Source organism: Hyperolius riggenbachi, chromosome 3 (genome assembly GCF_040937935.1).
Source record: "Hyperolius riggenbachi isolate aHypRig1 chromosome 3, aHypRig1.pri, whole genome shotgun sequence".
NCBI classification, from domain to species: domain Eukaryota; kingdom Metazoa; phylum Chordata; class Amphibia; order Anura; family Hyperoliidae; genus Hyperolius; species Hyperolius riggenbachi.
Window position 1 is genome coordinate 45,651,621 of NC_090648.1, and position 72,089 is coordinate 45,723,709.

Below are 72,089 nucleotides of genomic sequence, written 5' to 3' on the forward strand. Positions count from 1 at the left end.
TGAGTGTAGAGAGGTAATGATGCTCTGCAGCACTGAGTGTAGAGAGGTAATGATGCTCTGCAGCACTGAGTGTAGAGAGGTAATGAGGCTCTGCAGCACTGGGTGTAGAGAGGTAATGATGGTCTGCAGCACTGAGTGTAGAGAGGTAATGATGCTCTGCAGCACTGAGTCTAGAGAGGTAATGATGCTCTGCAGCACTGAGTGTAGAGAGGTAATGATGCTCTGCAGCACTGATTTTAGAGAGGTAATGATGCTCTGCAGGACTGACAGTAGAGAGGTATGCTCTGCAGCACTGAGAGTAGAGAGGTAATGATGCTCTGCAGCACTGACAGTAGAGAGGTAATGATGCTCTGCAGCACTGAGTGTAGAGAGGTAATGATGCTCTGCAGCACTGGGTGTAGAGGGGTAATGATGCTCTGCAGCACTGGGTGTAGAGAGGTAATGATGGTCTGCAGCACTGAGTGTAGAGAGGTAATGATGGTCTGCAGCACTGAGTGTAGAGAGGTAATGATGCTCTGCAGCACTGAGTGTAGAGAGGTAATGATGCTCTGCAGCACTGAGTGTAGAGAGGTAATGATGCCCTGCAGCACTGAGTGTAGAGAGGTAATGATGCTCTGCAGCACTGAGAGTAGAGAGGTAATGATACTCTGCAGCACTGGGTATAGAGGTAATGATGCTCTGCAGCACTGAGTGTAGAGAGGTAATGATGCTTTGCAGCACTGAGTGTAGAAAGGTAATGATACTCTGCAGCACTGACAGTAGAGAGGTTTGCTCTGCAGCACTGAGTGTAGAGAGGTAATGATGCTCTGCCGCACTGAGTGTAGAGAGGTGATGATGGTCTGCAGCACTGGGTGTAGAGAGGTAATAATGATGCTCTGCAGCACTGAGTGTAGAGAGGTAATGATGCTCTGCAGCACTGATAGTAGAGAGGTATGCTCTGCAGCACTGAGTGTAGAGAGGTAATGAGGCTCTGCAGCACTGGGTGTAGAGAGGTAATGATGCTCTGCAGCATTGAGTGTAGAGAGGTAATGATACTCTGCAGCACTGGGTATAGAAGTAATGATACTCTGCAGCACTGACAGTAGAGAAGTTTGCTCTGCAGCACTGAGTGTAGAGAGGTAATGATGCTCTGCAGCACTGAGTGTAGAGAGGTAATGATGCTCTGCAGGACTGAGTGTAGAGAGGTAATGATGCTCTGCAGCACTGAGTGTAGAGAGGTAATGATGCTCTGCAGCACTGAGTGTAGAGAGGTAATGATGCTCTGCAGGACTGACAGTAGAGAGGTATGCTCTGCAGCACTGAGAGTAGAGAGGTAATGATGCTCTGCAGCACTGACAGTAGAGAGGTAATGATGCTCTGCAGCACTGAGAGTAGAGAGGTAATGAGGCTCTGCAGCACTGGGTATAGAGTGGTAATGATGCTCTGCAGCACTGAGTGTACAGAGGTAATGATACTCTGCAGCACTGAGTGTAGAGAGGTAATGATGCTCTGCAGTACTGAGTGTAGAGAGGTAATGATACTCTGCAGCACTGGGTATAGAGTGGTAATGATGCTCTGCAGCACTGAGTGTAGAGAGGTAATGATACTCTGCAGCACTGAGAGTAGAGAGGTAATGATACTCTGCAGCACTGGGTATAGAGGTAATTATACTCTGCAGCACTGGGTATAGAGAGGTAATGATGCTCTGCAGCACTGAGAGTAGAGAGGTAATGATACTCTGCAGCACTGGGTATAGAGAGGTAATGATGCTCTGCAGCACTGAGAGTAGAGAGGTAATGATACTCTGCAGCACTGGGTATAGAGGTAATGATGCTCTGCAGCACTGAGTGTAGAGAGGTAATGATGCTTTGCAGCACTGAGTGTAGAAAGGTAATGATACTCTGCAGCACTGACAGTAGAGAGGTTTGCTCTGCAGCACTGAGTGTAGAGAGGTAATGATGCTCTGCAGCACTGAGTGTAGAGAGGTAATGATGCTCTGCAGCACTGAGTGTAGAGAGGTAATGATGCTCTGCAGCACTGATAGTAGAGAGGTATGCTCTGCAGCACTGAGTGTAGAGAGGTAATGATCGTCTGCAGCACTGAGTGTAGAGAGATAATGATGCTCTGCAGCATTGAGTGTAGAGAGGTAATGATACTCTGCAGCACTGGGTATAGAGGTAATGATACTCTGCAGCACTGACAGTAGAGAAGTTTGCTCTGCAGCACTGAGTGTAGAGAGGTAATGATGCTCTGCAGCACTGAGTGTAGAGAGGTAATGATGCTCTGCAGCACTGAGTGTAGAGAGGTATGCTCTGCAGCACTGAGAGTAGAGAGGTAATGATGCTCTGCAGCACTGAGTGTAGAGAGGTAATGATGCTCTGCAGCACTGAGTGTAGAGAGGTAATGATGCTCTGCAGCACTGAGTGTAGAGAGGTATGCTCTGCAGCACTGAGTGTAGAGAGGTAATGATGCTCTGCCGCACTGAGTGTAGAGAGGTGATGATGGTCTGCAGCACTGGGTGTAGAGAGGTAATAATGATGCTCTGCAGCACTGAGTGTAGAGAGGTAATGATGCTCTGCAGCACTGATAGTAGAGAGGTATGCTCTGCAGCACTGAGTGTAGAGAGGTAATGAGGCTCTGCAGCACTGGGTGTAGAGAGGTAATGATGCTCTGCAGCATTGAGTGTAGAGAGGTAATGATACTCTGCAGCACTGGGTATAGAAGTAATGATACTCTGCAGCACTGACAGTAGAGAAGTTTGCTCTGCAGCACTGAGTGTAGAGAGGTAATGATGCTCTGCAGCACTGAGTGTAGAGAGGTAATGATGCTCTGCAGGACTGAGTGTAGAGAGGTAATGATGCTCTGCAGCACTGAGTGTAGAGAGGTAATGATGCTCTGCAGCACTGAGTGTAGAGAGGTAATGATGCTCTGCAGGACTGACAGTAGAGAGGTATGCTCTGCAGCACTGAGAGTAGAGAGGTAATGATGCTCTGCAGCACTGACAGTAGAGAGGTAATGATGCTCTGCAGCACTGAGAGTAGAGAGGTAATGAGGCTCTGCAGCACTGGGTATAGAGTGGTAATGATGCTCTGCAGCACTGAGTGTACAGAGGTAATGATACTCTGCAGCACTGAGTGTAGAGAGGTAATGATGCTCTGCAGTACTGAGTGTAGAGAGGTAATGATACTCTGCAGCACTGGGTATAGAGTGGTAATGATGCTCTGCAGCACTGAGTGTAGAGAGGTAATGATACTCTGCAGCACTGAGAGTAGAGAGGTAATGATACTCTGCAGCACTGGGTATAGAGGTAATTATACTCTGCAGCACTGGGTATAGAGAGGTAATGATGCTCTGCAGCACTGAGAGTAGAGAGGTAATGATACTCTGCAGCACTGGGTATAGAGAGGTAATGATGCTCTGCAGCACTGAGAGTAGAGAGGTAATGATACTCTGCAGCACTGGGTATAGAGGTAATGATGCTCTGCAGCACTGAGTGTAGAGAGGTAATGATGCTTTGCAGCACTGAGTGTAGAAAGGTAATGATACTCTGCAGCACTGACAGTAGAGAGGTTTGCTCTGCAGCACTGAGTGTAGAGAGGTAATGATGCTCTGCAGCACTGAGTGTAGAGAGGTAATGATGCTCTGCAGCACTGAGTGTAGAGAGGTAATGATGCTCTGCAGCACTGATAGTAGAGAGGTATGCTCTGCAGCACTGAGTGTAGAGAGGTAATGATCGTCTGCAGCACTGAGTGTAGAGAGATAATGATGCTCTGCAGCATTGAGTGTAGAGAGGTAATGATACTCTGCAGCACTGGGTATAGAGGTAATGATACTCTGCAGCACTGACAGTAGAGAAGTTTGCTCTGCAGCACTGAGTGTAGAGAGGTAATGATGCTCTGCAGCACTGAGTGTAGAGAGGTAATGATGCTCTGCAGCACTGAGTGTAGAGAGGTAATGATGCTCTGCAGCACTGAGTGTAGAGAGGTAATGAGGCTCTGCAGCACTGGGTGTAGAGAGGTAATGATGGTCTGCAGCACTGAGTGTAGAGAGGTAATGATGCTCTGCAGCACTGAGTGTAGAGAGGTAATGATGCTCTGCAGCACTGATTGTAGAGAGGTAATGATGCTCTGCAGCACTGAGTGTAGAGAGGTAATGATGCTCTGCAGGACTGACAGTAGAGAGGTATGCTCTGCAGCACTGAGAGTAGAGAGGTAATGATGCTCTGCAGCACTGACAGTAGAGAGGTAATGATGCTCTGCAGCACTGAGTGTAGAGAGGTAATGATGCTCTGCAGCACTGGGTGTAGAGAGGTAATGATGCTCTGCAGCACTGGGTGTAGAGAGGTAATGATGGTCTGCAGCACTGAGTGTAGAGAGGTAATGATGGTCTGCAGCACTGAGTGTAGAGAGGTAATGATGGTCTGCAGCACTGAGTGTAGAGAGGTAATGATGCTCTGCAGCACTGAGTGTAGAGAGGTAATGATGCTCTGCAGCACTGAGTGTAGAGAGGTAATGATGCTCTGCAGCACTGAGTGTAGAGAGGTAATGATGCTCTGCAGCACTGAGTGTAGAGAGGTAATGATGCTCTGCAGCACTGAGTGTAGAGAGGTAATGATGCTCTGCAGGACTGACAGTAGAGAGGTATGCTCTGCAGCACTGAGAGTAGAGAGGTAATGATGCTCTGCAGCACTGACAGTAGAGAGGTAATGATGCTCTGCAGCACTGAGTGTAGAGAGGTAATGATGCTCTGCAGCACTGAGAGTAGAGAGGTAATGAGGCTCTGCAGCACTGGGTGTAGAGAGGTAATGATGCTCTGCAGCACTGGGTGTAGAGAGGTAATGAGGCTCTGCAGCACTGAGAGTAGAGAGGTAATGATGCTCTGCAGCACTGAGTGTAGAGAGGTAATGATGCTCTGCAGCACTGAGAGTAGAGAGGTAATGAGGCTCTGCAGCACTGAGTGTAGAGAGGTAATGATGCTCTGCAGCACTGAGTGTAGAGAGGTAATGATGCTCTGCAGCACTGAGTGTAGAGAGGTAATGATGCTCTGCAGCACTGAGTGTAGAGAGGTAATGATGCTCTGCAGCACTGAGAGTAGAGAGGTAATGAGGCTCTGCAGCACTGGGTGTAGAGAGGTAATGATGCTCTGCAGCACTGAGTGTAGAGAGGTAATGATGCTCTGCAGCACTGGGTGTAGAGAGGTAATGAGGCTCTGCAGCACTGAGTGTAGAGAGGTAATGATGCTCTGCAGCACTGAGTGTAGAGAGGTAATGAGGCTCTGCAGCACTGGGTGTAGAGAGGTAATGATGCTCTGCAGCACTGAGTGTAGAGAGATAATGATGCTCTGCAGCACTGAGTGTAGAGAGGTAATGATGCTCTGCAGCACTGAGTGTAGAGAGATAATGATGCTCTGCAGCACTGAGTGTAGAGAGGTAATGATGGTCTGCAGAACTGGGTGTAGAGAGGTAATGATGCTCTGCAGCACTGAGTGTAGAGAGGTAATGATGGTCTGCAGCACTGAGTGTAGAGAGATAATGATGCTCTGCAGCACTGGGTGTAGAGAGGTAATGATGGTCTGCAGAACTGGGTGTAGAGAGGTAATGATGCTCTGCAGCACTGACAGTAGAGAGGTAATGATGCTCTGCAGCACTGAGTGTAGAGAGGTAATGATGCTCTGCAGCACTGAGTGTAGAGAGGTAATGATGCTCTGCAGCACTGAGAGTAGAGAGGTAATGAGGCTCTGCAGCACTGGGTGTAGAGAGGTAATGATGCTCTGCAGCACTGAGTGTAGAGAGGTAATGATGCTCTGCAGCACTGAGAGTAGAGAGGTAATGAGGCTCTGCAGCACTGGGTGTAGAGAGGTAATGAGGCTCTGCAGCACTGAGTGTAGAGAGGTAATGATGCTCTGCAGCACTGAGAGTAGAGAGGTAATGAGGCTCTGCAGCACTGGGTGTAGAGAGGTAATGATGCTCTGCAGCACTGGGTGTAGAGAGGTAATGATGCAGCACTTGTGGAGGGGGTGACGCTCTGAAAACTTGAGAAACAGAAAGGTATTGATATTCTGTGGGTTGGAGATAGACGAGCAATCATTATTATCATTTTTCAGAAGTGAGGCCAGGTAATTACGCTCGCGCAACCCGGGCAGCCAAGACGTAATGGTGCTCGGCTGACAAAAGGGTGTCAATGGAAGGGTGGTCTGCGGAAACGATTAGGAGGCCACGCTCTGCAGGTGATAGGACTGACAGTTGCTAGGCTATTGACAGTCTGTAGATCAGCGGTTAGATGCTGGAAAGGGTAATGACAGTCTGCAGGTCGTAAGGCAGAGAGAGGAAAAGAGGAGAAATACTCTGCACGGTGCTCCGCAACGCTGGGGAGGTGACCATCTGCAGGAGGGACACTCTGCGAAACGTTCTAATAATCTTACGTGTGAGGCTGGAGGAAGCACAAAGCTCTACTGGTCATCACTGAGAAATAACTGCATTAACCTATGCAGATCCAACTCAAAAATGATACCTCCACTGCAGGTTAAGGACTTGTGCGCTGCCCAAAAATAAACATTTTTAGAGGTACAACTGCTCTAGAAGATCTCCACAATCTCACTGCAGAGATAGGACTAAGAAGTCATCGTAAAGTACTCTGTTCTGAGGAGATGATATAGGGTTAATGCCTCAGGCATTGGCGAGACAGCCATGGTTACACAGTGCCGCAGTTATTTCCACCGGGCAGGCAGGGCAATCAAATTCCATCAGTGAAAAAAGAGCACTTTACGCCTGTCTCCGGGCAAGTGTGGGGGGGGGGGGGGGGGATTTGTATGCAAAAGAAACAGAACGATCTGGGATGAGAAGGGTTGAAGCAGACGACAGAAGCGGTTAGTGAGGTTGACATCTTGCAGAGTGAACTAGAATAAGGATGCACATATTAAACTCTAAAGTGTCTAGAAAGAGGAGGAAGAACTCACTCCTTGCATCAGAAAAAGGAGAGCATCAATTATGGTGGAGTTTAGCAGTGGAAGGAACAATGAGAAGACATGAGTGTCTGTAATAAGAAGATTGGGGGTGGAAGGGGTTAGATGGTCTCTACACCTCCATAAAGAACTTCCTACCACCATAGCAGGTGCAGCCTGTATATATTGATAATACTTCCATGCAGCTTGTGAAGGAAGGTGCAATGGTAGCAGACATTAAAAAGGAACTTTAGCGAAAAGGGGGGGGGGGGGGGGGGGGAGAAGAAAAAAATAAACCAATACATTGCACAGTGAGTAATTAAAAAATAAAAGAGATCAAGAAATTATTAACATTCGCCATGTCATTTGTTCGTGTTGATTGATCCACAATCAGCCTGCTATCATCATCTTTACTACTGACAGACATGAAAAAAAAAACAGACAGCACCCAATGGTAATCTCTGTAACCACACCCCCTAATAATGAGATAGGCTAAAGGTTGTTTTTTTTATAGATAGACATATGCACAGAGGGCGACACTGGTTGCTTGGCAGTTGGAAACAGCTGTTATTTCCCACAATGCAACAAAGATCACAGACAGGTGAGCCTTGTTGCATTGGCATGACCTAGGTCATGACATCACACCGTGGGAGGGGTTTCACCACGATATCAGCCATACAGACCCCCCTGATGGTTTAACAAAAAAGGTAGAGATTTCTCATGGAAAAAGGAGGTATCTGCTACTGACTGGGAGAATTCTGCACAAGGATAGTTACAGTTGTCTTCATGAAATGCCTAATCACAGAATGCTCCTGGCCATGTATGCACAGTGGTACAAGACTGGGCCAGTTGGGAAATTTATCAGGCCAAACTGCTGGAGAACGGAGGGGACAAGACGAAATCCAAGTGACCAAAAAGATTACAGGGGGCTGGAGGGAGCCCTAGGTAAGTATAAAACCTGAGGTCTGCTTTATTTCTCTTACAATTTTTTTTTGTCTTTGACTCGAGAGTCAAACTTGTGACCTCATGCTTCACAGACAGAGGCAGTACCTCACCTGTCTATGCCTGAAAAGTGTTCTTCTTGTTCTTTGCTTGCTGTTCCCATTTTTTTCCTTAGCTTTAAAAGCACACAAACTTGTGCAAATATTTAAACAGATGAACTTAGAATCAGTGTCTCTTTAGAGCATAACAATTAATCTGATTAGAAATAAAAATCATACACTTACCACTCATGGGAAGCACGTGAGACGGAGTTTGGTGGGATTGAGGAGCCAGGAGGACATAGAAGAACAATGTTGGAGAAGGTCCAGTAACAGGCCATAGGGATGGGGACACACTGATGGCACACAGGAGGACAATAATAATGTTTAGGTAAGGAAAGATTACCATAAGTTAGGTAAAGGGAAGTGTAGAGAACAGATGCTGCTACACAAACCTGCATTAATGGAGACGCATTTATTTAAGTGACAGTGTATGCCATAGGAGGTGACAACGATAATTATGTGAGACACAGAATGACAGGACTTGGGATGACCTGGAAGAAAATGTGTATGAGGCACACAGACTGACAACACAGAGATCAGTGTGAGACACAGACTGACAAGACAGAGATCAGTGCGAAGCACAGACTGACAACACAGAGATCAGTGAGAGGCACAGACTGACAACACAGAGATCAGTGAGAGGCACAGACTGACAACACAGAGATCAGTGAGAGGCACAGAGTGACAACACAGAGATCAGTGAGAGGCACAGACTGACAACACAGAGATCAGTGAGAGGCACAGGCTGACAACACAGAGATCAGTGAGAGGCACAGACTGACAACACAGAGATCAGTGAGAGGCACAGACTGACAACACAGAGATCAGTGAGAGGCACAGGCTGACAACACAGAGATCAGTGAGAGGCACAGACTGACAACACAGAGATCAGCGCGAGGCACAGACTGACAACACAGAGATCAGTGAGAGGCACAGACTGACAACACAGAGATCAGTGAGAGGCACAAAGTGACAAGACAGAGATCAGTGCGAGGCACAGACTGACAACACAGAGATCAGTGAGAGGCACAGACTGACAAGACAGAGATCAGTGCGAGGCACAGAGTGACAACACAGAGATCAGTGTGAGGCACAGACTGATAATGCAGAGATCAGTGAGAGGCACAAAGTGACAACACAGAGATCAGTGCGAGGCACAGACTGACAACACAGAGATCAGTGCGAGGCACAGACTGACAACACAGAGATCAGTGAGAGGCACAGACTGACAACACAGAGATCAGTGCGAGGCAGAGACTCACAAGACAGAGATCAGTGAGAGGCACAGACTGATGACAAAAAGATCAGTGAGAGGCACAGACTGACAACACAGAGATCAGTGAGAGGCACAGAGATCAGTGAGAGGCACAGAGAGACAACACAGAGATCAGTGTGAGGCACAGACTGACACCACAGAGATCAGTGAGAGGCACAGACTGATGACAAAAAGATCAGTGACAGGCACAGACTGACAAGACAGAGTTCAGTGAGAGGCACAGACTCACAACACAGAGATCAGTGAGAGGCACAGACTGACAACACAGAGATCAGTGTGAGGCACAGACTGACAACACAGAGATCAGTGCGAGGCACTGACTGATAACACAGAGATCAGTGCGAGGCACAGAGTGACAACACATAGATCAGTGAGAGGCACAGAGATCAGTGAGAGGCACAGACTGACAACACAGAGATCAGTGTGAGGCACAGACTGACAACACAGAGATCAGTGCGAGGCACTGACTGATAACACAGAGATCAGTGAGAGGCACAGAGTGACAACACAGAGATCAGTGCGAGGCACAGACTGACAACACAGAGATCAGTGAGAGGCACAGACTGACAACACAGAGATCAGTGAGAGGCACAGAGAGTCAACACAGAGATCAGTGAGAGGCACAGACTGACAAGACAGAGATCAGTGCGAGGCACAGACTGACAACACAGAGATCAGCAAGAGGCACAGACTGACAACACAGAGATCAGTGCGAGGCACAGACTGACAACACAGAGATCAGTGCGAGGCACAGACTGACAACACAGAGATCAGTGCGAGGCACAGACTGACAACACAGAGATCAGTGAGAGGCACAGACAGACAACACAGAGATCAGTGAGAGGCACAGAGAGTCAACACAGAGATCAGTGAGAGGCACAGACTGACAACACAGAGATCAGTGCGAGGCACAGACTGACAACACAGAGATCAGCGCGAGGCACAGATTGATAACACAGAGATCAGTGAAAGGCACAGACAGACAACACAGATCAGTGAGAGGCACAGAGAGAAAACACGGAGATCAGTGAGAGGCACAGACTGATAACACAGAGATCAGAGAGAGGCACAGACTGATAATGCAGAGATCAGAGAGAGGCACAGACTGACAACACAGAGATCAGAGAGAGGCACAGACTGACAACACAGAGATCAGTGAGAGGCACAGACTGATAATGCAGAGATCAGAGAGAGGCACAGACTGACAACACAGAGATCAGTGTGAGGCACAGACTGATAATGCAGAGATCAGAGAGAGGCACAGACTGACAACACAGAGATCAGAGAGAGGCACAGACTGACAACACAGAGATCAGTGAGAGGCACAGACTGACAACACAGAGATCAGCGCGAGGCAGAGACTGACAACACAGAGATCAGTGTGAGGCACAGACTGACAAGACAGAGATCAGTGCGAGGCACAGACTGACAACACAGAGATCAGTGAGAGGCACAGACAGAGAACACAGATCAGTGAGAGGCACAGAGAGAAAACACGGAGATCAGTGAGAGGCACAGACTGATAACACAGAGATCAGAGAGAGGCACAGACTGACAACACAGAGATCAGAGAGAGGCACAGACTGACGACACAGAGATCAGAGAGAGGCACAGACTGACAACACAGAGATCAGTGTGAGGCACAGACTGATAATGCAGAGATCAGTGCGAGGCACAGACTGATAACACAGAGATCAGAGAGAGGCACAGACAGACAACACAGAGATCAGTGTGAGGCACAGACTGATAATGCAGAGATCAGTGCGAGGCACAGACTGACAACACAGAGATCAGAGAGAGGCACAGACTGACAACACAGAGATCAGTGCGAGGCACAGAGTGACAACACAGAGATCAGTGTGAGGCACAGACTGATAATGCAGAGATCAGTGCGAGGCACAGACTGACAACACAGAGATCAGTGAGAGGCACAGACTGACAACACAGAGATCAGTGAGAGGCACAGACTGACAACACAGAGATCAGTGAGAGGCACAGACTGACAACACAGAGATCAGTGAGAGGCACAGACTGACAACACAGAGATCAGTGAGAGGCACAGACTGACAACACAGAGATCAGTGAGAGGCACAGACTCACAACACAGAGATCAGTGAGAGGCACAGACTGACAACACAGAGATCAGAGCGAGGCACAGACTGACAACACAGAGATCAGTGAGAGGCACAGACTGACAACACATAGATTAGTGTGAGGCACAGACTGACAACACAGAGATCAGTGAGAGGCACAGACTCACAACACAGAGATCAGTGCGAGGCACAGACTGACAACACAGAGATCAGTGCGAGGCACAGACTGACAACACAGAGATCAGTGCGAGGCACAGACTGACACCACAGAAATCAGTGACAGGCACAGACTGACAACACAGAGATCAGTGTGAGGCACAGACTGACAACACAGAGATCAGTGACAGGCACAGACTGACAACACAGAGATCAGAGCGAGGCACAGACTGACAACACAGATCAGTGAGAGGCACAGAGAGTCAACACAGAGATCAGTGACAGGCACAGACTGACAACACAGAGATCAGTGACAGGCACAGACTGACAACACAGAGATCAGTGAGAGGCACAGACTGACAACACAGAGATCAGTGACAGGCACAGACTGACAACACAGAGATCAGTGTGAGGCACAGACTTACAACACAGAGATCAGTGTGAGGCACAGACTGACAACACAGAGATCAGTGACAGGCACAGACTGACAACACAGAGATCAGTGTGAGGCACAGACTTACAACACAGAGATCAGTGTGAGGCACAGACTGACAACACAGAGATCAGTGAGAGGCACAGACTGACAACACAGAGATCAGTGACAGGCACAGACTGACAACACAGAGATCAGTGTGAGGCACAAACTGACAACACAGAGATCAGTGAGAGGCACAGACTGACAACACAGAGATCAGTGACAGGCACAGACTGACAACACAGAGATCAGTGACAGGCACAGACTGACAACACAGAGATCAGTGAGAGGCACAGACTGACAACACAGAGATCAGTGACAGGCACAGACTGACAACACAGAGATCAGTGTGAGGCACAGACTGACAACACAGAGATCAGTGACAGGCACAGACTGACAACACAGAGATCAGCGAGAGGCACAGACTGACAACACAGAGATCAGTGTGAGGCACAAACTGACAACACAGAGATCAGTGAGAGGCACAGACTGACAACACAGAGATCAGCGAGAGGCACAGACTGACAACACAGAGATCAGTGTGAGGCACAAACTGACAACACAGAGATCAGTGAGAGGCACAGACTGACAACACAGAGATCAGCGAGAGGCACAGACTGACAACACAGAGATCAGCAAGAGGCACAGACTGACGACACAGAGATCAGTGCGAGGCACAGACTGACGACACAGAGATCAGTGCGAGGCACAGACTGACAACACAGAGATCAGTGTGAGGCACAGACTGACAACACAGAGATCAGTGTGAGGCACAGACTTACAACACAGAGATCAGCGTGAGGCACAGACTGACAACACAGAGATCAGTGAGAGGCACAGACTCACAACACAGAGATCAGTGACAGGCACAGACTGACAACACAGAGATCAGTGTGAGGCACAGACTTACAACACAGAGATCAGTGAGAGGCACAGACTGACAACACAGAGATCAGTGAGAGGCACAGACTGACAACACAGAGATCAGTGCGAGGCATAGACTGACAACACAGAGATCAGTGTGAGGCACAGACTCACAACACAGAGATCAGTGACAGGCACAGACTGACAACACAGAGATCAGTGTGAGGCACAGACTGACAACACAGAGATCAGTGCGAGGCACAGACTGACAACACAGAGATCAGTGTGAGGCACAGACTGACAACACAGAGATCAGTGAGAGGCACAGACTCACAACACAGAGATCAGTGACAGGCACAGACTGACAACACAGAGATCAGTGTGAGGCACAGACTTACAACACAGAGATCAGCGTGAGGCACAGACTGACAACACAGAGATCAGTGTGAGGCACTGACTGATAACACAGAGATCAGTGCGAGGCACAGACTGACAACACAGAGATCAGTGTGAGGCACAGACTGACAACACAGAGATCAGTGAGAGGCACAGACTCACAACACAGAGATCAGTGACAGGCACAGACTGACAACACAGAGATCAGTGTGAGGCACAGACTTACAACACAGAGATCAGCGTGAGGCACAGACTGACAACACAGAGATCAGTGCGAGGCATAGACTGACAACACAGAGATCAGTGTGAGGCACAAACTGACAACACAGAGATCAGTGAGAGGCACAGACTCACAACACAGAGATCAGTGACAGGCACAGACTGACAACACAGAGATCAGTGTGAGGCACAGACTTACAACACAGAGATCAGCGTGAGGCACAGACTGACAACACAGAGATCAGTGTGAGGCACTGACTGATAACACAGAGATCAGTGCGAGGCACAGACTGACAACACAGAGATCAGTGTGAGGCACAGACTGACAACACAGAGATCAGTGAGAGGCACAGACTCACAACACAGAGATCAGTGACAGGCACAGACTGACAACACAGAGATCAGTGTGAGGCACAGACTTACAACACAGAGATCAGCGTGAGGCACAGACTGACAACACAGAGATCAGTGCGAGGCATAGACTGACAACACAGAGATCAGTGAGAGGCACAGACTGACAACACAGAGATCAGCGAGAGGCACAGACTGACAACACAGAGATCAGCAAGAGGCACAGACTGACGACACAGAGATCAGTGCGAGGCACAGACTGACAACACAGAGATCAGTGAGAGGCATAGACTGACAGCACAGAGATCAGTGACAGGCACAGACTGACATCAGAGATCAGTGCGAGGCACAGACTGACAAGACAGAGATCAGTGAGAGGCACACACTGAAAACACAGAGATTAGTGAGAGGCACAGACTGACAACACAGAGATCAGTGAGAGGCACAGACTGACAACACAGAGATCAGTGCGAGACACAGACTGACAACACAGAGATCAGTGCGAGGCACAGACTGACAACACAGAGATCAGTGAGAGGCACAGACTGACATCAGAGATCAGTGCGAGGCACAGACTGACAAGACAGAGATCAGTGAGAGGCACACACTGAAAACACAGAGATTAGTGAGAGGCACAGACTGACGACACAGAGATCAGTGCGAGGCACAGACTGACAACACAGAGATCAGTGAGAGGCACAGACTGACAACACAGAGATCAGTGAGAGGCACAGACTGACAACACAGAGATCAGCGAGAGGCACAAACTGACAAGACAGAGATCAGTGCGAGGCACAGACTGACAACACAGAGATCAGTAAGAGGCACAGACTGACAAAACAGAGATTAGTGTGAGGCACAGACTGACAACACAGAGATCAGCAAGAGGCACAGACTGACAACACAGAGATCAGTGAGAGGCACAGACTGACAACACAGAGATCAGTGAGAGGCACAGACTGACGACACAGAGATCAGTGCGAGGCACAGACTGACAACACAGAGATCAGTGAGAGGCACAGAGATCAGTGAGAGGCACAGAGATCAGTGAGAGGCACAGACTGACAACACAGAGATCAGCGAGAGGCACAGACTGACAACACAGAGATCAGTGAGAGGCACAGACAGACAACACAGAGATCAGTGAGAGGCACAGAGATCAGTGAGAGGCACAGACTGACGACAGAGAGATCAGTGCGAGGCACAGACTGACAACACAGAGATCAGTGAGAGGCACAGAGATCAGTGAGAGGCACAGACTGACAACACAGAGATCAGTGCGAGGCACAGACTGACAACACAGAGATCAGTGAGAGGCACAGACTGACAACACAGAGATCAGTGCGAGGCACAGACTGACAACACAGAGATCAGCGCGAGGCACAGACTGACAACACAGAGATCAGTGCGAGGCGCAGACTCACAACACAGAGATCAGTGAGAGGCACAGACTGACAACACAGAGATCAGTGCGAGGCACAGACTGACAACACAGAGATCAGCGCGAGGCAGAGACTGACAACACAGAGATCAGTGAGAGGCACAGACTGACAACACAGAGATCAGTGAGAGGCACAGACTGACAACACAGAGATCAGTGAGAGGCACAGACTGACAACACAGAGATCAGCGCGAGGCAGAGACTGACAACACAGAGATCAGTGCGAGGCACAGACTGACAACACAGAGATCAGTGAGAGGCACAGACTGACAACACAGAGATCAGTGCGAGGCACAGACTGACAACACAGAGATCAGTGAGAGGCACAGACTCACAACACAGAGATCAGTGAGAGGCACAGACTGACAACACAGAGATCAGTGAGAGGCACAGACTGACAACACAGAGATCAGTGAGAGGCACAGACTGACAACACAGAGATCAGTGAGAGGCACAGACTGACAACACAGAGATCAGTGAGAGGCACAGACTGACAACACAGAGATCAGTGAGAGGCACAGACTGACAACACAGAGATCAGTGAGAGGCACAGACTGACAACACAGAGATCAGTGAGAGGCACAGACTGACAACACAGAGATCAGTGAGAGGCACAGACTGACAACACAGAGATCAGTGAGAGGCACAGACTGACAACACAGAGATCAGCGCGAGGCAGAGACTGACAACACAGAGATCAGTGCGAGGCAGAGACTGACAACACAGAGATCAGTGAGAGGCACAGACTGACAACACAGAGATCAGTGCGAGGCACAGACTGACAACACAGAGATCAGTGAGAGGCACAGACTCACAACACAGAGATCAGTGAGAGGCACAGACTGACAACACAGAGATCAGTGAGAGGCACAGACTGACAACACAGAGATCAGCGCGAGGCAGAGACTGACAACACAGAGATCAGTGCGAGGCACAGACTGACAACACAGAGATCAGTGCGAGGCACAGACTGACAACACAGAGATCAGTGCGAGGCACAGACTCACAACACAGAGATCAGTGAGAGGCACAGACTGACAACACAGAGATCAGTGCGAGGCACAGACTCACAACACAGAGATCAGTGAGAGGCACAGACTCACAACACAGAGATCAGTGAGAGGCACAGACTGACGACACAGAGATCAGTGCGAGGCACAGACTGACAACACAGAGATCAGCGCGAGGCAGAGACTGACAACACAGAGATCAGTGAGAGGCACAGAGATCAGTGAGAGGCACAGAGAGACAACACAGAGATCAGTGTGAGGCACAGACTGACACCACAGAGATCAGTGCGAGGCACAGACTGACAACACAGAGATCAGTGCGAGGCACAGACTGACAACACAGAGATCAGTGAGAGGCACAGACTGACAACACAGAGATCAGTGCGAGGCACAGACTGACGACACAGAGATCAGTGCGAGGCACAGACTGACAACACAGAGATCAGTGAGAGGCACAGAGAGACAACACAGAGATCAGTGCGAGGCACAGACTGACGACACAGAGATCAGCGCAAGGCACAGACTGACAACACAGATCAGTGCGAGGCGCAGACTGACAACACAGAGATCAGTGCGAGGCACAGACTGACAACACAGAGATCAGTGAGAGGCACAGAGAGACAACACAGAGATCAGTGCGAGGCACAGACTGACGACACAGAGATCAGCGCAAGGCACAGACTGACAACACAGATCAGTGCGAGGCGCAGACTGACAACACAGAGATCAGTGAGAGGCACAGACTGACAACACAGAGATCAGTGAGAGGCACAGAGAGACAACACAGAGATCAGTGCGAGGCACAGACTGACGACACAGAGATCAGCGCAAGGCAGAGACTGACAACACACAGATTAGTGGATTGATGGATGGGTGAATGGATGGATGGATGGATGGTTAGATGGATGGGTTGGATGGATGGATGGATGCATGGATGGTTGGATGGATTGATGGTTGTTCAGTTGAATGGATAGATGGGTTGGTTGGATGGATGGATGGAGGGTTGGATGGATGGATGGTTAGATGGATGGGTTGGATGGATGAATGGATTGAGGTTTGGATAGATGGAGGGTTGGATGGATGGTTGGATGGATGGATGGATTGATGGTTGGTCGGTTGGATGGATAGATGGGTTGGGTGGATAGATGGGTTGGATGGATGGATGGAGGGATTGATGGTTGGTTAGATGGATGGACGGACAGATGAGTTGGATAGATGGATGGTGGGATTGAGGTTTGGATGGTTGGATGGATGGTTGGATGGGTTGGATGGATTGATGGTTGGTCGGTTGGATGGATTGATGGTTGGTCGGTGATGGATAGATGGGTTGGATGGATGAATGGATGGATGGATGGATGGACGGACAGATGAGTTGGATGGATGGATGGTGGGATTGAGGTTTGGATGGATGGTTGGATTGAGGTTTGGATGGATGGTAGGATGGATGGAGGGTTAGATGGGTTGGATGGATGGATGGATGGATGGATGGAGGGTTGGACAGATGGATGGGTTTATGGATGGATGGTTGGATGGATGGATTGATCGGTTGGTTGGATGGATGGATGGATGGGTTGGATTGGATGGATGGTTGGATGGATGGATGGATGGTTGGATGAGATGGATGGAGGGTTGGATGGATGGAGGGTTTGATGGATGGATGGATGGGTTGGATGGGTTGATGGATGGATTGATGGGTTGGATGGATGGATGGATGGTTGGGTTGGATGGATGGATGGTTGGAGGGTTGGACGGATGGTTGGATGGAGGGTTGGAAGGATGGATGGGTTGGCTGGATAGGTTGATGGATGGATTGATCGGTTGGATGGATGGATGCTTGGATGGATAGATGGATGGATGGTTGGGTTGGATGGATGGATGGATGGATGGTTGGTTGGATGGATGAATGGCTTGGATGGATTGATGGGTTGGATGGATGAATGGTTGGTTGGATTGATGGGTTGGATGGATGGGTGGGTGGATTGGATGGATGGATGGTTGGATGGGTGGGTGGATTGGATGGATGGCTTGGATGGATTGAAGGGTTGGATGGATGGATGGATGGTTGGTTGGATTGATGGGTTGGATGGATGGGTGGATTGGATGGATGGTTGGTTGTTGGATGGATGGGTGGGTGGATTGGATGAATGGATGGTTGGATGGATGGATTGGATGAATGGATGGTTGGATGGATGGATGGCAAGTAGATGAAAGTGAAAGGACAGAGAATGATGAGGGTAAACGAAGGGATGGCAAAGCAAAAAAGAGGGAACACTAAGAGACTCGGAGTACAGAAAAGACAGAGAACATTTACGGAAAGCGACAGCCACACGGCACAGAAGAGACAGAGAGTTCCCGGCCTGTTGTGGCAGCAGATGAATGGAGCATCAGAAGCAGTGAGATAGGGAGTCTGTTAGCAGAGATGTGAGGAACAGAGAGAGTGACACACAGACTGAGTAACACATGAAAAAGCCAGCGCAGGCGAGAGAGAGGGAAAGAGAGAGAGAGAGAGAGAGAGAGAGGGAGAGAGAGGTGTGCAGTGACTCTACAGGACCAGGCTGCAAATCTGCACTACACATGAAATATGTGACTCATCCAAAGGATGACAGACTCTAATCACAGAACTATATAGAGACAAATGGAGGCTGGGAGATGAAAGGACTGACACAGTCACAGAGGAAACAAGAAGAGGGCTAGACTTCGGAGTGCCACACATCTCCTGTCATTATATATATATATACAAACACACATGCACTGCTCTATAGCTGGGGGTACCAACGCCTCCCTGCTGGTGGCGGGGCCGGTATACGTGTCCCCCCTGCCCTTATGCCTCACCCCTTATATTATCTGTCACTTCCAGGCCTGCTACACAAGTGGAGACAGACGCAATGCTAACGTCACCGTCCGGATCTGTCCCCTCCTCATCTGCAAATGACAATCAGGTGGGGGGAGGGGGGAGGAAGGGAGATTAGTGATTCATAATCCTTGTGCTCCCTAAAATGCTATATATATAAATATATATACATATAATATATATATATATATATATATATGTATATATATATATATATATATATATATATATATATATATATATATATATATATATATATGTGTGTGCATTACTATTTATCCAATCCTTTGTGGGTTGTACTTTATCTGTTTGTTGACCTTACCCATATATCCTTCTGCTGACTGGTCACAACTTTATATCCCTCTCTTTCTTTCTGTTGCTTGAGCTATCAATTTGTATTGCTGCCTGCTGTGTTTCTTATTTATGGTCCCCTGCCACCTTTATACATATATCGGTCGGTCACTCAGTATGGGCACCTGTTGGTCTGTCTGCGGCCATCTCTCCGGGGGACCCACTTAGGGGTTTCGAGACTTCGGAACCATCAGCAGTTAATGCAGTGGACTGAAATGAACCTAGAATCCCGGTACAAAGAACGCTGCAAAGCACGACACTGTCTTCATACATCAGATGGTAATTGCAGGTACGTCACAGCTATTTGCATTAGATGGCGAGCTCCTCAGGGAGACAGTCAGTGATATGAATTGCTTATTGTGCTCTGTACAGAACTGCGGAAACTGACAGCACTATGCAAATACATGATGATAATAATAATAGGTTATCAAACCCTCAGATGTCCACGTGTGGTTTTATTCCTTGGAATGTTTGTGCACCTGTTCCATATCTATCTATCTATCTATCTATCTATCTATCTATCTATCTATCTATCTCTATCTGTCTGTCTGTCTGTCTGTCTGTCTGTTAACCTATCTATATCCATCTGTATTCTATCTATTTGCCTATCTATCTATCTATCTATCTATCTATCTATCTGTCTGTCTGTCTGTCTGTTAACCTATCTATATCCATCTGTATTCTATCTATTTGCCTATCTATCTATCTATCTATCTATCTATCTATCTATCTATCTATCTATCTATCTGTCTATCTATCCATCAGTCTTTCTATATTCTATCCATCTATCAGCCTATCTATATTCTAGCCATCTATTATTATTGATTCATAAAGCACCAACATATCCCGTGGTGCTGTACAAAGTAAGAAGCAAACATGGGGTACATAATAAGACAATGATATACACCAATATACAAAATTGGTACAAAATACAGAATTAGTAGAAAAAATTAAATTGGTAATAACAGGAACAAAAGTAACATGATGAATAAAAGTATAAAAAATTCCAAAACACAAAAGGGTGAGAGAGACCTGCCCTTGTGAGCTTATAATCTATCTAGCCATCAATCTATCAATATTCTATCCATCTATCTATATTTTATCTATCGATCTATCCATCTATATTCCATCCATCCATCAGCCTATCTATATTCTATTCATCTATCCATCTATATTTTATCCATCCATCTATCTATTTATCTATCTATCTATCTATCTATCTATCTATCCATCCACCCATCTATCTATCTATATTCTATCCATCCATTCATCCATCCACCAGACTATCTATCAGTCTATTCAGTGCCTCTACAGTTATGTTATTCACTCTATTCCCTCTATATCTATTATCAGTCAACCATTAGACTCTATTATCTGTCAGCCATCTGTCGAATTATCTGCCATCTGTTGAAAACACATACACACAAAGCAATAAGGCACATCTCACATTTACATACAACACACACACACACACATACACTTATCTGTCAAGACAAGGGCAAACTTAACAACACACACAACACACACATTCATCTTAGACACATAACACACACACACATCAAGTGGACAAACACACACTACATATTACACAAACTACAGACACAATGTGCACAATCATAAAATATGTATACACAGGTACATAATAAAACACTCACACGCTAAATATAAAGGCATTCACAAAGGAGCTTTAGACACACACTGCACATAACATGTACACACACTATACATAACACACACTGCACATAACATATACACACTATACATAACACACACTGCACATAACATATACACACTATACATAACACACACTGCACATAACATTTACACACTATACATAACACACACATAACATATACACACACTATACATAACACACACTGCACATAGAGGGGGTGATGAAATAGTGATGGCACACAATGCACATAGCATATACACACTATACATAACACACACACACTACACATAACATATGCACACACTGTACATAACACACATATACACTGTACAGAGGGGATAATAAGAGAAATTGTTGGCACACGCTGCACATAACATATGCATACACACTGCATACACACACACTGCACATAACATACACACACACACACACACACACTGCACATAACATATACACACACACTGCACATAACATATACATACACACTGCATCCACACACACACTGCACATAACATATACACACACACACACACTGCATATAACATATACACACACACTGCACATAACATACACACACACACTGCATATAACATATACACACACACTGCACATAATATATACACACACACTGCATCCACACACACTGCACATAACATATACACACACACACACTGCATACACACACACTGCACATAACATATACATACACACTGCACATAACATATATACACACACTGCACATAACATATACATACACACACACTGCACATAACATATACACACACACTGCACATAACATATACACACACACTGCACATAACATATACACACACACACTGCATACACACACACTGCACATAACATATACACACCACATACACACACTGCACATAACATACAAACACACACACTGCACATAACATATACACACACTGCATACACACACACACTGCACACACACACATTGCACACACACACTGCACATAACATATACACACACACACTGCATACACACACACACACACACTGCACATAACATATACACACACACTGCACATAACATATACACACACACTGCACAGAGAGGTTATACTCAGAGATGCTGTTGGGAGGGGAGGACAGGGTTAAGAATGCCAGAAAATTACATTGCAGTAGATGTCAGACAAAAGCAAGGGGGAGCAGAGCTTTGGGCAGAGAGCAGCCAATAGGAATAGAGGACATGGCAGGCTAGACTGGGGGAGGCAGTAGAATTGCACAGAGGTGACACTGAATGGAGGGGATCAGTGCTGGCAGAGTATAGCAGACGCTATAGATCCCTATAGGCCAAGTGCATGCAGTCTATCAGCACATACATGTCTGGGCCGCAGCAGCCAATCACAGCAGCCCTGCAGCCTGGAGTAAATCTGGAAGCTTCATTCATGAAATTCTCCTCTCTCCGCCCCTCCCGCACTCATTCATGATTTCCCAGCTCTTCATTCATCCTCCCCCACCCGCTTTCCCATTGATGAGCCCTCGCGCATGCGCGCCGCCGCCCCGCCTCACCTCCAGCCAGGCGAAGATTCTTATGAATGAACATTGACGTCAGAGGAGGGGGGCCGGGCCGCGGCGTAGCCTGGGCGGGTCACGTGACGAGGGGCTGGGTGGGTATTTAAAGCGTCCGCCGCTGTCCCTGGTGCTGAAATCCGCACAGAGGAAACCGCCAGGCTGATCAGAGAGAGAAAGAGAGAGAGAGAGAGTGAGAAAGAGAGGGACAGCACAGTGACACGGGGAGAGCCTGGGAGACCGTACTGAGACTGCTGACGACAAGTGAGCACCTCTTCCATAGCTCTGCATGTGTGTAACTCACTGCCTGCTCTCTTCCTCCACCATCCCCTAAACTTTCTCCTATCTCTCTATTCACATACACTACATCATCATCATCATCATTATATATATATATATATATATATATATATATATATATATATATATATATATATATATATATATATATATATATTCATATATTTTGAGTCAAGTTTTCTATGCTTGTGTGTTTGTGTGGTATTGTTACTCTGACCTGTGGTTTCAGGTTTATATATGTATGAGTGCGCATATGATTATCATATGATATCATATGCTTATCTATTCTATCTAATGATTATGATTGTATTATGGTGCTTAAGTCATGTTGTTGCTGTGTTTGATTTATGATCTATGATTATTCTTATTTGTATTTCATTTTTATTTAGTGGAGGTTTTTTTATGCTTGGTTGTGTATACATGTGCCTGTAGGCATATAGGATGTCTATGTTACCATTGTATTGCTGCCTCTGTGATATATTAAGTATATCACTTCCTGACATATATATACATGCAACTGATATATGTATGTGGCAAACGTATGTGGAAATTGTGCATCCTCCTCCTCTTCTTCTTCCTCTTCTTCTACGCATATAGATAGATGGATAGGTTAGAGTTAGTGGAAGGATAGACAGGTAGCTAGGCACAGACTGGGAGCTTGAGATATGGGTCGTTAGATGGATAGGCAGATAGATGAATAGATAGATAGATGATTGATAGATAGATGTGATTAATTAACACAGATTTAGTGTAAGCACTTAAGAAGGGGCTAGCTAGTGATTATATGGCAATGGAATGAGTGAAAACTTGGCAGATTATCAGATAGTGTGAAGAATGTGACGCAGGAAATATATATATATATATATATATATATATATATATATATATATATATATATATCAGGTTAATCAAAACATTGAGAATTAGTAGTTTCCATCCAAATTGGGAGGTGTTAAAAATGCTTAAGAACTTAAGTTTGTTAAAATGTGTTAATATTGTTAGTGAGAACTTAAAACAGATGTAGTAATGATAGAAATATCATATAGTCATTATATATATATATATATATATATATATATATATATATATATATATATATATATCAGTATATATAAATATATATATATTAATGTGATATTCTGAGACCTTAATTGCTAGAGTCTGCAAACCACAGATGTTCCTCTAATATAATCTAGGCATAACTATGAAATTAAATTGCCCATTGTTTTTGGTAAAAGTGACGTGGGCGCCTTAATCAGACCAGGGAGGTTTAAATGCAGTTAATGAATGGGGGGAGGGCGGGGAGAGTAATGACGCATGTACTGACATATCTTATTATCATAAGAGCATTAGCCAGTGCCTTCTTCGGTCTTCGTGCACTCGCATTCTGATATACACTGACACGTAGCAGGGCTGCAGAAACATCTGCATGCTCTTTCATGCCATGGAGGTGGGGGTGGGGGGGAGTTAGCTCAGTCCTGTGGCAGTCTTTGACGTGTGCACCTGTTAACCGAGGGGACTGCGTTTACTGGCATTAAAGTTGTTAGAATGTGGACCAAGTTGATAATGGTGTTCCTTGGAGACAGAATTTTCGAGTGCCATGAAGACAAGAATCATCAGGTGTCGGGGGAACGAGACTGAGAGAGCAGGATGGGTTGTATGAGGGATCAATTTTTATCTAGAAATCGATGCTTTAACATGCGTAAGGATCGGAACCAGCGAAAGGAAAACTGCAATTCTCAGATAGAGCTTGTATAAATGCAGTGAACAATATCACAGTTTGAAAACAAATGGATCAACTTAAGTGGGGACCATGCGATGGAATTTCTTCCACAAAATTAAAAGTGATATTACCCTTTTGCAATGTAAACGCTGAAACAAAGTAACGATGGAAGTCTTATCTTTCTAGGGAACAATCATTAACCCTCTGCACTCAGACACTCAATACAAGCTGGAACTCTAGTAATGATAAAAACAACTTGAATGCAAGTTGAATCCGGTTGCACTAAATGGAGGATATTTGCTACCAAAATGGCTTGCATGCAAAAGCATTCAGTGCTAAACCCTTTCACCGGCGTTGAGGTTACCTCCAAGTCAAAAGGGTTTCAACCCACACCAGGTTTTTTTTTTTTATAGACAACATCCATGAAATGTGATATATTTTTTATAACCATAACTTTCACTAGAAAAAAAAATATATATATATAGATATAAAACATTATCTTTTGATTAAGAATGCTCCATATGCAACTTATGTGGGTAATTATTGTAGACGATTTGAAATTCCAGTGAAGCAATGTTGCATTCACGTCAGATACATCATAATGTATCTCATGTAAATATTTGGAAAACTGACTCTACAGGTGCCCATTAACGGTGCAATTTTCCCTTCAGATTTCGATATTTCGACGCAATTTGAACAATTGAAACTAATTTGAAGGCAATTATTGATTGTTCCCTTTTAACTGAATGATTTAAGAAGATATTACATTCAAATTCGATCATAAAATCCAACTTTGGGACTGATTTTTTTTTCCTTTTCCAATCGACCAATAAGTCGTTTCACATTGATTTGTGCCACAAATGGCACAGTTTTCTATACAATTCAATCATAAAAAGTGCGTTGAAAGATCAAATCTGAAGGAAAAATTGTACCTTTAATGGGCAACTTTACACTTTTTCCAAATCGTTTAGTAAACTAGCCCCTCCAATAAAGAGAATGCTGCTGTCACAGCACCTAATTCTGCAACCGAACAGATCTCAAAATTCTCCACCAAATCTACTTGTTTGAGATCTCCTCTGACGCAGGATGTCACACGATTGGCGACTTTGGCGACGTCGTCACACCCAAATCATCGTCCAACTTTAATCACAGCTGTATTTTAGCCGTGGTAGATGCACGAAAATTGCTTACGCACTTTGGACCAGTTAACCGCCTTTCTTGATAGCGACGTGATTAATCACAGCTATGATTAGGGGCTGTTACTGGTCCAAAATGTGCCTAAGTGTCTGGAATTTTTATGTATCTGCTGCTGCCAAGAAATATTGGAGTATTTTTGCCAAATGCCAGTTTTAATGAGAAGGCGATTGGCAGACTTCCTTTGCAGTTTTCTCTGGACTCGACTTCCATAGAGTAGGCATATCTGTTGAGAATGAGTGTAGAGATATATTTTATTCATTGAAGGACCTCTGACATGCTATGGCAAGGATCCCTTGTCACAAAACTGGGACTCAATGGAGCATCAATTTACATACATACATTTACATACATGCCCACACATGCACACACTCACATACAAACGTAGATTCACATGCACACACACACACACACACACACGCACACACACACACACACACACACACTCACACACTCACACACTCACACACACACACACACACACACACACACACACACACACACACACACACACACACACACACACAGACACACACATACATAGAGGCACAATTACCTATACACACACATACCACACATATATACACGCAAACGCAGAAATACATATGCACATATACTGTACACGCACACGCACAAACACACACAAACATACTGATTCACTTACACAAGGGCACAGAAAAGCAGAGTACAACACAAACCGTTCCAATTTAACTGGTTATTTAAGGAAAGTACTCGATATATACTACAGATGTATTTGCACATGGCTTGATAAAATCATTCCCAATCTGTTTAAAGTGAAATATCATTCTTACTAGAAAAAAATCCTAAAAGAAAAAGTTATCAGCTAGGGGGTCCAGTGATACTACCACTGACTGTGAAGCGTGAGGTCGTGAGTTTGAAAAAAATATATATATTTCCATTTTCAGCCAGCCAAATGAGCTGTAAGTGCAGGCTGCATAAGTTTTCTAGCTTGGAATCTGTACTCTTCTGGCTCAATCATTTCCTGTAGGGCAGCCTAGATAGATGCATTCCCCCTCCTGCAAGAGTAATCAGCTGTACAGTGAAGGGGCAAAAGTAGCCTATTTTCTACACCTGCACATACTGACTGGCAGGAAGCTCCGATACTCCCAGTCGCGACACAGCCCAGAGTAGCGGAGCATTTGAATTTAAACATATAAGGTAAGCAATTTGAAATGAAGTTTGACATTCATCTTAAAGCGAAACCTAAGGTGAAAATAAACTGATGAGATACAATTACATTTATCCTCCTCCTCCTAAAAATGACTATTTGAAGTATTCCAGGGGTTTCTTTTATAGTTAAACATTCACAAAGTAGGTTGAATGTTTTATGGTCTCTAATCAGTGGCAGCCTATTAAGTGTCCCAGAGTTAGAAAAAGGTCAATAGTTCATGTATTTTATCTCTCCCTGCCATCAGAAGTTGTATTCTGCCAGGAAAACTTTTATGGCTGTAATTTGCTTATCAGTGAGCTTCACTATATTCCCGACAAGCTGCCGACGAGACAGAAACTGTCACTTCCATGCTTGAATATTAACTATTTCAGGCAGCAAAATAAAACAAGTAAAACAGCCTGGTTATTAATAGGTTTTGTACTGTACATATACATGTTTATCTCATCATGTCACATGTCGTCTTGGGTACACTTTAACGATAGTAAAGCCGAACCAAAGGGATCACTTGTTTCTCAGTAAAAGTGGAATTTCACTTTAAATGGCTGTAGATCTGCCGACATCAAGCCAACAAAAGCTGAATTGGGGAAAAACCAATTATGACTGACTGTACCTATATTTTTCTTTGTAGGCTTTGGAAACTTAAAGTTTCTTCTTCAGACATGAGACAGAGCTGGCTGAGAATGGAATCCAGTTCTGTATCATTCCTGAAGATGAAAAGTTGAGTTTCAAAAGCCTGCCAGAGGACCATTAGTATTTATTAATGGTATCTCCCAAATCAAATTTTATTGGTTTGACGTCGGCAGATCTGCATCATGACTCACACTGGACCGTTCCTCGCTCGTCCGTTAAACGGTTGAAGGACATCCAACCAGGAGACGACATACACATATGAACTGTGTAAGCAAAGCTACCCAGGGCTGCAGAGGAAAGCTCAAAAATGTTAAAGAGGCCCTATAGTGACCTGTATATTGGAATGCAGTAAATGATGCAGGATACCAATGTTTATACTAATTTTCCTGGTTTTAGCATCAGAACCCCTTCCTATATCTATATATTGCTGTATATTGGTATGAGACCCTGCCTTCCCAGTGACGGTTAGCCTAGGCTGTTTAGCTATGTGAAATGTTCTGGGAGACCAGGGCCCATAAGAAATCTGTGTTTTCTCCTAGGTGATATTTTTATAACTTATATAAATTAAATAAAATGCCTTTCAATCCACCAGCAAGCAAGAAAATACTCAAAATAATTTTGATAGTACTTTTTTTCACCTAGTTTTTGGTACTTTTTCTAACGCAAAGTACCGAAAAGTTATTTTAAAGAGAAGGTAAAAAATGATCTCCTAGGATAAAACTTAGGAGAAAAAAAAGTGAATTGCATGAGGGCCCAAGTATATTGTCTACTGGTCTCCCAGTAGAAACATTCCGCTGAGATTGCCCGACAGAACTAAAGATGTTGCCATCTGTCATAAATTTCAGAATGTAAATCAGGGAGAGGAAAGATTCTTCAATGGGCAAACACTGACTAATTTGACTAATTTAGTCAAATACTGCTCTACCCGGCCAAAGGATGCTTCAGAAGTCTTCAGGGAGCCCGAGTGCTCCTGAAGAAGGGCGGCCCTGTACTGCGCCTGCACAAGCACGCTCTCTTGCACGCTCACGCCTGTGCAGTATGGAGCTGCACGTCTTCGGGAGGACACGGCTCCCAAAGACTTCCAAATACTCTTTCGGTGGGGGATTGAAACGGGGGGAGCCAGCACGGGATAGAGAAGACGGAAGGCTCTATACGACCCAGAGCCTTCCCTCTCCTTAGGTAAGTATTTGCTTCATTTTTTAAAAAATGTGGTTCCCATTCACTTTAAGTCATGAACTATTACCATGCAGAAGTAGAAAAAACAATTCCGATCAGTGCCGAGGATTTCAAACATTGGGCCTTATTTAGTTCACTTTTTTGTGTAAGTTTTCTCCTAGGAGATAATTTTTCATCTATTTGAAAAACCTTGCGGCACTCGAAATTGAAAAAGTACCAACACGTTGGCGAAAAAGTACTGTCAAAATTACTCTGAGCATTTTCTTGCCTTCTAGTTAAAAGGCATTTATTTTGAATTAAAAGGCATTTAAATTGAATAAGGGCCATTAGAGTTTTCTCCTAGGTGATATATTCACACCTCTTGGGCCAGATGCAATTCACTTTTTCTCCTTAGTTTTCTCCTAGGTGATACTTTTAAATCTGTCAATAAAATGCCTTTTAAACCATTTACATACAAGAAAATACTCAAAATAATTTTGATAGTACTTTTCCACCTACTTTTTGGTACTTTTTTAATTGCAAAGTGCCAAAGAGTTATTTTAAACAGAAGATGAAAAATTATCTACTAGGAGAAAACTCCACAGAAAAAGGGAATTGCATACGGGCAGCACGGTGGCGTAGTGGTTAGCTCTCTCGCCTTGCAGCGCTGGGTCCCTGGTTCGAATCCCAGCCAGGTGAACATCTGCAAGGAGTTTGTATGTTCTCCCTGTGTCTGCGTGGGTTTCCTCCGGGTACTCCGGTTTCCTCCCACATTCCAAAAACATACAGATAAGTTAATTGGCTCCCCCTAAAATTGGCCCTAGACTACAGTACTTACACTACATAATATAGACATATGGCAATGGTAGGGATTAGATTGTGAGCTCCTTTGAGGGACAGTTAGTGACAAGATATATATATATATACATTGTACAGCGCTGCGTAATATGTCGGCGCTATATAAATACTAAATAATAATAATACTGGCCCTTGGCTCATATGCAATTTGTCTATTCCTTAGAATATTCTAATAGGTGGCAATTTTTTATCTTCTATTAAAAATAACTTGCCAGCACTTATCTGCACTTCAGCTACATGACAATTATATGAATATAGGTACAATAAATCTCATAGTTACATAGTTACATAGTTATTTGGGTTGAAAAAAGACATACGTCCATCGAGTTCAACCAGAGAACAAAGTACAACACCAGCCTGCTCCCTCACATATCCCTGTTGATCCAGAGGAAGGCGAAAAACCCTTACAAGGCATGGTCCAATTAGCCCCAAAAGGGCAAAAAATTCCTTCCCGACTCCAGATGGCAATCAGATAAAATCCCTGGATCAACATCATTAGGCATTACCTAGTAATTGTAGCCATGGATGTCTTTCAACGCAAGGAAAGCATCTAAGCCCCCTTTAAATGCAGGTATAGAGTTTGCCATAACTACTTCCTGTGGCAATGCATTCCACATCTTAATCACTCTTACTGTAAAGAATCCTTTCCTAAATAAATGGCTAAAACGTTTTTCCTCCATGCGCAGATCATGTCCTCTAGTCCTTTGAGAAGGCCTAGAGACAAAAAGCTCATCCGCCAAGCTATTGTATTGCCCTCTGATGTATTTATACATGTTAATTAGATCCCCTCTAAGGCGTCTTTTTTCTAGACTAAATAAACCCAGTTCATCTAACCTTTCTTGGTAAGTGAGACCTTCCATCCCACGTATCAATTTTATTGCTCGTCTCTGCACCTGCTCTAAAACATAATTTTCATCATTTTCAAAACTGAGCAGCGGACACAGATCAGAGAAGAGGGCAGAAGTGGCTGGAGCTATGGAAAGTGTCCTCATAAATTAGGATTCAACCAGTGCTTCTGAGCGCTCTCTAATGGATCGTCTGGCCAGTGCCACCAGAATTTCAAACAGTGGGCTGAAGGCAGACAACACATTAATTACACTCAGCAGATCGGTCCTTATATTAGAAGACTCTCATCCCCACAGATTTGTAGGACTAAAGATATCTGACCCAGCTCAGTAAAGCCTGAAGCAGTGATGGCTAGGGCCACGAGTGGAGGCCAAGAGACTACCCACAAAAACATCTCAAATGAGTGGGTTTGAAGCCCAATTGAAGACAAAATTGAACTAGGAAAATTCTCAGAACGTTCATGATAAGTAGTTGGAAATCAGACCAACCAAAAAAAAAAAATGCGAAACCCACTGAGTAGCTCCGCTTGCCTGCAGCTGTGCACCCGTCTATAATGCAGCCTTATAGCACACCTGAAGTAAGAGGAATATGTAAGCTGACATAATGATTTACTTTTAAACAATTCATATTGTCCTGTTGATCCACTGCCTCTATGCTAGAAGGCTATTATAATCTAGCTTCCTAGTGTGCAGCAATGTAGAATGCAGGAGAAACAGACCCTAATACTTAGCCGCAGACCCTGCAGATCTGATGTCGCTGACTGTAGTCTGAATGGATGCATACTTGTTTTAGATGTGTGATTCAGATACTACTGCATCCAAAGAATCAGCAGGACTGCCAGGAAACTGGTATTGTTTAAAAGGAGCTTCCATAACCCTCTCACTTCAGCTTCCCTTTAAAACTGCTATTGCCTGGCTATCTGCCTTTTACTGATTAACTTCTTACAGTCGCTCACCACCAGGCATCCTGCAAACCACTACTTAGTTCTCTCCTTCTCTATAAAATAATGTTTCAGCACTTTTCAACTAAAAAAAATAAATATAAAAAATCACTTAGATAAGATTTTCTTGGTCAACTTGATTTTGATATTACCTTCCGCACCTTATTTTGGTACTTTTAGCATTCTAAATGATTTCACAGAGCAGGATAACGACCTTTTGAACTTTCCTCTGCAGAAAAAACAAAATACAGTGACAGACAGTTGAGATAATAAGCTTCAGACGACAGAGCTCTTTGCAACTTTAAAAGTTGTAAAGCTCAGATAAGCTCTTTTGTATAGATGACAACTGAAGTTTCTTAAAGGGATACTGTAGGGGGGGTCGGGGGAAAATGAGCTGAACTTACCCGGGGCTTCTAATGGTCCCCCGCAGACATCCTGTGCCCGCGCAGCCGCTCACCAATGCTCCGGCCCCGCCTCCGGTTCACTTCTGGAATTTCTGACTTTAAAGTCAGAAAACCACTGCGCCTGCACGCCCGTGTCCTCGCTCCCGCTGATGTCACCAGGAGTGTACTGCGCAGACACAGACCATACTGGGCCTGCGCTGTGCGCTCTTGATGACATCAGCGGGATCGAGGACACGGCAACGCAGGCGCAGTGGTTTTCTGACTTTAAAGTCTGAAATTCCAGAAGTGAACCGGAGGCGGGGCCGGAGCATCGGTGAGCAGCTGCGCCAACACAGGATGTCTGCGGGGGACGATTAAAAGCCCCGGGTAAGTTCAGCTCATTTTCCCCCGACCCCCCTACAGTATCCCTTTAACTCTTCCTGTACTGGAAACAATATGAGGCTCATATCTCTGCTGCTAATGTTTTATTTCTTAGCTGTACTATACATACAAATCTTTCTATCATGAGTCTATTTTCCATTCCGATTCCCTTTAAAAGGCATTTTGGCCTTTTGCTGCACGAAAGTACTCAGAATAATTTTGATAGTACTTTATCACCTACTTTTTGGTACTTTTTTAGTTGCAAAGTGCTAAAAAGTAATTTAAAAAAAGATTAAGAAAATTTTGAAGATTAAAAATTACCTCCTAGGAGAAAACTCAGGAGAAAAAGTGAATTGCTTATGGGCCACAGGGCCTTATTCAATTCACATCTCCCTTTAAGTTTTTTTTCCTGGGTGATAATAACCTTTCATCTTCTGTTTAAAGAGACTCTGTAACAACATTTTCAGCCTTATTTCTTCTACCCTATAAATTCCTATACCTGTTCTAATGTGGTCTGTCTTACTGCAGCCTTTCCTAGTTGCACAGTGGCTGTATTATCTGTTATATAATCTAATCTTCTTTCCTTTGCCGTCTTTGTCGGCTCAGACAGGAATGTGCTGCTCTGCTGTGATAGGATAGAAGTTATGCCCACCCTCTCCATGCCCCCTGCAGGCTCTGTATGAGTCACAGACTGAGCTTCTCTGAGCCTATCACACGCTGGTTAGCAGCCATGTCTTTTGTTTGTAAACACTGCCTAAAACTGCCAATTGCAAGCCAGGATTGCAGCAGGGAGGGGCAGAAACAGCACAGAGGGGCCCAGGAGAACATCATGAATAGAATGGTATGCTTTTTATTGTAAGAATTTTAGAGTACAGATTCCCTTTAACCACTTGATGACCCACCCTTTACCCCCCCTTAAGGACCAGCGCTGGTTTGATTGATCTGTGCTGGGTGGGCTCTGCAGCCCCCAGCACAGATCAGGGTGCAGGCAGGGAGATCAGATTGCCCCCCCTTTTTCCCCCCTATGGGAATGATGTGCTGGGGGGGTCTGATCTCTCCTGCCTGCTGTGGGTGGCGGGGGGGGCACCTCAAAGCCCCCCTCCGCGGCGAAATTCCCCCTCCCTCTCCTACCTGCTGCCTCCCCCTGGTGTTCCGGGCTGCACAGGACGCTATCCGTCCTGTGCAGCCAGTGACAGGATGTGGTCTGTCACATGGCGGCGATCCCCGGCCGCTGATTGGCCGGGGATCGCCGATCTGCCTTACGGCGCTGCTGCGCAGCAGCGCCGTACAAATGTAAACAAAGCGGATTATTTCCGCTTGTGTTTACATCTAGCCTGCGAGCCGCCATCGGCGGCCCGCAGGCTATTCACGGAGCCCCCCGCCGTGATTTGACAGGAAGCAGCCGCTCGTACGAGCGGCTGCTTCCTGATTAATTAGGCTGCAGCTGGCGACGCAGTACTGCGTCGCTGGTCCTGCAGCTGCCACTTTGCCGACGCACGTTATGAGTGTGCGGTCGGCAAGTGGTTAAAATTACTTTTCAGCACTCTGCAATTGAAAAAGTACCAAAAAGTAGGTGAAAAAGTGTTGTCAATATTATTCTGAGTATTGTCTTGCTTGCTGGGGGCTTGAAATACATGTTATTGATAAGATGGTAAAATATCACTAAGGAGAAGCAGGAACTACGCGGCTCAAAGCTGGTACCGAGATCAGCTGTCTCGATACCCAGGTAGCTAATGGTGACCCAGAACCATTTGTAAAGTATGAAGGTCTAAAAAGACCAAAACGACTAAAAATGCTTAAAGGACCACTATCGCAAAAATAGTAGGCAGTTAAAATTTGACAGAACTGACAGGTTTTGGGCCAGTCCATCTCCTCATGGGGGATTCTCAGGGTTTTCTTTGCTTTCAACAGCATTTCCTGAACAGCAGTTGCAAAGTCTAACTGACAAAATAGTGTACAAGTGAGTGGAGAGGCTGGCCGGTATCTGACTATTTTAGCAGTTATTCTGCTGTTCAGGAAATGCTGTTGAAAACAAAGAAAACCCTGAGAATCCTTCACGAGGAGATGGACTGCCCCAAAACCTGTCGGTTCTGTCAGATTTTAACTGCCTACTTTTTTAGCAGTAGTGGTCCTTTAATACAATTTTGCCTTCTTAAAACAGAAGGTATTTGCAATAATTCATCTTTGTGTGAGCCACTGTGGTTTCCTATGAGGCATCACTCTCAAATATGCAAATCATGGCTTTTACTGTAATTCAGGAATGCTGGGAAACATAGTCGGGCATTTATTATTCTTTCTACTTTGGGAGTCACATGGTTAACCCGCTGGCTGAATCCAGAGTGGAGAGGAAGTAGGCTGTACGGCGGTGGCAAGCTCAATTGACTCATAAAACATGTATTCTGTCTATTGCTTTTCTTCTATATACCAATTATATTCACGTATCGTCCTGACTGCTCTTACATAGTTACATAGTTATATAGTTATTTGGGTTGAAAAAAGACATACGTCCATTGAGTTCAACCAGAGAACACAGTATAACACCCGCCTGCTCCCTCACATATCACTGTAGATCCAGAGGAAGGCGAAAAAACCCTTACAAGGCATGGTCTAAATAGCCCTAACAGGGAAAAAAATCCTTCCCGATTCCAGGTGGCAATCAGATAAAATCCCTGGATCAACACCACTGGGCATTACCTAGTAATTATAGCCATGGGTGTCTTTCAACGCAAGGAACACATCTAAGCCCCCTTTAAATGCAGATATAGAATTTGCCATACCTACTTCGTGCGACCTGTGGCAATGTAATCTACATCTTAATCACTCTTACCGTAAAGAACCCTTTCCTAAATAATTGGCTAAAACGATTTTCCTCCATGTACAGATCATGTCCTCTAGTCCTTTATAAAAGCCTAGGGACAAAAAACTCATCCGCCAAGCTTTTATATTGCCCTCTGATGTATTTATACATGTTAATTAGATCTCCTCTAAGGCGTCTTTTCTCTAGACTAAATAAACCCAGTTTATCTAACCTTTCTTGATAAGTGAGACCTTCCATCCCACGTATCAATTTTGTTGCTCGTCTCTGCACCTGCTCTAAAACTGCATTATCTTTCCTGTAATGTGGTGCCCAGAACTGAATTCCATATTCCAGATGTGGCCTTACTAGAGAATTAAACAGGGGCAATATTATGCTAGCATCTCGAGTTTTTATTTCCCTTTTAATGCTTCCCAATTTTTTTAGAATTTAGTTTTCTTAGTTTGGTGTTTGGTTGAACTATTAAGCATGTAACATAGAAAAACAATAGGGGTAGAGATAAAGTGCTAAAAAAAAAACATGATGGAGAACGGATTAGTAATGATCAAAATTCACGTAATTTTCGGAATTACAGCGATACGTAATTACCATTCGTACATTCAACTGATTTTGTGTAATTCATTGGTAGTTTTGCGTATTTTTCACGTAATTTTCACATAATTTCGTGCCGACTCTAGTGGTTAATAGCAAAGCCCCCATATGTACTGTTGTCACCAAAATTGCTATGGTTCCTAATTACGTTTACAAACAAAATTAATTACGATTTCATTACGAAATTTTGCATTACGATTTTGCATTGTTATTGTGAACCACGATGCAAAATTACAGTTATGCAAAATTTGTGCTTGTCACAAGAATGGATAACCAGTGATAAGGGCCGCAATGGTGCATAGCAGGCAGTAGAGGCTATAGTAACATATTGGTGAAGTACGGTGGCTGACTTGCTATCAATTTTGTTAAACAATCTGGTCTCCATCTCTACTTTAGCAAATCACTGTTTGTGGTTTGTATGCTCTCCTCAATTTTTTGGGGAGTTCCTCAATTTCCTCCAAAAATGAAACAAACACTGATACTATCTATGAGCAGCACTGTGGCGTGGTGGTTTGCACTCTCACCTTGAAGTGCTGGGTCGAATCCCAGACAGGGCACTATCTGCACGGAGTTTGTATGGTTGTGTCTGTGTGGGTTTCCCAAAAGAAAATGGGATAAATGGCTCCTCAAGGGGGACCTGGGAAGCCTCTGGCTTCCACCTATAAAGGTTAGTATCTATTTTTAAACTTTTATTCTGCTTTATGTATCTAAGCCGTGTTTAATATACTTTGAAGCCACACCTATTATTGCTGTCTATTTGGCTCCTACGCAGAAAAATGATGAACTGATTCAGCTATCCTGCTATGATAAGTGTTTGCACAGCCGCACAAAGGTTTCATGGCTTCTAAATAGTTTTCAGAAAACTGCCGATTGGGAAGATACAGGGCTGGTTTATTAACTCTTAGGTTTAAAGGAAATGTCAGCCAAAATAACCTAACCCCGATCTACTCGCCTGGGGTTTCCTCCAGCCCCTTGCAGCCGACATGTTCCATGCCGCAGCTCCGCTCTTAGCCGCCAGCCTGGGGTCCCCGCCGGTGCAGAGGCCGACCTCGCGAGGTCATCCTCTACTGCGCCTGCACGAGTGCCGCTGTCAATCACTTGCACGTGGGCTTGAGTGTGTTGCACAGGTGTAAGTGCAGAACACTCTAGGCCCAGTAAGGTAAACTGCTATTCCAATCCGATCAGCTTGATGGGATCAGTCTGCAAAAAATGGATCAATTCTATTAATCTGATCAAATTGGTTAGCAGTCTTCTTCTATTAGTGGGCCTGACAAGTCATTTCCAATCAATTGAATCAGATGATCGATTGTCCGTGGGATATACTGTTTACGGACACCTTAAGCGGACATTGTCAATATGATGGTGTATATGAGCACTTAGTTGGGGTTGGGGTGCAGGGGTGGGGTAAAGGGGTAAAGTGACGATCTTTATTTAAAGGACATTTTAAGTGAAATTTAAAGTGTTCAGTTACTCACCTGAGTCTTCTTCCAGCCCCCTGAAGTCCTCCTGGTCCCTCGACATAACCAAAAAAATGACTAACCCTAAGCCAATGCTTGATGATCATACATAGTTATGAAGTACTCCCAACAAATATATATATGTGTCAAGGGCTACTTGATGTGATGTAATGTAACTTGATGTTACTTGAGTAATGTAACGTGAGCAGTAGAGGTAATTTCTCATATATATGGCCATATGCAATTCACTTTTTCACCTGTGTTTTCTCCTAGGAGATAATTTTTCATCTTCGATTTAAAATATCTTTTCAGCAATTTTCAACTAAAAAAGTACCAAAAAGTAGGTGAAAATGTACTATCAAAATTATTTTGAGTATGTTCTTGCTTTCTGGTGGCTTAAAAAGCATTTTATTGACAAGTTTAAAATTATCACCTAGGAGAAAACTCAGGAGAAAAAGTGAATTACATTTGGGCCATAGTGTCGGATATCATGAAAAACGTAAATTGATGTGTAAGCTTCTGTGGCAACAGCCTTGGCACTGGGACATCCATGTAGTCTTGGCAGTTTTTATTTTGGCATTGAGTGGTTTTGGTGGCTGCAGGTAATCTTGGCACCTAGGATGTGGGTACTGGACTTCTTTGCTAGCTGAGTTTTTTGGGGGGTTTTCCTTACTGTGGGGACTGGGGTGACAGTAAAGGTTAAGTGCTGCGGTGTGAGAGGGGCAGGGCTGGATTTACCATAAGGCACTGTAGGCATGTGCCTATAGGCGTCTGATGTGGCAGAGGTGGCTCCCCTCGCTTCTCAAATGTTCCCTCTCTCAGCAGAGCAGAGCGATGCCACTCACCACCCGGCTGCAGTCCGGCAGCCACTGGCACGTAGTTAGGGGCGGAGATCCGAGGCTTAATCAGTGCCTCCTGTGAAAGTGAGTGAATGCGTAAGGGAACCTGTTGAGGGAGATTGCTAGGATATCAGGAGAATATACAAATATACATTGGGTGAGGGGGTGGGGCGGTTGGAGCAGGTAGGACTTCCTGTGGCATGGTGAGTATATACTTTCATATATGGCTAGAGTATTATGTTGGTGGAGATTTCTAGAACATGGAGAGGATATATTATTTTACATGGTTGGAGGATGTGGGGGGTTATGATGGAGTACACTGCTAGTACATGAAAGGAATATACAATTTTACCATACCTCCCAACTTTTTGAGATAAGAAAGTGGTACACATAAAGACACACCCCTGCCACGCTCCTAGTTATGCCCCACCACACCCCCTAGTCACGCCCCTGCTGCACCCCTAGTCACACCCCTTGTCACGCCCCTGCTACACCCCCTAGTCACACCCCTACCACACCCTTAGTCATGCCCCTGCTACACTCCTAGTCACACCCCTTGTCACGCCCTGTCACACCCCTTGCCATGCCCCTGCCACACCCCTAGTCACGCCCCTGCCACACCCCTAGTCACGCCCCTGCCACAACCCCCTAGTCACGCCCCTGCCACACCCCTAGTCATGCCCCTGCTACACCCCTAGTCACACCCCTGCCACACCCCCTAGTCACGCCCCTGCCACACTCCTAGTCATGCCTCTGCTACACCCCTAGGCACACCCCTTGTCACGCCCCTGTCACACCCCTAGTCACATCCCTGCCACACCCCTAGTCACTGACACCAGATAGACTTCAGGAGCAAAAGACAAAGTTTTAAGATTCAGATCACGCTGCTCCTCTCATCATCATTAGTTGTCTGACACTTGAAAATAAAAAAAAATCAATTTAAAGGATGGGATTGGGAATAAAGTTTAGAGTTAGTTAAACACATTTTCCAGTAGAACAATACATATATTTACATAGATCTGTACATCGGTCCTGAAACAGGGACACATGAGGGAGAAGGGGGGATTTGGCTCCCAAAGAGCAGTGGCGTAGCTAAGGAGCTGTGGGCCCCGATGCAAGTTTTACAATGGGGCCCCCCAAGCACTCTATACATAACAATTGATACGGCGCACCAAAACCTGACAATGGCAACTACAGTGTCAGAGGTGCAAGAGGGGGATGGGGAAGAGCTTGTTAATGATTACCACTACTCAATGTATATATAGAAGTGATTATTATGAGCACAGGACCAATAGAGAGCTAATACTGTAGTTGAGGGAGGGCCCTTCGGGGCCCCTCTGGCCCAAGGGCCCCGAAGTGGTCGCTACCGCTGCACCCCCTATTGCTACGCCCCTGCCAAAGAGGGACTGTCTCTCTGAAAAAGGGACAGTTGGGAGCTATGTTTTCCATCAGTGAAGTTGGTCACAGCTGTGCACAGCAGGAGATAGAGATCACAGTAATGCAGAGTAGGGGATAGAGAGCAATCAAGGGCAGTGATAGCAATCAGGACAATAAACAGCAGGTGATAGAGCCCGCAGTGGATGCTGAGGACAGAGATCGGGTAGGGTCCAGATCCTGCACACCTGACGGCCAATAAAGTACAATGGAGAGTCCACAGGCTCGCCTCCCACCACCACCACCACCTTTTCCCAACACAAGTCTTTCCGAGCAACTATACAAAGCTGACTATGGCTGTAAGCTGAGGGTCCAGCTGTTCACCAGACATCCGATATATGAGCAGCTAAAGTGGAGACAACAATTATTAGGCATTAATGAGGAATTGAACTTCATCCCAATCAGTAGCTGATACCCCCTTTCCCATGAGAAATATCTACCTTTTCTCGACTAGATCATTGAGGGGGCGTCTGTATGGCTGATATTGTGGTGAAACCCCTCCCACAGTGTGATGTCATGACCTTGGTCTTGACAGTTTCATGTCTGGAAACCTTGTTGCATTGTGGGAAATAACGGCTTTTTTCAACTGCTAAGCAAGCAATATCTCCCTCTGTGCATAGAACTTCCAGAAAGGGCCAGTGCACACCAAAAATCACTAACGTAATCCCAAACGCTAAGCGTTTTTATAAGCGATTTTTCTAAGTGATTTTTCTGTCTGTGAACCTCGTTGCATTGTGGGAAATAACAGCTTTTTCCAGCTGCTAAGCAGCCAGTATCACCCTGTGTGCATAGAACTCTCAGAAAGGGCCAGTGCACACCAAAAATCATTTTTAGAAGTGATTTTTTCTAAGCAATTCCAGGCATATGCCTCGTGATTTCTGGAGCGTTTTGGTGTAGAGATTTTTTATTTTTTTGTACAGTTTGAGCTGCAGGTGAACAACTTTTGCAAAATAAAAAAAAAATTCTTGGAATATCGCATTTTTAGAGCGATATTCCACTTTTCCTATACTTAACATTGAGGCTGAATCGCTTCAGAAATGCTGCAGAGCTCGCCTTTGCGTTTGGGAAAAAAAAAATCACATCGCTCTGGCATGATCCATCCCATTCAAACACATTAGCCAAGCGCTTTTCAAAGCACTACCGTTTTTAAAAGCGATCAGAAGCGCTCTTGGTGTGCCGCAGCCCTAACAAACATTCCGCACAGATCACCTGGCAGAACTAAAGATGTCACCACCAGTGATACATTTCAGAATGTAAATCAGGGAGAAGAGAGATTTTACAATGGGCAAACATGGACCAAATGATCTATAAATAAATATAGTAAACAATATTGTAAACAAAAAGCAATTTTATCCATTTTTTTATTTTCACTACAGTGTCTCTTTAAGAGGCATCTTATTCTTTGTAGCGATCAGCTACTTGAATAAACCTCTTTCCTATAAAGAATTCTCTGCCATATTGGTAAGTGAATTCCCTCCACAGAACCTGCACTCTCAGATATCTGCATTAAACAGTTAAGCTTTTGGTTAGGACAGAGTGGGTGTGATTCCCTCTCCCTTCCAACATGGAAGGCGGCTGGGTATCCCCATTGTGAGTACTAGCGGAGGGGAATCCTCCCTTCCGTTTGGCGGGGGCGCAGACTCCCACACAGTCTCTTCCTCTGCAGTGTCTGATGCAGCATCCTCCTGCACACACATCGGGGCCGACTCGTGATAGGTGGAAAGGGAGAAGCCACAACATCCTCTTCCCAGGTTCCTATAGAAACAGCACATTTAGCAAATGGGATGTCTCCAGGGGACCCAGGCGTGCTCTGTTCCTGTATCCATGCACTCCCCATGTAAGGACAAGGCGTGCTGCAACAACAGATTGAGAGTTAAGAGGATTGCGCAGGAGGGGGAGGGGGAGGGGATGTCACAGGGAATCCCAGTTTTGTCAGGCTGTGCTCAGTGCGTGACATTGATCCAGATACAAGAGGCTGATGTTCTCTGGCAAGTGACAAACCGCTCTCCTGAGAGGGATTCTGCCAGACGAGGGTAATCCCAGCCAGAGAAGGAGACGGGAATGTTTGAACATGGATCTAATGGCACGATACGCAACCTCTGGGGCTACACGGCACTGCAGCACAGAAATATAACTCCTCTCTATGTTACATAAAAGGCAGCCCGTGTAAGCCTGGGCATACTATTTACGGTAGATCCTCGGTTATCCAGCACCAGCGGGGATCGGCTGATGCCGGAGAAGTGTGCTTTCTATTTGCTTGAGGCTCAATGTTAAAGAAAATCTGTAAAAAAACACCCCCCCCCCCATTTCAGAATACCTACCTCGGGAGGGGAAAGGCTCTGGATCCTAATGAGGCTTTTCCCGTCCTCCTCATCCTCCGGGATCCAGTGTTGGCAGCCCCTGAATATTTTTCTACCGCGATCCTGCGCAGGTGCAGTAGCGGCTTTCTGATCGGGCTTAGATGGAAATAGCAGAGCCTGATCGGGTCAGCTCTATTGTGCAGGCGCGAATGGCAGAGCGGACTCATAGTTACATAGTTATTTGGGTTGAAAAAAGACATACATCCTTCGAGTTCATCCAGAGAACAAAGTACAACACCAGCCTGGCTGCTCCCTCACATATCCCTGTTGATCCAGAGGAAGGCGAAAAAACCTTACAAGGCATGGTCCAATTAGCCCCAAAAGGGAAAAAAATTCCTTCCCGACTCCAGATGGCAATCAGATAAAATCCCTGGATCAACATCATTAGGCATTACCTAGTAATTGTAGCCATGGATGTCTTTCAACGCAAGGAAAGCATCTAAGCCCTCTTTAAATGCAGGTATAGAGTTTGCCATAACTACGATCTTGCCAATGTTTTTTGAGGGCTACCAGCACTGGATCCTTTATGCTTAGGAAGATGAGGAAAGCCTCAATAGGATCCAGGGGCTTCCCACACCTGAGGTAAGTATTCCCGTCAGGGAGGGGAGGGAGGGGGGGTTGGGAGTTGTTACAGTTCCTCTTTAAAGATAAGCCCACAATGGTGTAGTATATAATGTACTAGATGATTTGTATGTAAATTTGTGATGAGTAATACTCACAAATGTGGGCTACCACAAAGGCAACCACTGTAAAGGCAGGTGGAGAGGCTAAACCTGACCCTCTCTCGGGTTATGTTGCTCTCTGTAGCATAGAAAAGGGGATATCACCTGTCCACCAAAGGCGAATAACAAAGATGAGATGAACAATAAAGCAGAGGTGCCAGCATAGAGTAAAATAAGTTAAAAACAGGTTAAAAGGAAGGCAGTGGTGGACTTACCTCCAGGAAGGCAGACTGGAATAGTCTAATATCAAAAACAGCTTTTATTTTCCTTAAAAAATCCACTTCCTTAGACAAATTAGTTCTCGATAACTGGGACTCTACTGTATAAAAAAAGGGAAAAGCAAAATCACCATTTCCTATTCTCTGCATATTAAAATATTACTGTCCTCTCTCTCTCTCTCTCTCTCTCTCTCTATATATATATATATATATCCTCCTGTATATTTTGGTTGTCGATGATCAGTGCCAGGCTGCTGGTGAGCGTAATTCGCCATGATTGGCAATCCGCATCCCTCACTGGACAAAGTAGTTGGTAAGCCCATCAGGTAGACTTTCATTGGTGCTACTTTTTGATAATGGAAAACTACATTGAAAGTGGTGAACAGGATGTTTTTAAAAAAAAACGAACAGCAATAAATGTGGTCCTGTCTGCCATTTTTTTGGCACAATGTTCGACAATTATGCCTGTAGGTTTCTGCTAAAAATTGGTGGTCACATTCAAGCGGTGATCTATTCAACTGACAAATCATTTCTAACCATTTTGATGATGGGATCGGGGGCACTGGGACTCTGAAAGGATTATACAAATAGTGAACAATAATGTGAGAGCGTTGTATCCAATCGAGATGCACGATGTCACAAGATAGCTACTGAAGGTTTGGGTGATGTTTGGCTTTGGGGAAGGGTTAGGGAGGGTGTTAGGGTGAGAATTGGGATGATGTTTAGATACTGCTAATGGTTAGGACTGGGTTAGGATGAGGGTTTGGGGCGATGTTTGGCTTTGTCTACGGGTTAGGAGACTGTTAGGGTGACGGGTTGGATGATGTTAGGCTTTGGGTAGGGTTGAGATGATATTTGGCTTTGGGTAAGAGTAAGAAAATGGTTAGGGTGAGGTTTAAGATGATGTTTGACTTTGGGTAAGTGTTAGAACAGAGTTAGGGAGAGGGTTAAGTTGACATATGGCTTTGGGTAAGGGTTTGAAGACAGTTAAGGTGAGGATTGGGATGATGTTTGGCTATGGGTAAGGGCTAGAAGCTTGTTAAGATGAGGGTTCTGATAGGGATTAGCTTTGGGTGATCAGAACAACCAACAGAGGCACACCTAAAAAACAATACAATAATTAAATTCAGTTTAAAAGGTAGGCAAGTGTTGGCTTACCCTCTAGTTAATAACCTGACCGATTTTTAAAAATGCATTTTCTCAGTCAAAGAACAGCACAAACAACGGTTTTGAGTAAGGTTAGGGTTCTGATAGTGTTTGGTTTTGGGTAAGGTTAGGAGTGTCAGGGTGAGTGTTGGGATGATGTTTAGCTTTGGGTAAGTACTAGGAAAGGGTAAGGTTGAGGATTCTGATAGTGTTTGGCTTTGGGTAAGGGTTAGTAGTGTTAGGATGAGGGTTGGGATGATGTTTGACTTTGGGTAAGCACTAGGAAAGTGTTAGGGTGAGGGTTGGGGTGATGTTTGGCTTTGGCTAAGGATTAGGAGTGTTAGGGTGAGGGTTGAGATGAGGTGTTGGTAAGGGCTAGGAAAGGGAAAGGGTGAGGGGTCTGATAGTGTTTTGCTTTGGGTAAGGGTTAGAAGAGTGGGATAGCATTTGCTTAAAGAGAATCTGTATTGTTAAAATCACACAAAAGTAAGCATACCAGTGTGTTAGGGGACATCTCCTATTACCCTGTCACAATTTCGTCGCTCCCCGCCGCATTAAAAGTGGTTAAAAACAGTTTTAAAAAGTTTGTTTATAAACAAACAAAATGGCCACCAAAACAGGAAGTAGGTGTACAGTATGTCCACATATAGAAAATACATCCATACTCAAGCAGGCTGTATACACCCTTCCTTTTGAATCTCAAGAGATCATTTGTGTGTTTCTTTCCCCCTGCAGTTCTCATGCACTGAAGTTTCAGGCTGCTCTTTTCTTCCTGCAAACAGCTTTGCCCTTGTCTGAATTTCCTCAGTATGTGAAAGCCCAGCCAGCTCAGAGGACGATTTATCCAGCTTGTAAAAGATAAGAGAGAAGAGAGAAGCTGCCCTAATCTAAATAATACACAGGCAGTGTGCAGAGAGGGGCCTGGAAGGGGGAGTTCATAGCAGAACCACAACACTGAAGAACTTGGCAGCCTTCCAGACACAGGCCGACAAGTCTGACAGGGGAAAGATACATTGATTTATTACAGAGACTGTGATAGTAGAAAGTGCTGCAGTAAGCCAGAACACATTAGAATAGCTTTTGGAACTTGTAGGATGATAAAAAACAGGATGCAATTTTTGTTACGGAGTCTCTTTAAGGGTAAGAGTCAGGGGAGTGTTAGGGTGAGGATTAGTATACTGTTTGGCTATAGGGGTTCTTGGGATGTGGTGTAGGGGGCTGTGAGGGGGAGTCATTAGGACAAAACATATCAGAACCCAAGTACCTTGGAGATACTTTGGTTCTAGTAGCTGTGCAGCTGAATGGTGGGGTCATGTGACCGGGAAGACAAAAAAACATTTGGAATTTAGTATATTTGAGGATTCCTAGTTTTAGGCTAGTCGGGAAGATGAAAAATATCAGCAGCCACCACTTCTGGAAAAATTTCATTTTACTCATCGATTCTGGAAAAAAAATAATTTTACTTATTAACAGTGCCAGTATTGTTGCCTGAAAATTTTAGTAGAAACCAGTGAGCTTCCGAAAGCAACGTTCCCGGTAACTAGGAGCTCCTAATTGCATTAGTTGGAACTGGGTCTCTTATTTGCCCTGTTTAATTTACTACAAATTTTATCTGGTTTAAGTGGTCAATATCCTACCCCTGTAGCTCCATATTCTACAACTTTTACAGCACGTTATAGAAACATGTCATGTCTAGGAGAACTCACGGAGAAGCATGTGATTTGTTTGATCAGCTGATAGATTTGCAAAGCTCTGATTTGCAGTCATCACATCCTACATTAGCACATGATCGTGACCAGCAAATCAGAGACTTAACCACTTCAGGATTCTGCGTACGCTTAACTACGCCCCTGAATCCTGAAGTGGATTGCATGGAAACGGCCGCTCGTACGAGCGGCCGTTCCATGTCAGTTCACGGAGGGTGTCTCCGTGAACACCCTGCGAGCCGCCGATCGCGGCTCGCAGGGTAAATGTAAACACGCGGGGAAGATCTTCCCTGGTGTTTACATATATACGGCGCTGCTGTGCAGCAGCGCCGTAGAGAAGATCGGCCATCCCCGGCCTGTGATTGGCCGGGGATCGCTGACATCTGATAGGCTAAAGCCTATCCTATCTCGCGCAGGACGGCTTTCCGTCCTGCGCCGCACACAGGGGACGGGAGAGGGAGGGAAGGAGGCAGAGGGAGGACTAGTGCTGCGGAGGGGGGCTTTGAGGAGCCCCCCCGCTAGGCACAGCAGCGCGGCGGCGATCAGACCCCCCCAGCAGGACATCCCCCTAGTGGGGAAAAAAGGGGGGGAAGTCTGATCGCCCTGCCTGATTTCTGATCTGTGCTGCGGGCTGAAGAGCCCCCGCAGCACAGATCAGCCAAACCACCCGGAATCCGGAAGTGGTTAAATATCTATCACCTGACCAAACTGATCACGTTTCTCCATGAGTTCTCCTAGGCATGATCATCACTACTAGTATCTGATCTAATAAGGAACCCTTAAGGCCCTTATTCAATTCACTTTTATTCTAATGTTTTCTCCAAGGAGATATTTTTTAAGGTTCTGTTTAAAATAATTTTTCGGCACTCTGCATTTGAAAAACTGCAGAAAAGTAGATGAAACAATACTGTCAAAATTTTTCTTTCGTAGTTATAGTTTAGTTAGTATTTTCTTGCTTGTTGGTGGCTTTAAAAGGTATTTTATTGATTACTGATTATTATTAAGGGCCAATATGCAATTCACTTTTTCACCTGAGTTTTCTCTTAGGTGAAAATTTGTAATTTGTCAAAATGCCTTTTACACCACCAGCAAGAAAACAAATACTCAAAATAATTTTGACAGTACTTTTTCACCTACTTTTGTGTACTTTTACCATCGCAAACTGCTAAAAAGTTATATTAAAACCGAAGATGAAAAAGTATCTCCTAGGAGAAAACTCGGGAGAAAAAGTGAATAGCATCTGGGCAAAGGTGTGAAAACGGAGAAAAAGAGAGAAAAAGTGAATTTAATAAGGGTCAGTGACAGAAAGCCAAAAATATGGGGAAGGGTCATAACCTTTGTCCGGCTCCTGGCAGCTTAAAGCATTTAAAGTGAACCTCCAGACTAAAAATCTACTCAGCAGCACTGAAAAGGCTTGGTGTTTCTTTAACAGTTTCACAGCATCAGACCTTTGTTTTTCTTATAGAAACCTCATTTTTAGCTACATTTTTAGCTAAGCTCCGCCCCATCAAAGAAACCTGCCCAGGCTTTTTTCCCCTGGTGCTGTGCAAAGCATGATGGGATTTCCTATGTTGTTATTCACGTTGCCTAGCAACTAGGAGGGGTGATCAGGACACAGGACAGTTGGAGCTGTGTCTCATGCTCCCTGTCACCTCCTTTCAACCAAAAAGATGGCTGCCCTCATGAAATCACAAACCTTTGCCGGTTCTTTTAAAACAGGATGGGTAAGAGATTATATTACCCATCTATTTTAATTAACATAACTAATGTAACTTAACGACAGTATGTTTGTTTAGGCTGAAGTTCCTCTTTAAGGAGATGTTTTCTTACTTCCTATTCAGGAGACACCCAAGGTTGTGCTGCAGGGGCAGTGTGAGTCAGTGGTGTCACCAGCAAAGGAAGAGGAGGGCAGTGGTGCAATTGACAATGAATCTACTTCTTCCTTGTGTTTCCTAGTCTTACCTACAAAATACATTTTAAGCACTTAGCAAGTGAAAAGATAACCAAAAAACAAAACTAAACAGTAAGGGTACATACACTTGTCCAATTTTGATTGGCCAATAACTGGCCAATTTTACCACTTCCACAAAGTTTGAGGGCCAACAGGTAAAGTGCTAAAATTAGCCAACCAAGATGGTACAATCTCACCAAATCTATGCAGTAGAGAAGTAAACTGTGTGAATATGGCCAATCAAAATTGAATGTGTGTATGCAGCTTAACCTCCCTGGCTCGTCCAGAGACGCCGGAGGTGCGTGTTGTGCCTGATTGCCGCCGCTCGCCGCCGATCAGCCGCTACCCGTCGCGATACAGCCTCCCCCAGACCCCGTGCGCTGCCTGGCCAATCAGTGCCAGGCAGCGCTGAGGGCTGGATCGGGACTCCCTGTGACGTCCTTGACGTCGATGACGTCACGACAGTCGTCACCATAGCGACGGGGGAAGACCTCCCGGAAATCCCGTTTAGAATGGGATTTCCGGACCGGTGATTGCACCGGCGGTGATCGGAGGGGTGGGAGGGATGCCGCAGGGAGGGGGGAATCATGTAGCTAGCGCTAGGCTAGCTACATGATAAATTAAAAAAAAATTGCAAAAAACATTTGAATCAGAACGCCAAGCAGGTTTAAGAAGAGTAAGATAAACTTCAACAACCCAGGAAAAACGCCTTTGTCATTCAAGCGAGGAGGCACGCGCGATCTCCTGCAAAACCCCGCCCCAGGACTTCACGCCAATTGGCATTACGCGGTTCTCCCAACGGAGATCGGCGTGAGGCGGTCGGGAAAGGGTTAAAAATGTTGGCAGCGGCGGTGCGTCAGTTTTTATGCTATTACTTGGTATTTCCACTGCATTTATAAAGTAGTGAAAATGGCACCGGTGTGACATATCGTATAATGCAGTAAATTATTCAGGATGCCCACTTTTATGGTAATTATCCTGGTGTCAGCATCAGAAACACTTCCTACATCTACATATTGGTATGTAGCTCCGCCCTCCAAGTGATGCATAGCCTAGGCTGTTCAGCTATGCGGAAAGATGTCACCACCTGTGATACATTTCAGATTGTAAACCGGGGAGAGGAAAGATTTTACAATGGCCAAATACTGATCAATCTGTTTATAAATTAATATTGTAAATATATACTGTATACTAGTGGACCTAAGCCCGTTACAATAACGGGCTCTAAGCCACCCTCACAACCCCCCTCCCTTCCCGCCCATAACCACTGCCGGCCGCATGTCACTGCGCATGCACCAGTGTGCACACACGCCCGCCCCTGGCCCCGCCCTCTCCCTGCTCTAAACTCCGCCCACGTGCCACACATGCGCACGGACACAGGGACAGCAGGAGGAGGACGCAGCAACACCAGGGGTTTATTAGGTTGGATATATATTACGCTGAATTGGCCCTGTGCAGGTGTTCAAGCTATTTACTAATCTACGTTTGCATTTTCACCTGCAGCCAGCTACAAACCTCCAGAACTGGCACTGCTATTATTTGCAGGCTTAGCAACATGCTTTGAACTCTGTGTAGAGTACTGGGCTCTGCCTCTGATACAGGAGACCAGAATCTTGGCTCTTCAAGTTCAGTAAGCAAGCACTGATTGAGTGAGGCAACCTTGGGCAAGACTCCCTAACACTGCTATTGCCTATAGAGCGCACCCTAGTGGCTAAAGCTCTGAAGCTTTTAGTCCACCAGGAGAATAGCGTGGGGGGGTGGAGTTTTGATTACCTGGGGCTTCTTCCAGACCGCCAAAAAGTAATTTGGGTCCCTTCTGTTGTGCCGCTGGCTACACTAGTTGCTGTCCCAGCCATGCTCCTCATGCTCCCGTTGCTGGAACTGTTCTGCGCATGCACAGTTACAAGCCTTTACAAACAGCGCATGCACAGAATGGGGGGGGGGGGGTCCTGTATGACTAATATCGTGGTGAAACCCCTCCCACAGTGTGATGTCAGGACCATGGTTCTGACAGTTACCTGTCTGTGAACCTCATTGCATTGTGGGAAATAGCTGTTTTTAAATAAAGCATCTCCTTCCACTGACATCACCTGCCAGCAGTGAAAAATGTCACCATGTGATAAATGTCAGAATGTAAATCAGGGAGAGGAAAGATTTTACAATGGGCAAACACTGACTAAATCATTTATACATAATTATTGTATAAATGAAGCACTTTTTTTTATTACATTTTTTTCACTGGAGTTCCTCTTTAACCAATTAATAGCAATCAGCTTTAAATGAATCTACTCCAGTTTCACCAGATCGCCAATGATATTCACGTTGGAGACACTTAAAGTGAACCTGAAGTGAAAATAAACTAATGAGTTAACTAATTGTATGTGTAGTATGGATGATACATAGAACATTAGTAACATTTAAATGAGTCTCATATCTTTATTTGCAGCTTAATTGTTTAATTTTTTTGGCTTAAAGATTGCACCAGACTGTCACAGTTGCTGTTTAGAATCCACACTTTGCCTTGTTAACAGGGGGTGTAACTAGGGGAGAGCAGCAATTGCAAATGCAGGGGGCCCCGAGCCGAGCGTTGGCCCCAACTACTAACCTTACCCTACTTCAGATCAGGTGATTTTGTGGCTACACTTGTTTTGGGTGTGAAGATCCTGATGGCCACACTGATGGTTCTATGAGCCATGTAAGATTGGCCCCCAGGCTGTAAGGCTCACCTGGGGAGGCAAAGAAAAGGTTGTGAGCATTGGAGAGGCCCAATCAAAGTTTTGTTGGGGGGCCGCCTGATTTGTAGTTACACCCCTGGTTGTTAAAGAGGTTGTTTGGGGGGGGGGGGGGGGGGGGTTGAAAATAAAAACTGACACTTACCTGGGGCTTTCACCAGTCCTCCTCAGTTGTCATGTTGCACGCCGTCCTCCAACAATCCTCCGTTCCGCGCCGCCGGTCCCGATGTAATTGCGAACCTAGTAAGACTGCAGCTGGGCGTCCGTGGCCACACGGCTGCAGTCTTACTAAGATCGCAATTACGCACCTGTGCAGTAAGCTCCCGAAGACGCGAGCAACAGACCCCCCCCCCCCCCCCCCCCGAGAACCCCTTTAAATTAAAAGATAAAGTATTGTCCTTTTGAACTTTCCTGCACTTAATCCTTATTAGAAGCACACTGTTTCTCAGCTGTTTTAGCCTCTATTTACTTTTCAGGAAACTGTACTGAATTTGACAAGGTTTCGACAAGCTCTTTTGCATAGATAACAACTCAAGTTTTTTAACTCTTGCTGTACTGGAAAATAGAAAAGGACTTCAGAGAATTGCTGACCTGGCCTAGTATTGTCTGTGCCTGTGTGCCAATTTTCTCCAAGTTGATATTTTCACACCTTGAAAATAAAATGCCGTGAGCCACCAGGAAGCAAAAAATACACTAAATAATCTTGATGGTACTTTTACACCTACCATTGCTATTTTTTTTTCAATTGCAAACAGCAGAAAAGTAATTTTAAACAAAAGATTAAAAATGTTCTTCTTGGAGAAAACTTAGGAGAAAAGGTGGATTGCATATGGGCCATCATGTCACTGTCACTTGAGGTACGCATTAAAGTGAACCTGAACTTTAGCACAGGCCAGAAGGAAAACATAGAGAAATGAACCCTGTATGAATTTAGAGAGTTCAGCCTGTCTAATTCCCCTTCATCTGTGACTAATCCCAACTGTAATTTGCTGTGTCAGCTGGCTGCCTCGGCAGAGGAGTTAATTTGCAAACATGGAATTTTAACCTTATTTTATATTTCATTTAAGGATTATTATGCTGTTGTTTATCTTTTAGAGCAGAGAGGAAGCTCAAATTACACTAGCTCATTACTTGCTGAGAAGGGAGAATTAGACAGGCTGTTCTCTATAAAGACACACAGGGTGGATTTCTCTGTCTTTTCCTTCTCTCCTGTGCAAGAATTCAGGTCCACTTTAGGGATTTTTCTTCTACAGCTCATTATATGATTGACTACGGGGGTGGCAAGAGGTCAGGCATTTTAACAAAGTGGTCCTTTTAAATGACGCCACGCAAAAGACGTCAGGGAGAGATTTCCCCACGTTGTCAGCTGCAGGCTACAGTACACGGAGGTTCCACTAAGCTTGTAAGAGGTCACCAGTTCTCCAGGCGGAGGCAGCGGTTACGTGAAACCATGGCAGCAGATTCCCCCATGGTCCCTCTACACTGGTGACGATTATCCGAGTGTCACTCTGGCACTGAGCTGATAACGAATGAGCGATGTGCCGCATTAGGAAGCGACAGGCATCCGCCAAAGTCTTCCATTATGCTGCAACATCTGCTGTACAAGAATAAAAACATCCGTAGAATAGACAGGATGGGGAGAGGAAACAGAACGACTTGCTCGTTGTACACAAATACTGGTGAAAGAAAAATGAGTTGTACAGCAGCTGCAGTTGTAGGACGAGCAGATCTGTTGTTGTCATTGATGAAAATACCGGTAATGGAACGAATGGGCGATCTGCAGACATGGTTGTCTGAGTCAGAGGAGGTTAAACTGAAGCAGATGGAGCGATAGTTACTCATCAGTGTACAGAATTGTATATCCCAGGAGAAGACAACACAATGGTAACATAGGGAGGCAACGTGTGTGTTCAGCAACCAATGCCTGAAGGCAGGGACGGATCTAGGGGGGGGCAGGTGGGTATCTTGCCCCAGGCGCAGTTTGTTGAATTCTTAAAAAGGCGGCAAAATTTGGATGGGGAATGGCAGTTTAGGCGCCAAAACCTGATCTTTAGGCGCCAAAACCTGACCTTTAGGTGCCAAAACTGGATGGGGAATGGCAGTTTAGGCGCCAAAACCTGACATTTAGGCGCCTAAACTGGATGGGGAATGGCAGTTTAGGCGCCAAGACCTTACCTTTAGGCGCCAAAACCTGACCTTGCCCCAGGCGCAACTTGGTCTAGATCCGTCCCTGCCTGAAGGTGGCCATACATCTCTCGACTCGGCGGTCAACCATCTTAATTGATAATTATTATCAAATAGGATGAAAATCGGTGGTGCCAAGAGCATGCCCGATTGACGATACGACCAGTTTGGGGCTTACATTGGTCGTATGTATCGATCAGACATGCTGCAAGATGTCGGGCCATCGTGGCCGATTGGGTACGCAGCTGTAACTGTGAGCGATATCGGGACAAGCAACTAACTCCATGAAAACCCCAGCGCTGCTCCCCCTAGTGTATAAATGTACCGCCCATGTGTGCATTTATACATTACCTGTCGTGTGTCGCCCATCCGTCTTCGGAATCCCATGTTTTTCCATTAGCGGTATACATGCCGCCACCATGTGTGACATAACACATGCGTCTCACCGGTGGTGTGCACACCGCTAATTGAAGAGCAGTGGATTTGAAAGACAGATGGGCAGACACTAGTACATTTATACTTATTAGGGGGGCAGTGGCAAGGCGACAGGTGTGGCGGACTCAGAGATTTCATGCTGAATTTGATCAGAAATCGGCCTGCGGTGGATGGACAGCCGACAGATCTCTCTCTTATCAGATTCGATTAGATTTGATTAGAGATAGATTTGTCTCTTGGTCGAATCTGCCCATCACCGCCTGATGTATGCCGACCTTTAGAGGTAAACAAAATAAGGACAAGTTATGGAAGAGAGAGGAGCTTACGAGAGACTCAGTGTAAGGACTGGAGGACAGATGGATGAACGGGTGGTATAGATAGATGGATAGTATATATGGATAGATGGCAGGGATGGATGGAATCTAGAGATAGATAGATACATAGACAGTACGAATAGATGGATGGGTAACATTGATAAATGGATAGTCTAATAGATGGATGATCAGTAGGTAAGATCAGATAGATAGATCAATATCACATATAAATGGCTAGATGGAAGGATTATATTGATGGATGGATAGTATAAATAGGAATTATGAACGGACTGATAGTCCAGATAGATGTCTCAGATGGATGGATAGTAGAGACGTGAGAATGGATGGGGAAAGGGATGGACAATGGATGGACAGTACAGACGGATGGAGGGATAGATGTCTCTTATGGATGGATAGTAGAGACGTGAGAATGGATGGGGAAAGGGATGGACAATGGATGGACAGTACAGATGGATGGAGGGATAGATGTCTCTTATGGATGGATAGTAGAGATGTGAGAATGGATGGGGAAAGGGATGGACAGTACAGATGGATGGAGGGATAGATGTCTCTTATGGATGGATAGTAGAGACGTGAGAATGGATGGGGAAAGGGATGGACAATGGATGGACAGTACAGATGGATGGAGGGATAGATGTCTCTTATGGATGGATAGTAGAGATGTGAGAATGGATGGGGAAAGGGATGGACAATGGATGGACAGTACAGATGGATGGAGGGATAGATGTCTCATATGGGTGGATAGTAGAGACGGGAGAATGGATGGATGGAGAGACAGATAATACAGATGAATGGAGGGATATTATGGATAAATGGATGCCGTGGCTGGTTGGAATTGAGAAACACACCAAATAACATGGTGAGAATAGAGCAGCAGCACTGTGCTGTAAGCTGTAGGCAGCCTTCGTATTTCTGCATTGCCATGAAGAAGGACCTGCAGGATCTCTTGACGGGAGGGGGGCCAAGACGTAGGAGAGAGCTGCAGAGTTTTATAGCGGGAGGAGACACCTGCAGCATCCTACAAAGGAGGGGGTTTGGGAAAGACCTGAAGGATTTCCACAATGGGACTTCCTTGCTCATTATCCCCTCCTCCTCCCCCCCCCCCACTCACGCTCACTCCTACGCAGACATGATCTGTCTCCCTCCCTCCCTCTGTCTATGCTAGCACAGCACTCTCCCCCTCCCCCTCTCTGCTCCATAATGCTTTCTCATTTCCAGGAAGAGGGCTTTTCTTTTTCTTAAATGTAAAAATCGTGATCCTTTGATGATTTCCATCACTAACCAATATTTTATCTTTCTCTCTCTCTTTCTCCCCCTCTTTTACATCCTCATCTCTTGGTTGTCTTGTTATTTTGATTTAATCTCTGTTTAATTTGGTTCTGCTTACATTTATGTTTAATCAATATCACCAACACCTCTTTTTTTTTTTTTACAATTTAATTTATGGTTATGTCCACCTTTTTTTTTTGATCCCGTGGGTCTACCTAGAAATGTTCCAAGCTCCCCCCTTCCTTCTCATCCTTACCCTCTTCCTTGCACATTCCTCCATTTTTCATGCTGTCCCTGTGTTCGAAGAACAACAGAGGCTACGCCGGGCTGCAGACAGCAATTTAGAAACTTCGCCCCAACCGGAGGGACATGAAGAAGCCACAGAATATGCCCAAAGACAGCACGATGAGGGTAAGGACATCCAAGAGAGAGCAGCTGCTGACGTCCAACCTGAACCCAACTCTGATGACAGTGATGAGTTGTTTAAGGACATAAGTCCTAAAGCCTTAGCTGCAGTACTTCTACAAGCACTCAACACTGAAGAAGAGGGGCAGAACCCACCTAACCAAGAATCAAATACATCTATGGGTGACCAAAAAATTGTCCAAGAGGAGGTGGACAAGGAGAACGTGAGTGAGTTGACAGAAAGAGTGAGGAGCAGAACACGAAGTTCTGATGACGAAGAAGAGCCTCTGAATGAGGTTGCAAAATCAGATGAAGGAGAAGATATGGATAGCGTGAAAACTCTGTTGCAGGAGCTTGAAGCATTTGAACCTCCTCCAAAAAGAGAGCAGGACCCACCTCAGAGTGACACCTCAGAGAGTGATGAACTTCAAGACATAAGAGAACTCCTGGGATTTGGAGAAGAAGCAGAAGAGGAAAAGAGGAGCCCTCTCAATCCTGTGCCACACAACTCACGGCGACTAGGTGAAGAAGAGGAAGAAGAAGATAAACTTGCCAGTGTAGCCGAAGATCTTCTTCTGCAATACCTAATGAATGGAGAGGATAATGAAGATGAAAAAGAGCAGGACAATGCAAATGATAAGGAAAATGAGGAAGACTATCTGGCTGATGAGTCAGAGGGAGGTCATGAGCCTTTATTTGAAGATGAGGAACAAAACATGCTGGAAAAAAGGTCAGCTGATGATGATGACGAGGTGGATCCCCAGACCATCGATAAACTAATTGAACTATCTAGCCGTCTGCATCTTCCTGCTGATGATGTGGTGGATATCATTAATGATGTGGAAAAGAGGAAAAGGAGGAGGATGAAAAAGAAAAAGGCAAGAGATGATTTCATAATGAGGAGGATTGAAAGAACCAGGACACCCCCACAATCTTGGCCTGATCCTCCAAAATCTACATACTATCCTAGAAGGAGGCCTGAGCAGGAGCCTACCTGGACAAAGGAAACCACATGGAAGAAGGCCTCAGAGCCTACCTGGAATACGAATAAGCTGTCACCCTCCACCTGGAGTAAACTGAAAGGACCGATCTGGACCAAATCATCATCAAAGACAAACTGGAATAAAGTGTCAGAGCCAAATTGGAGTAAAGTAACAGACTCAAACTGGAACAGGGGTTCAGACTCCAACTGGAACAAAGGTTCAGACTCAAATTGGAATAAGGGTTCTGACTGGAATAAAATGCCAAAACCAAGCTGGAATAAAGTAACAGATTCAAGCTGGAATAAGGGTTCAGATTCAAATTGGAATAAAGTGCCTGATTCAAGTTGGAACAAAGTATCGAACTCTAACTGGAAAAAGGTGCCTGGCTTGAGCTGGAAAAAGGTGCCTGACTCCAACTGGAATAAGGTGCCAGACTCCAACTGGAATAAGGTGCCCGACTCCAACTGGAATAAGGTGCCCGACTCCAACTGGAATAAGGTGCCTGACTCCAACTGGAATAAGGTGCCTGACTTGAGCTGGAACAAGGTGCCAGACTCTAGCTGGAACAAGGTACCAGACTCAAGTTGGAATAAACTACCAGAATCGAACTGGAATAAACTGTCAGACCCAAGCTGGAACAAGCTACCAGATTCCAACTGGAATAAGGGCTCAGATTCAAGCTGGAATAAGATGTCAGACTTAAACTGGAATAAACTTTCAGATCCAACCTGGAACAAACTGTCAGAACCAAGTTGGAGTAAAGCATCTGACCCAAGCTGGCATAAGGTGCCAGAGTCAAGTTGGAATGAGATTCTAAAACCTACCTGGAACAAGATGCCCTCTTCGAGCTGGAACAAGTATCTAGAACCCGTTCCACGCAGGTACCGCTCCCGTTCATTTCCTCTCACTAGCTATATGCGGTCTCGAGGATTCCAAACCCCTCCCCGGTACTACTATAAGCCTCCTGTCCCACCAAGCAGTGACTACTTTGACGAAGACCAGGACAAGCAGGAGGAAATGGAGAACTATATCGAGAGGCTCCTGCTGACCCACCCAGAGGTCTTCCAGTGATAAAATCCCAATCCTAACCCCACTAAAGAACAATAACGCAACCTAGTGAGTGAATCCAGTACAACTCCATTCAACGAAACAACTCTACGGAGAAAATTAATGGACAAATAATCATTTGCATCCCCAAATAATCTCCACTTAGGTGGAAGCCATCCAATCCAAATCAACTCAACATACACTGAGTAATTCTATGTATAGTAGATTCTACATTTCAGTGCCTGAACATATCAGTGTAATGACTGAATCCACAAAATCACCTTTACTGTCCAGTGTTACCTTAAAGTACTACATTATGGAAAGGTGACTCTACATACTAGTTTAATGGTCAACCGCTCGACACATTAGTAATCCAGTCAATGACTCTCTTAGAGATGTGGCTAAAAACTGGAGATCTGGTGGTGATCAGGAATACTGTAGGATTGGGATAGATATTACTCTGTAAAAAAAAAATCAGATTCCCCACTGCCCAAAATGGCACCTCCCCAGCCTTAAAAAAAATCTAATTTTGGGGGTACTCCATCAGTATACAACTAGTATTATCTATTGCACTAAATACAATTCACTTTCTTGGTATTTGGCCGAATGTTCAAGACTGTGAAATTTAGTTTTTTTAGCCCTTAAGATGACAGAGTAAATTTACAGACAAAAGACTGGATGAAAGTGTACCTGCTTTGTGCACCCAATATTATTGTCATCCATCATTATGGACCAGAATTAAAAGGCTAAAAACTCACAAGCTTAGGGACGGTTCTCGTGATGTGTGGAATGTAGAAATACTCTTGTGAACAGAAGATGGACTTTAGTTTAGCACTTGAGTCCTAGCAAGGTCCAAGTTACAACCTTATTGATTATTCTCAGCTAAATGACCTCAATTATGAACAGATAGGAGGGTTTCAGTGATCCTTATTGTGACCTTGTAGTCAAGGGTGCTTAGGTAAACAGAGAGACCAGGAGCCCAATGGTGTAGTATCATTAATAAATAGGAAGTTGTAAGTATATTCAGCTATACTCACCAGTGAGTTGCAGATCTGCTGCAACCACCGTATAAGCCAGCTGGATGGGCTCTCTCCTGGGTTTGTAGTTTTTAGGGGAAAAAATCTATTACCTCCAAAGGAGGTTTATCTGGATACTCGTAAGAATGGAGGTGCCCAAGTGTAAATATATATATATATATATATATAAATAGACTTCTAATAGTTAATAGAAGCCGTGGTCGGGGTGTCTCAGCACCCTGTAGGAAAAACACAGAAGAGAAAAAGTAAAAGTTCATATGACAAAGGGAGCCTCTGTTTTGAGAGGCTCCCTATGTCATATGAACTTTTTCGTTTGGCACTGCTATTGGCCTGAGGAAGCAGGTGCAGACCTGCGAAACGCGTTGCCTGTGCTAAATAAAAAAATCTTTTGTATATATTACAGAGATTTCATCATTGAGGTAAGCTACCTTATATCTTTTGTCACTTTTAAGCTGTTTTTAGATGCTTTTATCCAATCAGGGCGCCTCTTTCCCCCAATTGTTCTAATAGTTAAAATAAGAATGAGAGGTAATCTCTTACCTCTCCTGACAACAACAAAAAAACAACAACAGTAGTACTGGAAAAGTATTTATTCAAAAGACAAAATAGACAATGCGTTTTACAGGTTCTAACCCTCTTCCTCAGGTCAATACCGTGAAATGCGTTGTCTATTTTATTAGATTTTTTGTTCTCTGGAGAGGTAAAATATTAACTCTTATTCTTATTTTAAATATTATAAGTTTATATATATATTTTTTTTACACTTTGGCTCCTCAATCCTTACGAGAATCAATTATGAGCAGGGTAGACCGGAAACCTTTCCATTCATAACAGCGAAGTACAGAGGAACCAGATCCCAATGCCCGTATCATCCCTTGTTGATAGCAACACTCTTGATCCACCATTTTAGTTTTTGTTGGAGCGATGGTAACTTTTTGGCCTGTGAGTTTTACAGTTCACATATTCAGTCTTACTTAACGGCTGTCATAACAGGTACACTTTAAGGAGACTACTTAAAATGTTAGTGCACTTTTTCTTAAGTATGGTTGAAATGTCTTAAAATTATACTCTGATCAATAATGCAATGCGCTTGCATTGTTAAATTTTAGTCCCGCTTGAATGTACTGGCTTGTCACTCCTATCAGTCCAAACAGGCCCCTACTCTAGTATTCTGTTTGCTGAAGTACAAATGATATCTGCATAGAGATGATACGGAGCGCAGAGGGGCAATCTGCTACAAAGGGGGAGAAGGAACACTTCGGGGTTATTTTAGAAGCACATTTTTTTAAACTGGGATCAACACAAGCTGTAACTACTTTACTATCAGTATAAGCACAGAGTAACAGCTTATACTGTACCTACTGAGGGGGTGGCATGCCGGTATTATCAAACAGGGCTTAAATAAATATTGTGAGTTCATTATATTATTGATTAGGGTCCCATTTGCAAGTACACTTAAAGTGCAAGTACACTAGCAATTTAACAGGTTGAACTCTTATAGATGAGAGGGAAGATAGCCTCTCTTGAGCACAATATTTGTAGTCCTGCCCCTTTACCCTCTGCAAGAAAAGAAAAAAAGAAAAAATAATTTATGACAGAGTTTTAGCCTTCGGGGTTCTGGCCCCGCCTCAGTCCCTACCTGAGTTCCCTCCTCCTCTCCTGGACTAGCTCTGGTTGCATGTGCCCCAGCCCCACCCCTTCCATCCAGTGTCTTGGCTGCTGTAGCCTGTTCTGTGATACTGTTGGTATTTTCCTTGCTAATAAAAGAGCTTTCTATCCGCTCCTGTTTGTACATATCATATGAATACTTTTTTGCTAAGGAAATAAAGCTGACTATTTTATTACGAGTTATGTTTGTTATTTGGGCCCGTGATCAGCCTTTGGGCCTCCGATTGGTGGAAAAAGAGAGAAGGGGAGGGATGTTATAACACAACAAAATCTGGCACAAAGATAAGTTCACTGTAAAACAAAAACAAAACAATAAAAAAAAAAAAAAAAAAAAAAAAAAAAAGCATTAAAAATGCTTTTTGCTTTATCACTATTTCTATTATGCATTTTTAGAGTACAGGCATATTTTCTACAGTATAAATTGAGATAGTCAATAGAACACAACTGGGGTTTTGGGTTTTTTTTTTGGAGCTAAGTAAACTCTGGTTAAAGCATATCTATTTCAGAATGTAAAATAGTTCAAAATCCCATATAAAATTATTACAAGACCATACAAGAACATCTTCCACTGCTACGGCTCACAATAATAACGGATGTGTTGGTCTTATATTCTTTTGAAAAGCAAGCTGATAATTGATGTTGGGGTTCAGTGTGCTCCAAAAACAAAAAACTCGGTATCTGTTTTTGTTTATGTCAATTTATCTTGTGTAGGGGTGGCGTTAAAGTGTAACCGAGGTGACATGTGACATGATGAGATAGGCATGTGTATGTACAATGGCAAACACAGAAACAATTAGGATGTGTTTTTTTTTCAATTTCTGCCTGAAAGAGTTAACATTCAAGTGTGTAAGTGACATTTTCTCTCTAGTCGGGACCTAGTTGGACTACAGCATAATCTTCACTGAAAAGGAATTAAAGCCATAAAACTCCTTCCTGGAAGAGAACAGTTTTTAAGTGCAGGGGATAGATAAAAAAAGGTCAGTAGTTCATATATATTAGCCCTGAGACACTTGAAAGACTGTGTCATTGAGCAGAGGTAATAAAACATGAAATCTATTTTTTAAATTTTTAAAAAACAAAATATAAAACTGTGGGATATCTAAAAAAATGTTTTATCTCATCAGATTATTTTCACCTCGGGTTCACTTTAACTATTATAGGTTGACTATCCTTAGTTTAAGATTTTTTACAGTACTTTGCAGCGTATGTAAAAAAAAAAATCTAACCTACTGTATTTAATATCTAACGCTTCTGCCTCTTTCTAGAGACAGTTTTGGAAAAATGGGCTATTTTCACACTGGGATGTTGCAGTGCGTGGCCCTGTAACTTACATATAACGCAAGCACAGACAACATTTGCGGGGGCATGTGATCTAACGCAGGCAAAAAAAGCAACTGACCAATGTGCACCTTCATTGACCAATATGAGTGTCAATATGCACAATTCTAGCAACGCATGTCACGTTCTGCATTGTAACAACGGAATCCATTGCACGCAGATATTGAAGTGTAAACTGTACATAGACTTTAGAGTTACAGAGTAGGCTGTAAAGTTACAGTGCTCAAATCAGTGTCCGTTACAGCGCAACATGCCAGTGTGAAAGTACCCTAACCTATATGAATCATGGGTGTGGGAGGAGACAGGTGTGCCTAAAGGTAATTTCAATCTAACACGGAGAACAAAGCAACTCCACGCAGACTGTGCTCTTGGCGTTGGGACTTTTTAACCTCTGTCTGGGAGTCATTAAAGAGGAGCTGTCAGCCATACTATCTCAGAGAGAAAAAGAACACATATATAAGTAGATAAATACTTGCTCTACTTACATAACACATGTATTGTGCTGTCCACGTTTTGATTTTAGTGATTTTTCTACAGTATAAAAAGAAAAAATCCTTCTTAGCATTTCCCATTTTATCTGTGGCTATTTTGAAGCCAATACTGATGTCAATTCCTCCCTTAGTCTCCTCTGCCTGATTTGCCTGCCTTTTACTATAGAAAGTGCATTGTCTCAGCATGAGAAGTATTGGCCAATCACAGAGGAACAGAGGTGTGGGAGGGGAAAAGAGGAGGGAAAGAGGCTGCAGCCAATCAGGGTGCATTAGTTAAGTCTGAGGGGAAGTACAGAAGCAAAAAAATTACAACCCAGCATGCCCTGCAACTTCCTTTTTGTGTACCACATTTTGTGTGTACCAAATAAGAGTCAGGTAAACTGGGGAATGATCATTTATCAACAAAGAAAAGTAATAGCGATTTTAACTTTTGGATTGCATCCTTATTACTTGTTTCCCAGATAAAAAAACGATTTTTTTATTTTATGCCCGACAGTTACACTTTAAAGCAAACCTGAAGCTTTAAAAAAAAAAAAAAAAAAAAAAGATGCTTACCTAAGGAGAGGGAAGGCTCTGGGTCCTATTGAGCCTTTCTGTTCTTCGCATGGTCCCCTCATTCCAGCATGTGTGAGTGCGCGAGAGAGTGTGCTCAGGCATGCGCACTATGGAGCCACCTGTCTTCTGGTAGCATTCAGGCTCCTGAAGACTTCCAAAGAGAGCAGGCTCCGACCAATCGGGAGTTACAGTGCCAGAATGAGGGGACTAGGAGAGGAATGGGCCCCAAAACCTTCCGGTTTACTTTAAATATTGATACCTGCATACAGTGAGGGGAAGAATGGTAGGTTTATTGCAGCTGTGAGAGACATAATGACAACAAAAGAAACCACAAAATTTGGGTCATAATTCAGTACTCCAGAATAACAATAATGACCTTTGCAAAATACGGCCAAGGCAACAAAGGAGCAGCTCAAGCCAGACCTTAATCCAATAGAAAATCTGTGGAAGATGAAGATTCGAGTTGCCAGACACCAACCTCGAAAACGTAATGACTTAGAGAAGATCTGCAAAGAAGAGTGGGCTAAAATCCTGCCTGAGATGTCTACAAACCTGGTAGCTAAGTACAAGAAACGTCTGACTTTTGTGATTGCCAACAAGGATTTGGCCACCAAGTACTAAGTACTGATACAGGATCAAACATTTTTAAGACCATAAGACACACTTTTTATCCACCAAAAGTGGGGAGAAAAAGTCAGTGCATCCTATTGTCCGAATATGGCCCTACATCCACGCAGAGCCGGAGAGACGCTTCTAACATAATTGCAGCCCAGCTGTGTCCTCTTGCCTTCTCCTCTGTCCACTCATGTCCCTTTGTGAATTCCCTTTCTGTCCTCATAGTCTTCCTCTTTCCCACTGAAAACTCCCCCCAAATCAATGCTGCGCAGTGTCTCTCAGTGCAGATTCAGATGACTATGGCAGTGGGGTGTAGGGGGGGCACCGGTGGACAGTGAGTGCAGTGATTGGCCCAATGACGGAGCCATGGTCCCGCCCTGAATCTTCACTGGTGTCCTGCTGGTTCCTGCCGCTCAGTGCCTGCTCCATGCTCAGAACTATGTGCTGGTGATGGCCCATATGGTCCATGGTAAAGCTGGGCACATTCCTTAAATCAGTACTGCCACGCCGGGTACCCCTTCCTGTCCACCGGTGCCCCCCGCAGCAGCCACAGCAGTCTGGATCTGCGCTGGGAGACACTACACTAGCATTGATAAGGGGGAGTTTGCAGGGGGAAAGAGGAGGACACCGGGGACAGAAAGGGACTTAGGAATTTGAAGAGAAACACAGGTGGACAGAAGAGAGTGCAAGAGGACAAAGAGGGATACAGGGCAACACAGTGAAATGCAGGGGGACAGAAAAGGGGGCGGGGGGACACAGGAGATCACAGAGGGACAGAGCAGGATACAGCGGGAAGAGCAGGACACAGGGGGACAGATCAAAATACGATAGAATACAGGAGAACACAGTAGGATGCAGGGGAACAGAAGAGGATGTAGGGGGGACACAGGAGATCGCAGAGGGACAGAGCAGGACACACAGGTGGACAGATGAAAACACAAGAGGACACAGGGGATACAGGAGAACACAGTAGGATGCAGGGGGACAGAAGAGGACGCAGGGGGACAGAGCAGGCCACAGGGGGACAGAGGAGGACACAGCGAGACAGAGCAGAACACAGGGGGACAGAGCAGGATGCAGGGGGACACAGGAGATTGCAAGGGGACACAGCAGGCCACAGGGAGACAGAGGAAGACACAGGGGAACAGAGCAGGATACAGGGGGACAGATGAAAATACAAGAGGACACGGGATACAGGAGGACACAGTAGGATGCACGGGGACAGAAGAGGATGCAGGGGGACACAGGAGATTGCAGAGGGACAGAGCAGGACACGGGGGGGGGGGGGGGACAGAGGAGAACACAGGGGGACACTAAAGGGACACACAAGGGGGACATAATATTTCATTGGAGAAGATCCACCTTGATTGCACCAGGTTTAGTATATTTTGTTTCCCTGGTTTATGTCCTCTAAATCTAGGTGCGTCTTATGGTCAGGAGCATCTTATAGTCCGAAAAATACAGTATTTCCCTCATTACAATGCACATCAAGTAACTTTGGGTTACTGGATTTTTGAGTGTTCATTTGTTGTTTTTCCGTTTCTCTCACAGCTACAATAAACCTGCCATTAAAATTATAGACCGGTCATGTCTTGTTCAGAGGGCAAACAAGCAAAATTAACAGGGGATCAAATACTTCTCACCCTCACTGTAACGCATGCCTTCAGTGCAGTGTCTGGAAGCACAGAAACAATAACACATACAAAGCACCTGCGTAACTAAAGCTCTCTGCTTGTGCTAAGAAAATCCTACGTAACCTCTGCCAACACACTCTGAAAAAACCTTTTAAAAGCAAGCACATATGGAGGTATTAAAGTAAACCTGACGTGAGAGGTGAGGAGGCTGCCATATGTCTTTCCTTTTAAACAATACCAGTTGCCTGGCTATCCTGCTGTTCCATTTGGCTGCAGTAGCCTCTGAATCACAACAGGAACAAGCATGTAGCTAATCCAGTCAGATCTGAAAATAATGTCAGAAACACCTAATCTGCTGCATGCTTGTTCAGGGACTATGGCTAAAGGTATTAGAGGCAGAGGATCAGCAGGACAGCCAGGCAACTGGTATTGCTCAAAAAGAAATAAATATGGCAGCCTCCATATCCTTCTCCCCTCGGGTTCACTTTGAGACATGTTGACGTTTGTTCCCTAGAGATGATCAATGAGAGGCAAAGAATTCTATTTTGCATGTGGCATTAAGTTTGACCAATAAAATTCACTTCCTCATGATTTTGATTGTCCCAGTTTTAGGCTGCATTCAATTTGCATTACATCTACATGCAAGCCAGAACTATAAGTGTCACATGGTAAAAGTCTCGTCTTTTCACCCGAAATCTTGAGTCAAGAGGTCCAGGCTTAAAAGACCCAATTAGCAGAACTGTGTAAAAACAGTGGCTGGATGGTGTAATGGTTAAGGGCTCTGCACCTGACACAGGAGACCAGGGTTCGAATCTCGGCTCTGCCTGCTCAGTAAGCCAGCACCAATTCAGTAGGAGACCTTAGGCAAGTCTCCCTAACACTGCTAATGCCTATAGAGCGCGCCCTAGTGGCTGCAGCTCTGGCGCTTTGAGTCCGCCAGGAGAAAAGCGCGATATAAGTGTTATTTGTCTTGTCTTGTCTTGTGTACAATCTCCTTTAGCTGATTTCAAATGGATGAGTTATAAAATATCTGGAGGAGATCCCGGACAACGGCACTTCCTGCATCACAGAAGTAAGCGTTAACGGCTGCAATCTTTCCAGGAAGATTCAGTCTGTGCTAGCCTCTTTGCAGCCAGAACTGAAGGATGATGTAATCCAAGCAGCAACCACACCCACAGACCCTGACAACTGTCTCCATGTATTCAATACTTCTGGCCTCGTGACCAAAATTTCAGAGGTAGGATTTCCAGCTTCGGAAACTTTATTTAGCAAAAACAGAAAAGCAGCATCTGAGCACTCTGATTAGTAAGCTGTTAGAGAGGGCCTTGCAGACGACTGCAGTCTTAAAACCGCTTAAAGGGAAGGTTCAGGGACTAGCTAAAAAAAATAAAAATCCATTTCCACTTACCTGGGGCTTCCTCCAGCCCGTGGCAGGCAGGAGGTGCCCTCGGCGCCGCTCCTCAGGCTCCCGGTGGTCTCCGGTGGCCGACCCGACCTGGCCAGGCCGGCGGCCAGGTCGGGCCTCTTCTGCGCTCCATGGTGCGTTCCACGCCGGCGCGCTAACGTCATCGGACGTCCTCCGGGTTGTACTGCGCAGGCTCAGAACTACTAGCTAGTCCCTGAACCTTCCCTTTAAGGACCAGACACTTTTTTCCATTCAGACCACTGCAGCTTTAATGGTTTATTGCTCGGTCATACAACCTACCACCTCAATGAATTTTACCTCCTTTTCTTGTCACTAATACAGCTTTCTTTTGATGCTATTTGATTGCTGCTACAATGTTTAGTTTTTATTACATTCATCAAAAAAGACATGAATTTTGTCAAAAATTTAACTTTCGTTGCTGACATTTTTCAAATAAAGTAACATTTCTATATACATTTTTGTCCAAATTTATTGTGCTACATGTCTTTGATAAAAAAAAATCCAATAAGTGTATATTTATTGGTTTGGGTAAAAGTTATAGCGTTTACAAACTATGGTGCAAAAAGTGAATTTTCCCATTTTGAAGCATCTCAGACTTTTCTGAACACCAGTCATGTTTCATGAGGTGCTAGAATTCCAGGATAGTATAAATACCCCCCAAATGACCCCATTTTGGAAAGAAGACATCCCAAAGTATTCACTAAGAGGCATGGTGAGTTCATAGAAGATTTTATTTTTTGTCACAAGTTAGTGGAAAATGACACTTTGTGACAAAAAAATAGAATAAAAAAAAGTTTCCATTTCTGCAAACTTGTGACAAAAAAAAAAGAAATCTGCCACGGATTCACCATGCCCCTCTCTGAATACTTTGGGATGTCTACTTTCCAAAATGGGGTCATTTGTGGGGTGTGTTTACTGTCCTGGCATTTTGGGGGTGCTAAATTGTAAGCACCCCTGTAAAGCCTAAATGTGCTCATAGGACTTTGGGCCCCTTAGCACACCTAGGCTGCAAAAAAGTGCCACACATGTGGTATCGCCGTACTCTACTCTATTTCTAAAATGGGGTCATTTGTGGGGTTCCTATACTGCCCTGGCACTTTAGGGGCCCTAAACCGTATGGAGTATTCTAGAAACCAAATGCCTCAAAATGACCTGTAAAATCCTAAAGGTACTCATTGGACTTTGGGCCCCTTAGCGCACCTAGGCTGCAAAAAAGTGTCACACATGCGGTATCGCCGTACTCAGGAGAAGTAGTATAATGTGTTTTAGGGTGTATTTTTACACATACCCATGCTGGGTGGGAGAAATATCACAAAAGATTTATACAGTGACAGGTAGAGGGAGGCAGAACGGCAACTATGTTGCCTTTCAGAGGGTGATCGCTGGTTCACAGCGATCACACGGCAAGGAGCCAATCAGTGACGGCTCCTGCCGATACCCGGAAGCCTTAGCTGTTGGTGCGCACGATCGCGGTTGGGAGCGGTGGCGCCGGTGATAGAGATCTACACCCTGCCAACCAGGAGCCCATCAAAACAGAGCGTAGATCTCTATCACCACGGTCCGGAATTGGTTAAAGTGGAACTGTCGCAAAAATCTTAAAATTTAAAACACATATAAATAAGAGGTACGTTTCTTCCTGAGTAAAATGAGCCATAAATTACTTCTCTCCTATGTTGCTGGCATTTACAGTACGTAATAGAAATCCGACATTACTGACAGGTTTTGGGCTAGTCCATCTCTCCATAGGGGATTCTCAGCATGGCCTTTATTCTTTATAAAGACACTCCCTGAAAAAGATTTATACAAAGATGCAGGCCAGCCTCCCTGCTCACCGTACACTTTTTTTGGCAGTTGGACAGAGCAACTGCCATTCACTAAGTGCATTTTGAAAATAAAGAAATCCCTGTGAACCCCCCATGAGGAGAGGGGCTAGTCCAAAACCCGACGATTCTGTCAGATTTCCACTACCTACTGACAGCAACATAGGAGAAAAATAATTTATGTCTTATTTTACTCTGGAAGAAACATACTTCTTAATTGTATATGTTTACATATATTTTAAATTGTAAGATCTTCGCAACATAAGAAGGTGGTGCTCAAATTTCAAAAAAGGGGCCACAATTCAGTTTTGATAAATTGTGTATGTTTATTCTGATGTTGGTGCAGACTCCACCATTAGTGCAACTGGATACGAACTACATGCACATTAGTGCAACTGAATGCAAATTTCAAGCAAGTTGTTTACTTGAGTCCCAGTTTGTTGTTTTTTTGAGTGCAGAGGGTTAATCACTGTTCATATGTAAATTGGCCACTCCCCTTTGCACCTCCTTTCCCATTTAAATCCTAAACCCTCAAATGGATGAGCACAGCTTCCCTTGCTTGTGTGAGTGCTTGGGTAGGTGAATGTGGGTCCTGGGGGAGGAAGAGATTACTATGGGTGCTGGGGGAGGTCGCTGTGGGGGCTGGGGAAGGTCACTGTGGTTGCTGGGGGAGCTAGAAGTCACGATGGCTGCTGGGAGAAGTTACTGTGGGTGAAGGTCACTATGGGTGCTGGAAGTGATCGCTGTTGGAACTGCAGGAGGAAGAGGTCACTATAGGTGCTGCGAAAGTTTACTGTGGGTGCTGGGGGAGGGAGAGGTTACTGTGGGTGCTGGATGAGGGAGAGGTCACTATGGGTGCTGGGAGGGGTCACTGTGGGTGCTGGGAGGGGTCACAGTGGGTGCTGGGGGAGGGAGAGGTTACTGTGGGTGCTGGGGGAGGGAGAGGTCACTATGGGTGCTGGGAGGGGTCACTGTGGGTGCTGGGAGGGGTCACTGTGGGTGCTGGGAGGGGTCACTGTGGGTGCTGGGGGAGGGAGAGGTTACTGTGGGTGCTGGGGGAGGGAGAGGTCACTGTGGGTGCTAGGTGGGGGGACAGGTCACTGTGGGTGCTGGGGGAGGGAGAGGTTACTGTGGGTGCTGGGGGAGGGAGAGGTCACTATGGGTGCTGGGAGGGGTCACTGTGGGTGCTGGATAAGGGGGAGGTCACGTGTAATTTCTTAATGACTTTAGCAGTGAATAGCAAAGTCCCCATACATGCTATTGACACCAAAATTGTTACATATGTTAACCTCCTTGCCGGTTATCCCGAGCTCAGCTCGGGGTAACCTGCGCAGGAGGATATCTCAGGCCCCGCTGGGCCGATTTGCATAATTTTTTTTCCCTACACGCAGCTAGCACTTTGCTAGCTGCGTGTAGGTCGCGATCGCCGCCGATTCGCCGCTACCCGCCGCGCCGAGCCGCCCCTCCCCCCCCCCGCCCCAGACCCCTGCGCAGCCTGGCCAATCAGTGCCAGGCAGCGCTAAGGGGCGGATCAGAGTTCCCTCTGACGTCACGACGTCTATGACGTCGGTGACGTCATCCCGCCCGGTCGCCATGGCGACCGGGGAAGCCCTGCAGGAAATCCCGTTCTCAACGGGATTCCCTGCATACTCTGATCGCCGAAGGCGATCGGAGTGGGTGGGGGGATGCCGCCGCTTAGCGGCTATCATGTAGCGAGCCCTGGGCTCGCTACATGATTTAAAAAAAAAAAAAAAGTGCGGCGCTGCCTCCTTGCCGGATTTTTTAGACTGGCAAGGAGGTTAAGGAGAATCATGGGTACAAGTCAAAAAAATAATTTTGTAAAAATACCTTATAGTTTTTGAGAAACTCGATTTTAAAAATGCAAGTAAAAAATGTTTTTTTAAACTTAGAAAAATGACGGTTTAAAAACCAATTTTCTTTGCATTTTTAAAATCAAAATTCTCAAAAACTTCAAGGTCTTTTTGAAAAATTATATTTGTGACTTATACTCACTATTCTGCTTAACATATGTAGAAATTTTGGTAGCAATAGCATGTATGGGGGTTTTGCTATTCACCACCAAAGTCGGCACAAAATTATGCAAAATTTCACGAAAATTACGCAAAAAAATTATGAGAAATGTTAAAATACTACGATTACATTCAAAATGAATTATGATTTTCTCTGAAAATTCGCATTACGATTACTATGAGTAATTGCGCATTTTGATGCGAAATTTCGGCCCACCACTGTGAGGGAGGGAAAGATCACTATGGGTGCTAGAGGGAGGAGAGATCACTATAGATGCTGGAGGGAGGAGAGATCACAAAGGATGCTGGAGGAAGGAGATGTAATTGTGGGTGTTGGGAAAGGTTACTGTGGGTTCTGGGGGAAGGAGAGATCACTATGAGTGCTGGGGGAAGGAGAGATCACTGTGGGTTTTGGGAAAGATCACTGTGGGTGCTGGTTTAGGGAGAGGTCACTATGGGTGCTGGGAAAGGCCATTGTTGTGGGTGCTTGGGGCAGAGGTTCTCGCAGCTGCAGGCGGAGACCGGGCAGTGCTTCTCATGGTCATAGGCAGGGCTTATCACAGCCGAGGCGGACCTTACATTGCATGGCTGAAGTGGCATTTCTATTTCAAATAAAAACCGTACCTGCCGTTAGATTATATTTGTATGTCTCTGTCAAGCAGGGATGGGCTCATGAATAATCATAACCATGAGTAATTAAAATGAGCCGTAATTGCCGCAGCTGTGAGGCTGGATGATATGGGGTTATTTACCCACAATTCTGCCCTCCTGCCAAATAGCTTGCATGCGTCCTATTGGACATGTTGCAAGCCTCACTTCCTCCTTCCTGCTTGAAGAAGGAAGTGCATGTAGAGAAGCTTGCAACATGTCCAATAGGACGCGTGCAAGCTATTTGGAGCGCAGGCAGGATGGAGGAATTGTGGGTAAATAACCCCTTATCATCCAGCCGCACAGCTACAGCAATTACGGCTCATTTCAATTACGAATTTGAGTCCTTACGGACTTGTGATTATTTGTAAGCCCATCCCTGCTGTCAAGAGATGGCCTTTAAAGTCAAACCAGACAGAAAAGAACAGGAAAGAAAGCCATTTTCCAATGACTCTTAAAGGATTACTCAGGTGAAAATAAACTGATAACATGTGTATGTACAGTACCAAACATACCAATAGCTAGGCTGTGTTCCTTTTTTTCTTTTCTGCCTGAAAAGTTAACATTCCGGTATGCAATTGACAGTTTCTCTCCAGTAGGGACCTAGTTAAACTATAGTTCAATCCTCACTGATAAGGAATTTCAGCCATAAAACTGTTCCCTCACAGAGAACAGCCAGCTTCTTAGAGCAGGGAAGAGATAAAAAGGGCCAATAGTTTATACGTTTTAGCTCTGGTATACTTCAAAGACAATGAAACATTAAAAACTTAAAAAGTAGATCTAATCATAAATTAAAATCGGGATGGACCTCAAAAAGTCATTTTTAGGAGAAGGGGGATAGATATAATTGTTTATCTCATTAGTTTCTTTTCACCTGGGTATTCCTTTAAAGAGGAACTCCAGTGAAAATAATGTAATAAAAAAGTGCTTCATTTTTACAATAATTGTGTATAAATGATTTAGTCAGTGTTTGCCCATTGTAAAATATTTTAAATCCCTGTTTTATATTCTGACATTTATTACATGGTGACATTTTTACTGTTGGCAGTTGATGTAGCTGATGCATGCTTTTTTGGCAGTTGGAAACAGCTGTAAACAGCTGTTTCCCACAATGCAACAAGGTTCACAGACAGGAAACTGCCAGGAGTATCACGGTCCTCAGAGTTTCTTGTGGGAGGGGTTTCACCACAATATCAGTCATACAGCGCCCCCTGATGGTCTGTTTGTGAAAAGGAATAGATTTCTCATGTAAAATGGGGTATCAGCTACTGATTGGGATAAAGTTAAATTCTTGGTCGGAGTTTCTGTTTAATGCTTCTGAACCATGCTAATTAAAACTACGCCTTGTTTCGGACCTGTTATCCCTGCTAGAGCATAGATTTCAATTAGACCGCCGCTCTCCCGCCGCTGCAGTCCACTCGCTCTGTTGTTGCTATGACAGCAGAGCTCTGTGATCCGGGCAAGAACAGATTTCATTGGCTCCTGCCCTCATAATCACTGTAAGCCAATTTCATTGGCTCACATTGATCACTGGGTCAGTAGCCAATGAAATTGTCTCCTGACCAGCTCACAGAGCTCTGCTGTCATACCGAAGTCAGGGCGAGTGGACTGCAGCGGCCGGAGAGTGGCGGTAGTGGCGATAATGTGCTCACAGGCTGACAGAGCTCTGCTGTCATAGCATTAGCAAAAGTGGAGTGAGTGAGCTTCGGCGATCGGCGGGTCCGTGTGGAGTGACGTCATCGAGCCTCAGTTTTTGTACCAGATTACCAATATTGTAAAGATCAACAATATTTAGCAAAGAAGTAGTAGAATATTGGTAGCGCCAATATCTGGTGCCCATTTTGTAGGCGTCTTTATTATATGCACGCCTTCCAGGGTGTGGAATCTCAGTGGCTAAGGAGTTTTCAACTCGCAGGGGATGATGGGGCGTACGTT

At 44.8% G+C, this 72,089-nt stretch overlaps 1 protein-coding gene across 1 annotated transcript; it reads left to right on the forward strand.

Annotated features, from left to right (window-relative positions):
• The first annotated feature begins 22,809 nt into the window (after positions 1-22,809).
• LOC137562589 (proteoglycan 4-like) lies at positions 22,810-58,163 on the forward strand. Its single transcript, XM_068274078.1, has 2 exons — positions 22,810-22,925; positions 54,677-58,163. Exon 2 carries the CDS (start codon positions 54,679-54,681, stop codon positions 56,914-56,916), a length of 2,238 nt encoding a protein of 745 aa, XP_068130179.1. The 5' UTR covers positions 22,810-22,925; positions 54,677-54,678; the 3' UTR covers positions 56,917-58,163.
• The last annotated feature ends 13,926 nt before the right edge of the window (positions 58,164-72,089 follow it).

Excerpts from the sequence above, each read along its gene's own strand:
- LOC137562589 (XM_068274078.1), top strand. The coding sequence starts at position 54,679 with ATGTTCCAAGCTCCCCCCTTCCTTCTCATCCTTACCCTCTTCCTTGCA.